Below are 72,089 nucleotides of genomic sequence, written 5' to 3'. Positions count from 1 at the left end.
TCACCCATGTGTACAGTGAAATAGATGTCCTGGTAGATATGTTGTAGTAGAGGGTATGTTAGATGGATCACCCATCATTATCCTTAACACCTATGCACCCAATACTAATGATCACTCCTTTTATGCCCAGATGCCAGAGATCTTGGGGGGGAGCGTGAATGGGTCTATTGTGTGGGCAGGGATTATAAATGTATATTGAATGGGGAAATGGATCGTCTCCCGACGAAGCTGGAGACTAAACCTTTGATGGTGAAATCTCTTATGGAAGTGATGAGTCATTTAGGATTATGGGACAGTTGGACCCAGAGGGCAGGGAGTACACTTGTCATTCAGGAACACATAATACACACACTCGGCTGTATCGGTTTCTTCTGGGCGGTCTGAGCTGCTCGTAGGTTCTGGACGTTATACATCTGGGTAGGTTCTTGTCTGACCACGCACCAGTGCTGATGCAATTGCAGTGGGGGGCTGATACCACTAGTTTGGCACGTAGTTGGCGTCTGCCTGCAGACTTCCTTACTGATGTGGGGTGTCAGGATAGGGTGGGTGAGGCCTTCAAAGGTTACATGGACTTGAATTGGAACACAACAACTTCTACGGGTATTGAGTGGGAGGCTTTGAGGGCCGGAGTGTGGGGGGTCTGCATAGGTACAGCTTGCAGGGTATGCAGACAACTGGAGCAGGAACTTACAAACTTGGAGGAGAAGTTAGGGGCTTTGCAGCAGCAGTTACCAAACACAAGGGCGGCTGAAAGGGAGGAACTCAGGTTGTACAAGGAGGTTAACAGTTGTTGGGATACCCTGAGTTGGGTCACACTCAGAGCATATAGGCAGCGACTGCACCGGGAGGGGGATAAATCTGGCACTTTTGGTGTGGATTCTGAAATGGGAGGTGGAGGCTCCTCCCATTGTGTGCATTAGGAATACTAGCGGCGAGATGCTTATGAAGCACACAGATATTCTGCAGATTTTGGCGGAGCATCTGCACAGGGTATCAAGGGCTGGTACGTCACCCCCAGAGGATGGCATGGGAGGTTCCTGAGGCGGATGAGGCTCCCATGTTTGGAATTAGAGAGAAGGGATGCTTTTGAGGCTGTGATTACTGTGGCAGAGGTGAGTGAGGCAGTTACTGCGATGTCCAAGTCTAGGTTCTCGGTGGTGATGGCTTACCTGTTGAGTTGTATCAGACATTCTCCCTGTCTCTGCGGCAGAGGCTCCTAGAGGTGCACGAGGAAGCCCGTGTCCGAGGCATGTTGCCAAAAACTATGCGTCAGGGCACTGTGTGCTTGATGCTCAAGCCGGGAGGGGATCCTGGTGACCCTTCCTCGTATCGCCCGCTTACCATGTTAAATAGGGATGCAAAGATACTGCGTAAGGTTTTGGCCACTCGGCTTCATGGGGTAATTCGATGCTTGGTGCATGAAGATCAATGTGGGTTTATCCCTGGTCGCAGCACGGTCTACAACTTGCGTCGTTTGGCACATGTTCTGCATGAAACTGAGGGCGAGGAAACTGAATTGGCGCTAGTGTCCTTGGACCTGGAGAAGGCCTTTGACACAGTGGAGTGGGGCTATCTCTTAGAGGTGTTGCAGGGCATGGGGTTCGGCCACGGTTTCTGCGCTTGGGTGCGGTTACTGTATACTGCCCCCTCTGCATGAGTTTGGGTAGAGGGAGAGCTCTTGGACCCCTGGGAGATTGGCAGGGGTACGAGACTGGGATGCCCGCTTTCGCCTCTCCTCTTTTCCCTGGTGGTGGAGCCACTGGCGATCTGGTTTCGAGAGGAGCTGGGACCGTGGGGTATCCGGTGGGGCAGACCACACACGTGGTTTCCCTCTATGCAGATGATGCATTGGTGTATCTTCGAGAACCCCGTGTCTCGATGCCATTGTTGCTGCAGAGGTTGGATACTTTTGGGTTCGTTTCTGGTCTTAAGGTAAATAGGAAAAAATCCCTCTTGTTTCCCTTGGGGTCCCTTTACGGTGTTCCCTAGGATGATTTACAGAGGGCAGGACTCAGGTGGGAAGTTGAGAGTTTCTGGTATCTGGGCATTTGGGTTACTCATACAGAGGCTGCGCATGAAAAGCATAATGTAGAGTGAGTAGTTACCGGCCTGGAGCGTTCGGTCTCGTTCTGGAACAGATTACCTCTTTCCGGAATGGGCAGGGCAGGGCTGCTGTAGCAAAGATGGTGTTCTTGCTGTGGTGTCTATACCTGGTCCAGAACTCTCTATATCCGTTGTCCGCTCGGCTCTTCCGTCGTCTGGATAGTTTGCTGATCTCATTGGTGTGGGCTGATCGACGTAGTAGGGTGGCTCTGCCCGTGTTTCAGAGGGACCTTGAGGGGGAGGGCTGGCGATTCCCAATATTAGACAATATTATTATGCTGCACATACGCAATACGCTGCTAAGTGGATGACAGATTTTGATAATTGGGAGAAGAGATTGTTTGCAGGAATGGTGGATGGGCGGATATAGGTGCATTTATTAATGTCGGGCGATCGATCTGAGCCCGTTGTTCCCTACTTGGTCAAGACCACTGCTGGGATCTGGGAGTAGACAGTTAAGAATGTGCTCCGACGGGCCCCTTTCGATGGAGAGCTGAGGATATGGGACTTAGCACCCTTTGGGGATATGGAAAAATTGATGTCCATGGAGGCTTGGAGGCTGGGAGGATGCGAGGTGGTTGGAGATCTATTTCCTTTACTGAAGGTAAGGATTTGTTTGGCCTGGGCTCTGGGCAATTCTTGCATTCTGCAAAAATTGAAAGTGGGGCACGTGAGCTTTGGAGTGGTTTTCCGGTAGCCCCAAAGGCCTTGGCGGTGCTGAATGGATTAATTAACTGGGGTGAGGGGACTCACATGATTATCCGGTTTTGGAAAGCCCTTCGGGAGGATCAACCAAATGCGATAAGTGTGGGGTGCAGGGCGTAGGAGTACGAACAGGGGGAACCCATAGCAGACGCTGATTAGGAAATGGCATTGTCCCTGGTGCACACGGTGTCATGTAACAATAGGTCTAAGCTGTTACACTTCAACTTCATGCACAGGACATACCTCATGCCCAACTGACTAATCAAGATTGACCCGAGATGCAGAGGAGTGTCCCAGGTGTGGCGCACTTGGTGCTTCCTTCCTGCATTTGGCTTGGACCTGCAGGATGGTATATAACTTCTGGCAGGAAGTGGCAGGGAAAGTTGAGGAGGTTACGGTATTGTGGTTTGGATTCAACGCCAATGACATGTCTTTTGGGAGTGGTGCAGAGACCACGGGGCCGGTGTGTTCCATATGAGTTAGCACAGCTGGTGATGGTATTGGCCAGGCGCAGGGTAGCTATTGGTTGGATGAGTTGGTTTATGTAAATAATACCCTCTGGTACTGTGATATACTGATACTGCCATGTCTTGCAATAACCAGCGCTGTACTGTATGTTTATGTTTTTCAAACTCAATAAAAACAGTTTTAAAAAAAAAGAATAATAACTATATACTTGCCTATATAAAACAACTTTCACAATTTTATTCGGAAAAGCATCACTAAAAACTAGCCAAAATGTTTCGGCATTGCTGCCTTCTACCAGACTAGATTGTAATTGGAAGGTTCCCATTGAGAAGAAACCATTTTTTCTGCTGTGCAACGACTAGACCATCACCAACGTGAAAAAGCAAATGCCCTTTTAGATCACCATTTTATAATCAGAAGTTGTATTCTTCATCTCATGTATACGTGTATCATATTCATCAGATTAACTTCCTTGCTAGAGGATTTTAATATTTATATTGCACAGGCTCCAGAGTCTTCACTATTTCATGTCATACATTTAATTTTAGAGTCTGAATTATCATACTCTCTAACCATGAGCACAAGCTTTACTTTCAGTTGAGCATAATCAATTGTCATGACCATGTTCGTATTATTGATCATTGCTTGTATACTTCATTTGCTTTTGATTTCAAGTTCATTCACCTTAACAAGATTCCTTATCTGTATTATTGAACAAATTGACCGGCACATATGTGAACATCCATCTGCTCCACTTCAGCCACCATATGTTAATCCAGTGTCTTATTGTTCACCTTTTGTGTTGGTGCACCACAACTTTCAAATTTGTTATTTAGCTAAAGGCTATTCATACATTACACAGGCCCCATGATTACCTTGTAGCTCACCTCATGCAGGTAATGTTAAAACTTAAATTTCACAGTTGGTTTTAAACCATGAAGACAAATTATAATTCAATCAATGTGTCCAATTGTCATAACAACATTCATTCTAATAATCATTACTTGTATAATTCATGAATTTCATTTAAAAAACAATTCTTAATGCTTCTCACCAGAATATTCATTTTGGTAATGAGTTCTCCACAATTTGAATCCTGAATTTAAGTCATAATTTTAGTTTGGCATTTTCAATTTGTCATGATCGCGTACGTGAAATAAATCCTTTGTGTTTGTATTTAATTGAAGTCAAGTTGAAAACATATTTGTCATATATGGAAGCTATTTCTTTTTTTATTCCTTCTTTTAGCCATCTTATTGATTTTCCAGACAACAAACAAACAAGAGAACTCAGAGGTAAATGTGCATCTCAGCAGCTGTACTATGACCCTGTGGTGCATCACTGTCCAATAGTAAGATCATCCTAGATTCTTGGATCCTTAGCAGGGTTTCTTGATTGCAGACTCCAGGCCCTCTGGAGTTGTGTTTTATGCTATAATATGCCAAGTCTTTTGAGTTTTCATCATGTACTTCCCAGTAATGTTTGACTACTGGGTATCAGTTGTCTTTCATTTTCATGGCTCTGAAGTGCTACAATATCCTTGTTTTCAATTTCTAGCATATTTTACATACATCCAAAAAAGTTTCTGTTGCACTTGATTCTAGTAAATTAACAACACATTTCATTTGGCTCGTGAGTCTCTCACTTACATCTCTCTTTATTCCTTCAAATGTAACATACTGTTTTTTCTTGTATATTTTCTGTAAGCTGTACAGGACCCACATCTTCAGAATCCTGCACCTTCAAAGTTTAGTCATGTTACATTTCTTTTGGCCTTTTTCAGGCTCAAAGTGACTTCTGGTAAGTAAATGCCCTAGTGATGCAGAACCATTACTATTTTCTTTAAGTGGGCATAATATTGCAACAAGTTCCAATGTCTGTGTAGTGTACCATTGATTTTCAGATTTTGTTGGACTATTCCATGATAAACCTGCTTGTATGCCCCCCACAATTATCTAACTTGGATTTGTTTCCCATAATTTCCATGAACAAATGTTCCCTTTCTTTTCTTCCTATTCGTTTAAGTGTGTCCTCAAGCATTGATTCTGGATATCCTCTTGCACGGTACCTGAGGGTCTTCCCCTTGCTTTAGCTTCAAAATCTGTGTCCTTTCAGCATGCCCTTCATACCCTTGGCAATTCTCCACAGGGAAGGCTCCATTTTAGGGCCTTTGTATGTCCACTGTTTGCGTCATTATACTATTGCTAGCTGTTGCTTCATGAAATATGTTACTCCACAGCTCTTCATTAATTACATATGTTACATCTAAGTAGTAAATGAAGTATCTGCTGATGGTGCTCACCAAGTGGATATTGCAGTGGTTTTTGTTCAGTTTGTTAATTAATTCTTACAGTAAACCTTCAGCTACATCCCATATAATTAAAAAGTCATCAATTAACCTAGATCAGAGTACGACATGTTTCATCATATATTGATTGTTGATTGTCCAGGCCACCTCCATCTGCCACCAACCAATGAAAAGAATAGCATAGGTTGGGGCTTAGGAGGCGCCCATGGCAGTACCTTGTTTCTGGAGGTATACCAACCATTAAATAAAAAATATTGTGATAACGAAAGATTTCAGCAAGTCAAGTAACCTTTTTGTGGGCTTCAATGACTTATGGATCTTCCTCTTAAGAAGTATTAACAGGCAGCAATTCTAAGACCATGTTACATAGATGTATACAATGCTATTGCATACAGTGTGGCCATAATGTAGTAATTATTCAATGGTATATTATTAATATTTAGTCAAAATTAAGTTGACACTCTTATATAGGTATGGATTGCTGGAAATGTTCAAATAGCAAGATGTTAAAAAATCGTAAGGTGCTTTCAAGCAATGATATAATATAACTAACAAAGGGCCTTCCAGGGGGTTATTGAGATCCTTTTGCATCTTTGGAAGAAAATATATTGTTGGGGTGACAGGATGATCCACCTTCAGAGAGAGGTATGGTTCTTCCTCTAGTAACTTGAGATATCTCCAAATCTCCAACTTTTTTCAAAATTCTATTTGTATTTTTCCTGTGGAATTGGTTTCTAGACATTCGTAGTAGTCACACATTTTTAACAGCTTATTGGCCTCTTTGGTCTAACCATAATCACAGTCTTCCCTCCTTTATCAGAGGCCTTTATGATAATTGTGATCATTATCATCCTTTAGTGTTTTGAGCTCCTTCCAATCATTACTGGTTATATTTATTTTTGTGCTTTGCTTATGTTTTTTAAAGGAATTTGTCATCCACTAAAAATTCATGGACTATATCCAAAAAGACAAAGGGGGTCATTCTAAGTCTGGCGGGCGGCAGAGGCCGCCCGCCAGACTTCCCCCTCCAAAATACCGCTCCGCGGTCGAAAGACCGCTGAGGGTATTTTAGGATTTGCCCTGGGCTGGCGGGCGACCGCCAAAAGGCCGCCCGCCAGCCCAGGGCAAATCATCCTTCCCACGAGGACGCCGGCTCAGAATTGAGCCGGCGGAGTGGGAAGGTGCGACGGGTGCAGTGGCACCCGTCGCGTATTTCAGTGTCCGCAAAGCAGACACTGAAATACAAAGTGGGGCCCTCTTATGGGGGCCCCTGCAGTGCCCATGCCATTGGCATGGGCACTGCAGGGGCCCCCAGGGGCCCCGCGGCACCCCATACCACCATCCTGATGGCGGTATGGGGTGTCGGAATCCCCATGGCGGCGGAGCGCGCTCCGCCGCCATGGAGGATTCACATGGGCAGCGGAAAACCGGCGGGAGACCGCCGGTTTTCCGCATCTGACCGCGGCCGAACCGCCGCGGTCAGAATGCCCTGCGGGGCACCGCCGGCCTGTCGGCGGTGCTCCCGCCGACCCTGGCCCCGGCGGTCTCTGACCGCCGGGGTCAGAATGACCCCCAAAATGTACTCTTTGGGTTTAAAGCGCTAGCATGTGGTATGTCAGTTTCAAATCCCAATGTATCACATGTTTCACTGTCAATAAAGGATTCCCCCTCTTGTGAGTCCTTCTCATTCTCTAAGGCAAGATACATATCACTTGGATATTTTCTCCATGTCTCTCTCTCTCTTTACATATATATCTATATATATCTATATATATATATATATATATATATATATATATATATATATGTGTGTGTGTGTGTGTATATGCCATACATTCTCACCCATTGTATTGGCTATTTTCCCCCTGGGGCTGCCTGCTTTCCACCTCACATGGAAATATGCACTATTCCAAATGGCTGCCTGCTCTAACTCCACTACAGCACAGGGCTGCCTGCTTTGCCTCCCACTGAAACCAGATACCTGGAGAGGGCTACCTGCTCTGTCCCCAAGGTTTCTGCATACTTCTGCTGCTCTTCCAACTAAGTGGGCCTGGCAAGACAGCTGTACTGTCAGCATCAAGGAGATGCTTGGCATCAGCTTTTCTCTGCCAAATCCACACTGCTCGCCAGTTCGCACAAACACAGCAACAGCTGGCACTCATCTGGAGACTAGGAATGCCACCTGCTATGTGGGATGTGTGGCTTGGCCTACAGACCGAAATCATTTTACAGATATCTTACTATTTGTAAGGGTAGTTTTCATCTGGAGCATAGTCAAAATGATTGTGCTTGGCCCTTGTGGTGAGCTATGTGGCACCAACCATGTTAGCCCTATCTAATTTATTTCTTGAGGTGCATTTATAATGTGTAGAGTAATTGTGTTCCTAATTTTACCCTAGACCTAAACAAGGCTGGTTCACTGACTCCAAATACCACCCTCTTTTTAAATTCAGGAAACCTACTCTTCAGCTACCCTCATACAGTTTCAGCTGGTCTCTGGGTGATGACAGGAGGACACTAAGGCCCCTCCCGCGGTGGCCATTGTGACATCCCCGCTGGGCCGGCGGGGATGTCGGCTGCATTGGCGCCCGCATGGCGGTTACAACTTGGCGGGTGGCGGTGTTGCACCCGTCACGCTTTTCACTGTCTGCTGTGCAGACAGTGAAAAGCTGTGTGGGGCTGTGCCAGGGGGCCCCGCGACTCCCCTTTCCGCCAGCCTTTCCATGGCGGTTCCTCCTGCCATGGAAAGGCTGGCAGGAAGGGGACTCGTAATCCCCTGGGCAGCGCTTCAAGCAGAGCTGCCTTGGTGGATTAAAACCACCGGGACCAACGTGGCGGAAAACCACCGGTCCCGGCGTTGCGACCGTCGTAATCCACGAGTTTGCACCACCAGAAAGGTGGCGGTGCAACCTCCAAAACAGCCCTGGCGGTCTTTGACCGCCAGGGTTGTAATGAGGGCCTAAATGTTTGTGTTATCAGACAGTGTGGAAATAGGTTGTACATTTGGAGGTTGTAACATCAGCACTGAGAAGGATCACTTAGTGACAAAATTGCTTCCAATACTCTTTTGGAATGTTCATCAATTGACAAGAAGCACATATTTTACTCTCAAGTGTGCCTCATAGTTCCTCAGCAGGCCCCATACAGCTATTAACCAACAGCAGCCCCCCCTTCGTACTTTAGAAATGTGGCTCTCTTCCCAGTGGCCCTCCCTATGTTAACCTGCTCTGACCCCCATAAGCCCGATTCCCCCAGAACCACCAGATATATCTGTCCCAGGCTTCCTTGCTGAGCTCTTCTACCCCAGAATGTCCTACACTCTGTCACCACAGGGTTGCCTGTTCTGTCTTCTCTCCTGTGATCAGATGCCCTGAACCAAAAGGGATGTCTTGTTTCACATATACTCTTTTTCTGCTGAGGAGCCAGTGGAGCCTTTTCTATGTCAACCTTAAATCTGCCAGCTAATATAGAATACTCCTAACTCCAGGGAAGATCTAAATGTCAGGCAAGGTTGCCTACCCTGTTCTCAGGAGAGGGGAAAATGTTCCCCTCCGAGCTACCTGCTAAGGTACCAGAGATTCCAAATAAACCCCTTCCTTCGCTGTCAACTTTGCCTCAAGATCTTCCTGAAACTTCACTGAAGCAGGATCTGTCTCAAACTTCACCTAGCCTCCCTACTGAGCTCCATCACTGAGGATCCATGCACTGTCTCACCAGGGACATATGTCCCTATTTTGATGTATTGAGCAGTACTCCATGCCAAAAAAGTATTTACACATACGATCCTTGACCCCCGGCAGAGGCTTTGTACAGGGAATCTGCCCCAGCTAGATCATCCCCATCTGGGCAACTTAATGATATATTATCACCGATCTGAGCATTGCTTCCGGTCTCTCATGTCCTCTGAGACCGCAGTGCTGAGATTGGGAGTTGCTTTACTGACCATTTCCAGTGACCCCATAATCCTCTTCCTTTCAACTTGGCTCTTAAAGGACCTAAAATAGTCCCATGCATCCACACAGCAGAAGTCAACAAGTTTCTTAGGGGCTTCCTTCACAAGCCACAAAAGGTTGTTCCTTACTGACATAGGGCCTCATTACGACTTCAGTGGTCCTTTTACAGGACCGCCAAAGCCGCTGCAGGCAAAGACCACCAGTACTGGAGGTCTTTTGCCCGCCATATTAGGAGTTTTCCGCTGGCCCAGTGGGCGAAAACAGTGGTTCCGCCTGCTGGCCCAGCGGAAAACTCACCACAACATTGACGCTGGCTCGTAATTGAGCCGCCGTCAATGTTGTGGTGTATCGGGTGCGACAGCACCCGTCGTGCATTTCCCTGACCGTAATGGGGGCAGTGAAATGCGCGATGGGGCTGTCCATGGGGGCCCCTGCACTGCCCATGCCAAGTGCATGGGCAGTGCAGGGGCCCCCAGGGCCCCCGACACCCCTATTCCGCCAGCCTTTCCTTGGTGGTGCTAACTGCCATGGAAAGGCTGGCCGATGGGGACCACCTCGTAATGAGGCCGATAGCTCTTAGGGGCATATTTACAAGCCCCTAGCACCACCTTGTGCCACCCTAGCATCATTTTTTTACACTAAGGCGGCGTTAAGGAGGCCTTTTTCCCATGCCATATTTACAAAGTGGGGCAGTGCTTGCATTGCCCCACTTTGTAAACAGTTGCACCACATTATGCCTTAACCAGCCATAATGTATGCAAATGGGGCATTCCGATGCAGAGAGGCACGAAAAAATTGTGCATTGAATTTTACAACATTTCACGGTGCCATTTTGATGTCATTTTCAATGCTTGCTCTGAGCAGGTGTTAAAATGACGCACCCATTCAATCAATGGGCCTCCCTGGGCTTTGCTGCACCTGCGTCAAATTTTTTACCATAGTGCAGCAAAGTGCCACAATAGCGTCACAAATGTTGACGCTATTGTCCTAACGACTGCCTAGGTGCACCATATTGTAAATGTGGCTCTACTGTGGTGTCATTAGGTGGGGCAGGGGCTATGCAAGAAAAGTGGCATTTCGGGACCGATGCGCCTCTTTCTTGTAAATATGCTCTTAATTTGTTAATGTTGGAAAAATAATGACTTGAGTGGGCACGTCATGGAAAGCCTAATACTGTGTAGGTGATCTGACCACTACCTGGTTTATTAAGCCATTTTCTTTTAGTTCAACAGCACACTGCCAAAGCAAAGTATCTTTTTGGTCAAGAGAAAAAAAAGGAAGGGAGCTAAAAATAGAAGAAACACTCCACCAGCATCTTGGACAGCGGACCTCTGGAGCATGTGATGGTGAAAGGCTAAGGCTGCGATGGAGTGGTAGGTATCTTCTGTACTCATTCACAACATAGTACCAGTAATCGGGATAAATATGCAGAATGTGATAACGTCTTATGAGAAATTGTCAGTAATGGGGACTTATGAGTGGATGAAGGTATGACTAGCCCCATACAATGAGGATATAGTCTGGGAATCAAATACAAAGATTTACCCCAGTAGTAGATACGCTAGGTGCCAGGATGAATCGTAGAGTATGTAGAAGAGCAGCAGAACAGGATGGTGGCAAAGCCTGGGATGCCATGGTGCAGGACACATGCAGATACCATAGACTGAGGGCTTAAACAACAGCTCTGAAGTCACTCTCTGGAAAGTATGGGGTTTGCACAGCATTTATTCAATGAAGATCTAAATCTTCTCTCCTGGTATAGCTTGGAACAGTAAATGGAAACCTGTCCCCAAAGATCTACTCCAAGGGGAAAAGAAGTGGTGGGGTGGGGTGGGGTGGAATTAAATCAACTGGAGACAGAGAATGGATGTCACATCCACGACGGTATGATGGCTAGACTGGGTATAGTTTGGCAAAGCAGAATGGGGTTACCACTGAAGGTCATACACTGCAAAACATACCAGTTGATACGATGAATTCAGAACTGAACCACTTCCCCACATCTTCATATATGAGGCCTGTTGTTTCAGGTCTTACTTGCACCTCCAAAACAGAAGGCACTGATGAGCGCAAGAGTGACCGGGTTATAACCCTAGAAGGAGGACTGCAGTAAAAAAAAAGGGAAAAAGGAAAACAAAGACAAAATTCCAACAAATAACATGATGGAAGCAAAGAGAAAACAAAACAAATGTGAAGGAGCAAGTTTAGAGCAAACTAGTACGACATGCGGGCAGCTTACAACACACGAAAGCTGCTAGCCAAGTTGTTCTTCTCTGCTCAGCCTTTGTAGTCACTGCACCTTTCAGAAACTACCACTTCCTTGAGTTTTGTCTTCATGACCTCCGTCCTTAACATGTTCCCCATACTCCACAGGCTCGTTTCCCAATGCTTCTCTTGTCCTGCTGTTGTTCTAACCTGCCAAGTGACTTGCTTTGCTGGTCAACTGTCTCCCTGGACTTGTAACCAGAAGTCTTGGTTTCTAACATGACTGAATTGAATCCTTACCCTGTCTTGATTTTATTGGCAAAGTGTTCTTTGAGAGTGAGGCCAGTGTCAATGGTAAATCGAATTGACTTGGTACTGGGCAACAGTTGTGGGTCTTGCCATTGAGCCAGATTTGGACTAGTTGGTGCTTGGTGTTCTTGGGAAATAGCAGGAATTCTGTCTTTCCGGGGAGACCTTTGGGTAGGTGCTACATATATATATAGAGGACTGGACAAAGTGAAAGTAATGCTTAAGGTGTTGGAAGCCTGGAGTTGAGGAAACTGTAACATGAAATTGTGTGTCATCAACAGATTGAAACATTTTGATGCTGTTATCAGTGATTAGAAACCCATATGGCTGTATATATAGGCTGAAAATGATGGAGGACAAATTGGAACCCTGGGGGACCCTGCTGGTGATAGGGATTTACTAGGACCTGGAGGTGCTCATATGAACGATCTAGTGTCAGTAGGAATTGTGTTGAAGGCAGCTGAGGGATCCACCAACATCAAGAAGCAGGGCATCGCTTTTATCTGTGATGATATGAGTATACTCTAGGATTGGAATGTAGCTGTCTCTGTGCTGCAGCCTGATCTGAAGCCTGATTGGTAGTCATGCAGGAGATATTGGTGCTTATATGTCCTTGAAGTTGCACTTGGACTACATAGTGGAGAACCTGGTCTGTTTCTGGTAACATGCATTGTGTAAGGGAGGCATTGACACTGGTGAGAAGGAGTGAGAGAGCGTTTCTGTAGAGAGCTTTGATGATGGACGATGGTAAGACATGAGTTTCACAGGCCAAGGTTTTGATGGAGTTGAGGAGGTTGGTGAGAACTGTTCAAGCAAAAGGGGTTTGAAGGACGACCACTGCAGGATCCCATGAGAAGCGGTTGTCTAAGAGGAGAAGCATGTATGCATGGTGTTGCTGATGTTCAGTTAGATCTTCACAGTAGGGTTTAATTCAATGCTTGAGTGTCCTGAAGAGTGATCTGCTGTTGCCAGTTTCGGTGATGGTGTTGGTATAGTACTTGGCTTTGGCTGATGTGATCAGTTGTCTGTGTGTTGCTCTTTTGGGACTTCAGTTGCATGTAGTTGTCAAGGTTCATTTTTCTTCCATTTTCTTCCCAGTCTCTCTATGAATTATTTGTTGTTGGTCAGGTTCTTGGAGCACTACATTGCTGACGGGTTTGTCTTGCACTTGCTTGTTTGAGTAGGAGCATGAATGTTCACATAGTTTTCCAGAAATCTGCTGGTCATCTAGAGAGTGTTGAGGTCATATGTAGAGGTGGCATGGTGTCACATGAGTTTAAGCTTTAAGTTGTCAATGGAGTAGTCTTTGAAGGAACACAAGGTTTATTGTTCTTTTTTGGGTTGACCTCATTGTGTTGTTTGGATGCTGAGCAGGGTGAAGTGAATGGAGAGGTGCCACGAAGATAATTGCCTTGAACCATGTTCATGCTGAAGAGGTGGCTTTTGTGTTATGTTTGAGTTGTCTTTAAGGTTGAAGTCACTTAGGAAGGTGGGGCGAGCATATCACACTTCTGAGGTGGCCTGCTGTCAGATAATTTGTCTATGAAATACTGTTTGGGTGCACAGGAGATGAGTTGGAAGGTGGGGGACTGAGACATTCTAACTTGTGACAATGACACTCAAGATTGGATTGAAAGTTCAACAGATGGTTGTGTGAATATGACAGGGTAATAATGATGTTTAAATGCATAAACACCTGATGGAAACCCTGTCCAGGTACATCTGTGGTGCTATGTACGGTTTCTGAATTATATTATGACATATTTAACAAAGTAACTTGTGGAGTGTGATTTGTTTATTCATTTATTGTGAGTGCTGTACAGTACGGCATGTTACTTCAGACAGCTTGTTGTTTTGCAAACTCATACATGTGCTAAAACTTTTGGAAGTATCATTCAAGGATGGCCTTATGGATGGAGAAATGTGAATGAAGAGATTGATCCCTCTGACTAGTGGCACTCCCTCATGCTCGGCTGTACAATCTTATGCTATACTATGTTCATCAATTCATACAGTACAACTTCTACCGCATAGGGCTTCTTGGTACTTAAAACACACTAAGTGGTGGCCAAAAGGTAGTTCACCAGCCAAAGTGTGTAGAAAATTTGGAGATGTAATTGAATCCCTGTAATCAATCTCTTTTTAGAGAGATATTCCTAAAATAGTACTCCAATTACAAGTTGCACAGTGCTGGGGTAACAGTAAAATCATGTGTGATTTTACTGTTACTGTGCAGTAAATCCACACCAGTATCATGCAATTGCAAGTAAAACCATGTGGAATGGTTAAATTACCACATGGGACTGATTTTTCCAATCAGAAAACCATACCAGAGGTCCCAATTCTAGGGCCTTTAACACGGTAGCAGGCCTTTAATGGCCGGTAGAGCCTGCTATGGTGGGTTCTAAGGCTATAGTAAATGTAAAAGGGACCTGTGGGTTGTGCGTGGGGTGAGGAAGTCAGGAAAACTCCTACCTGTGGGAGAAAAGCAAGAAATGAGGCTCGGCTGCTACTGCCGCTAAAGTCTCATGTGATTTTGCCATACAGAATTACCAGCCGGAACAATCAGGTATTTTTTTCCCAGAAGAATGGATATGGAAAAACCTACCCACTCGAATCAGGTGGAGCAAAATTAATTGTGGTAAGATTGCTCTCCCTGACTCAGAACTGGGGCCATAGTTGTCAGCCCATCTGTGCTTTACATTTTCTCTACACGTTACATTGCCCAAATATGCACCAAAAAGTCACTGGATTTAACTCAGGTACATGGAATGCTGCAGGACACTATCAAGGAAATAGACAACATTTTTAATTTCAAAGGGCCAAAAAAACTGCAGGTGAACTTGTAAAGCGAGCTAACACCAACATTGAAGAAGAAGGAAGCACCGCCGTTCATTCCTGGAAAGAAAGATTAGAAGGGATAAGAAAATGTCTTGAAAATGAGCAACCTTAATTTTGGGTAGAAACAAATGGTCAGGATTCATAAACACACTTGGGCCTGTTCACAAACTGTGCATTGTAGTACATTTAGTAGTGATACTCACATGCTACAAAATGCTTTTCACAAACCTACATGCAGAGGTCCCTGTCTTCACCAGTCATGTCTTTTCTACTAAGAAATCTCTGGCCCGATTTCCGAGATCTCCGCACGTATGTGCATGCGCTTTTGTAGTAAACGTGGGAGGGACAGAGGAGAGGGACTGGAAAATGGGGAATGCTTAATACAAAATGCGGGGTTTAGGTGAGGGGTAATGAGTTTAGGGAGGGAGAAACACCCATCCAGAAAAGAATAAGACCATTGCTATTTACAAACCACACTTCTAAAATTACTACTGCCAAAAAGGACCTAAAACATTAGTAAATGTATTCCAGCTCAGCCTTGTCCCGCTCCACACATGGCCACTCAGAGATACCTCAACATGTTCCCTTAAAATAACAGAACCAGCAAATAACCATAGACATATTTTGGAACATAAAGGAGGCTTCAATTATTTTATTTAAAAAGTGTTTTTAACTTTTTAGAAAATCCCGTGTATTCTATTACAGTGTTTTGTTTCATCCAATGTTTCCATGTTCCTTGAAACTAATCCTATTGGATTTTACAATGAGGCTTAAAAACACTTGCAAAACACCTGGCAATGCAAGGAGTGATTGTTCTAAACTCTAACACCCACCCACAGTTGAAACACATTTCAACACAAACCAATCACATCCAGGCTCACCACATAAGTAATGAGCTCATACATCAAACTACATTTTCCTGTCTTTAGTATGTCAGTGAATGTGTTTATTGCTTTGGCCCTCATTTTGAGAAATAATTATTTGAGGACCAGAGAATTTACAGGCAAAGGGTCAACATCTTTGGGATGTTCAGGGAAGCAGATAATGATCTTATGTAATCCTTGACATGGTTGCACACTGGCAGCAAGAGCTGATTCCCCGTAGACCCCACTTCCAGGCTATCCTGCCCATGTCATAATACTGGCTGCACTCCATTTCATGGCCACTGAACCCTTACAAAGAACTGGGTTTGACAGAGTTGGCATCTCACTGGCAGCCAGGCCTTGATGCTTGCCTCATGTACTGAGATTTATCAACAGAAGAGTGCACCAGTTTCTTGTCATGCCACAATTTACTAGTGAGAAGGAAAAGTGTGGCAAAGGAATTTTAAGTCTTTGCCTACTTCCTTCATGTGATAGGTGGCACTGACTGCGCCCACGTGGTGTCACCACACAGCACACCTTTTCTGCAACAGACACTGCAGGCACTCTATCAGTGTGCCAGCTGTCTGAAATGCCAGGGCTGTTTCACTGATGCTTATGCTGCCTTTCCTAGAAGCACCCAAGTCAGCCACATTTTGCGCCAGTCACCTCTGGCACATCACTTGGTTACTGAAGACATGTGGCTCATTGGTCAGTAACACAACCTCACACTGGGTCTACAAGTGCATATGGAGGTCACTTCTCAAACAAACCAATTAATCACTACAACATAGTAGAACACACATTACCCTTACACCCATTGCATGTATGTAGGCATGATACACTACATTTAGATCAGAGGGGCCTGTTTAAAAATCTCACATATAAGGTGATGCTGGGTATGCCCTCTCTCTCTGTTTACCACTCTATAGTCGTCCAACCACAGTACCTCAACCGAAGTACAATAGGGCACACACACATACATACATGAGCCTTAAAAAATGCAATTTTGGTATCCTTAAGTCACGATGCATGCCTTTATCAAGAACACAAAGTGGGGTATAGAATAGAGATCAGGGTATTCAGATGCGGGATTGCTTAGTCAACTCATTTCTTTCTTGAGATGCAGGATTGGTTGCTGCATTTATATGGCTGGACAGTCTCTCGTCAATTATGAAGGATGAACCACACCATCCATATATACCACCTTGAGACAACTCAGTTTATTTTCCATAATAATGTCATCACCATTCATGCTATGCTCTAGTAAAAAATATGTTGCCACTTCATTTTCTATATTTTCCATAACATTCAAAAACTTTTCATTACTATTGAATAAGTACAACCCCTCATACATCCTTGTACTCTACAGTATACATACTCAAAAACAGACACATAAATAATGCACACAAAAAATGTTAGATGGGTATAATCTTAGTAATCCTCTAAAGTAGTGTCCTTCCCACATGCCGAAGGTTTCCACTGCTTGAAGAGGGTTCCCTTCGGATGTGGAGCCTCTGTAGTTGGGGTAGGAATCTCCACCTAATCCAACAATAAGAAATTACATACAAGACGAGAAAGGCATGCATTTGGTGGTCATTCTGAGCCATATTTTCACCACAACAGCAGAGAATATTCCTGAGGGAGTCCTCCAAAAATAACCTGAGACCCAGCGAAGCAATGCTGCGGATGCCCACATTTGGAGAGACATTACCCCTCACTGCACTGCAGTGGGTGTCCACATCCAGCAGGGGACGCTATGCCACAAGCGCTGAGAGGCTCTTTGTCTCTGGGGCCGCATTATGGCTCAGGACAATCTGGATGTGTCCTCCCAGCCACATTCTCTGCGCCCCCACATGACGACACTCTACATCAGGGTCCTGAGAGCAGCCCGGGCTGTCCTGCGTGCCCAGGTGGAAAAGGTTGAGAAGCTGACAGGTGGTAAATGTATTATTTGTATATTCACTTTATAGCACATGTGTTTTGAGAGTGGTAGCCAGTCGTGTTCAGTGTGAGCTTTGTTCTAGCATTCCATGTTCTAATTAATCTGTGTTATTTGTGTCTAATGAAAGCTTATAATTATGAGCATCCATCTATTGTTGTAGTTTTAGTTTGATTTTATAAGCATCATATCTGGACATGATGGAAATGCTTTTCAAATTCATTATTTGTCAACCCAATAGTTAAACACAACTTCAACATTTTGGAACTGTTTCATTTACATTTTGTCAAAAAATGTATTTGATGCTGACATTTCGTAGATGTACTTTACTTTCAAAACACCATATTTATTTCCATTAAAAATATCGAAATTCGTGGGCGTGGCTTTGGGCGTCAAGATGGCGGTCGCACTCTGAGAGTGCTCTGGACCCCTCCGTCATCCGCCCGTAGTTAGAGTGGCCTGACCGAGCCGGAGACGTCGTTTTAATAGTCCTTGTGACCCCTGGGAGGCTCCGGCGAGGAGCACCTGGCGAAAGCGGCCCCCGTTGTCGAGCCGCGCCCGTCCCGTCCCCGAAAACGAAATGGCGGCCGGGACTGACTTCTACGGCTGAGCTGGGGCCGGACCGGCGATCCCCCCGGCCGCGGCCGCGCTGGAACAGAGGTGTGACGGGGTAAGAAGGGGACCCTGGATAGGGTTGAGGCTGCGACCCTAGCACGGCTCCCGCGGCATGTGGGGGCGGCGCTGCTGCGTCCGGAGGAAGAGAGCGCCGTGTGGATGAGGCTCCGGCCGTGCGCCAACTTGGGGACATCGGCGGAGGGAGCTGAGCGGCTGCGCTGTACCCAGGACCCCGCTGGCCGGAGCTGGAGCGGCAGAGGGGCGGTTGCAGAGAGGGACTCCCTGGTGCCCTGAGTGTCGACGGAGGCATGCCGGGGGTCCACGGAGTGCGGCGGAGACACCGAGGCAGGATGAGGCTGTTCTAAAGTTACCGACACGGCCGAAAAATCAGCACCGCGATCCGAACTAACGGAAGGGCAATGGCCCTGAGTGACCTCGTGGCGTCACTGGAGCAGTGTAATTAACACCGGGGCCGGTCGAGGCTTTACTGAAGGTACCGGCTCGAAGTGAAAACGGGGTGGGGGAGGGGAAAGGAGTCAGGGAAGAAAGATGCCCTACCCCCCCCTTAGCACTTAATACCTAATGGCAATTGGCAACTGGGCCAAGATGAAACTGGACTCATCGTGGAGTCATCAGATCTCAAAGGTGAAGAAGATCACAGTTTGGGCCTGAATGCCTCTCCCCACGCACTCGTAATCGCAGTAACAGCAAACGTGCAAGGGATCTAGACTTGATTTGGAAAACTACCGACTCCTGTCTCCGATGCCGTGATGGGGAGAGACAAGGCGAACAAGCAACCCCCATCTTCCCAGCAAAAGATTGACCAGTTCACGACGCCGGCGGGCCAGCGAGGAGAGGGAGACACAGCTAGCGGAGGCCCCGCACCAGACGGAGTGAGTGCCATCCTTCAAGCCATTCAATCATCACAGTCTGCTGTAGAGACTAAGATCGGGGAAGTACGAGAAGACGTGGGTCTGGTTCGGCAAGACCTCAGAAACGCAGTGAGCCGGATCACGGAGGTTGAAACTAGAGTCTCCCAGACTGAAAACGACCTAGCTGACCTTAGAAGTAAAGTGGCCCAGCTGCAGACTCGAACCGGCGAGCTGCACCGTCGTGCGGAAAATGCAGAAAACCGGTCAAGACGCAACAACCTGCGTTTCATCGGATTTCCGGAGGGCATAGAGGATGGTGGGGCATCTGAGTTCCTAGAAAAGTGGATTAAAGCATGGATGCCGGACCAGTCCCTTTCACCCTGGTTTGCGATTGAAAGAGCCCACAGGGCACTGGCCTCGCGCCCCCCACCGGGCGGCCCAAAACGACCAATGATTGCGCGCTTCTTTAACTTTAAGGATAGAGACACTATCCTTAAGGAGGCTAGGAGGTCGGAAGATCTTCAATGGGAGAACGATAAAATCTTAATTTTCCCAGACTACACCCGTGAGGTCCAGATCCGCCGCCGGTCGTATGAACACGTTAAGCAGAAGCTTAGAGCGATGCAACTTTCATACATGCTCCTCTTCCCCGCGCGGCTCAGGGTCCTCTTGGCCGAGCGAACACACTTTTTTGAAACACCTGAAGAGGCTTGGGACTGGCTGACGGAGGAGGGCATCGGAGCCCGGAGGGGGCCCCTGGAGCACACGGAGGGGGCCCCTCGGGTCGGACCCCCTGCCCCGGGAGGCCCCCAGAGGAGCCGGAGGCGCACCAGATCCCGGAGAGGGAGACCGAAAGACACAAACAATTTGGACAACAATGAGGAAATCCGAGATTCTGGCTCACAAACAGAGAAGAAACCCACGGACCCTTCTGGGCCTCAGATCTCAAGCCAAACGGCGGATGATAACGGCCTGAGCCAGTCCCCGGTCCTTGGTTAATATGACGCATTTGACATCCGCTGATGGGAGTCCAAAATGACTTGAGATGTCCGTTTCACCTATGCAGACCTTACAAGGGTCACTACAGAAGGCGTCATGCCTTTCTACTATAGGATACCCGAGACTTGGCAGGTCACCACTAATTGTAATTGATCCGATTATATGGAGGGGTCCACCACTCCACCCCAAGGACAGTCCTGCTGGCTGTCTGGTTTTGGTTGGGTATTTGGGCGACAGATGCTTCCGGGGTGGGAGTATGGGGAGGAGGGTGGTTGGGGGGAGGGGTTTTTGAAGTTAGCCTAGATAGGAAGAAGTTGGTTAGCTTCCTTATTATCTCACTGTTTTGTTTGAAATGGTCGTCCCTGGGTCCACAGCCTGACACTCAGCCCTATGCAACACCTATACAATTCACGCCTGGCACTCATTAACTCAGGTTCTTTCCTGGAACGTAAATGGTCTGTTGGATAAGATTAAGAGGTCAGCAGTATTTAACACTCTCCGCAGATACTCCCCCTTAGTGGTCCTTCTGCAGGAAACCCACCTCCTTGGGACTAGGTGCCCCATGCTAATACAGGGAGGGTATGACAGAGTATACCACGCAGGCTTCTCCAGGGGCTCTAGAGGGGTAGCCATTTTACTTCACCGCTCTCTGCCTGTGGTGATCACAGCCACACAGGCCGACCCACAGGGCAGATTTGTAGTGGCTACGGGGACTCTTCATGGAACTCCGATAAATTTTATATCTGCGTATGCCCCCCCCGACGAGACTTGATGCCTTCTTGCACTCGCTTTGCCGAGTGGTTGTGGGATTGCCCCAGGGGACTACCCTGCTGGGGGGGGACTTCAACGTGGTTCTCGATCCGGATTTGGATGTATCCGGCGAGATCACGGCCAGTAGATTAACCAGGGCTTCGGCTCTTACTAGCTCGACCGAGAGCCTTGGCCTCTGCGAGGTATGGAGAACTTGGCACCCTAGGGATCGCCGGTACACCCACATGTCGGCCGCCCACCGGACGCAATCCAGAATTGATCTGGTATTCATGTCTGCTCTGGACCTCTCGAGTGTCACAGGGGCAGAGATACTCCCCCGGGGAGTCTCGGACCACGCACCAGTGCGGGTCCGACTGGGTGGAGCGGATCCCTCTAAACGCCCGGTATGGCGCCTAAACGCATGGTATTTACAAGACAAAGACTATACCCAAGAGATCAGAAATCAACTAACTCAATACTTCGATCTGAATCTGGGGTCGGTCCGCTCCCCGGGAACATTATGGGCCGCCTGTAAGGCTACCCTCAGAGGGCATACCAAGTACCTTCTCTGTACCCGCGAGCGGGACAGGAACTCCCAGATCTCTGACCTGGAGGCCAGGGCCCTGAGACTGGAACGCCAACATTCGACTTCTTCGTCTGCCGCTGCCCTGAGACAGCTGACTATGGTTAGAGAAGAAATTAAACACATAATGCTAGATTCGGGCAGGTGCATTTGGAGAGCTTCGGTGGCCCGTATATATGGCTGGGGGGACAAAAATGGGAAGCTCCTACATTGGCTGGCCGCGCGTCCTCTGGCCAGCAGGGTTATACCTGAGATTTTGGAGCCCTCGGGCGCCCTCTCTAGGACACCAGCTGAAATCGCACAAAGTTTTGCGTCCTACTATGCCCACCTCTATGCAATGCACCCCCACCCCGCCATTGAGAAAGAGACTCCCCTCCTGAATGAGATCACTCTCCCCAGGATCTCCCTGGAGGCAAGAGACAGGCTGGATGAAACTATTAGCCTTGCAGAGATCACCAGTGCAATTTCCAGGCTGGCATCGGGCAAGACCCCCGGCCCTGACGGACTCCCGGCAGAGCTATATAGCAAATGCAGTGATATACTGGGTCCCCACTTACTCAACATGTATGGGGAAGCCGAGAAACTAGGCCGATTTCCCACCGAGATTGACCAGGCGACAATAGTAGTGATCCCCAAAACTCAGCCCCCATCGAGACATTGTTCGGCATACCGACCCATCTCCCTTCTAAACATTGAGATCAAAGTGCTTTCCTCGACCCTGGCCTCTAGACTGAAAGAGATAATACCTACACTAGTGCACCCTGACCAATGTGGCTTTATGCCCACTCGTAGCACCAGGCACTGCATTAGGCGGTTGCATCTGGCTCTGGCACATCGCAATACTCTGTCGCACGCACACTTGGCATTACTCCTGCTGGACTTTGAAAAAGCCTTTGACACAGTGGATTGGTCCGACCTTGAACTGGTCTTGCAGAAAAATGGGCTCGGTCCCAGATTCCGAGGCCTGGTGAGACTCCTGTACTCCAAACCGACAGCTCGAGTCCGGGTGAATGGAGTGGTTTCTGACCCGTTTCCTATTGGCCGCGGAACCCGGCAGGGTTGCCCGCTATCCCCGTTGCTCTTCGCATTAATGATAGAGCCTCTTGCGATACTGCTGCGAGGAGATCCCCTGATCGAGGGCTGGTCCTGGCCTGCCTGTGCAGAAGACCGTGTGGCGCTATACGCAGACGATGTCTTCCTATATCTATCCAACCCGGCTAAAAGTGGCCCCCGCGTGCTAGAGATCCTGGGCCTCTTCGCGGAAGCCTCAGGGCTGATCCTGAACCCCGCCAAGTCCCTACTGGTCCCCCTACACCGCTCCGGGGATTGTGTGGACTGGCAGCGAAATATTCCAGTACGAAGAAATAGCTTCAAATACCTGGGAATATATATTTCACTTCTCCCTGAGTTGACATGGGAACTTAACATTACACCGTTAACCAGAAAAATCAGAAGTGATCTCCTACACTGGAGGACACTCCCCCTTAACCTGCTCGGTAGAATCCCGCTCTACAAGATGATGATCCTTCCTAGGCTCCTCTACCTCCTGCAAAATTTTCCCCATCCCATCCCTCGGAAATGGTTTGGGGAAATTGACTCATTGGTGCGCCAATTTATATGGAGCGGAGCCCACCCACGGTTAGCGCTCAAAACCTGCCAGAGGGATGTATATGATGGAGGTTTGGGCATGTCCAATATCCACTCCTACCACCTCGCGACACAAGTACTTGTGATTAATGACTGGATGGGGGGTGGGTGGACAGACCCGGCGTACCGACTGGAGCTCCAAACGATGGGTTACCCACGGATTTTGGACACCCTCTATGGAGGTCCGATCTCTCGAGACGTCCCAGATGTGACCAGGGTGGTTCTACAGGGATGGCGGACGGCTCAAAAGTCGACGGGGTGGTGGGGACGACTTACCCAACAGACCCCACTGTGGCATGGGAGGCAATTGGTGGAGGTGGCGGGCCTGGAGGGGTTTCGGAACTGGGACAACATAGGCATCTCCACACTAGGCGATGTCTGGAACGGGTCACACATACGGTCCTTTGAAGATCTCCAGAAAAACTTTTCATTAAACAAGACACAGTTCCACAGATTCCTCCAGCTCCGACATGCCTTATCAGTACACATCCGAGAGGGAGAAAACATACCTGAATGCAGCCTCATGGAGGCCAAGGCATTTATGGGGAGCCTAGGTAGGGGAGGTGTTTCCCAGATATATCGCACCCTGGTCTCCGGCACCTCGGGCTCCCTGGGGGTTCTTCGCCAGAGATGGGAGGGGTGGGTGGGCCCCATGGAAGAGATGGAATGGGGTGAGGCGCTAATGGCCCCGCGGGCCCTGGCGATCGCCACCCGTTTCAGATTGATACAAACTTACTTTTTGCACACAGCATACCTCACACCCGACAAACTACACAGAGCGGGCCTCCGCCCCAACGCGGAGTGCCCCGCTGCAGAAACCTTACAGCTGACTTCTTCCACATGGTGTGGACCTGCCCGGCCATGGTAGCCTATTGGGAAGCGGTCCTGGGGGAGATTTCTGAGGTGTTGCAGGAGAATATAGAGAGAGAGCCTCTACCCCTCCTCCTTGGGATCATGGGTGACATCGAGCTAAGGAGACCAGATCGAATTTTCCTTGGGGTGGTGTGCTTAGTGGCTAAGAGGGATATAGTGGCAAACTGGAAGGCCAAGAATGCCCTATCATTAGCTAAATGGAGACAGGGAGTGGATTGGTGTGCACAGAGTGAAAAACTTGTATATGAGGCTAGAGAATGTCCGAATAAATATAATAGGATATGGGGGAAATGGGAGGCCGCACTAGGCTCCTGAATACTATGTTATCTCTAATATTAGTGCTATCTGGGATCACAGGTTCGACCAATGTTGGATGCCCGTTGGCATCATGTTATGACGTTTGTATCATGGTTTTTCTATCTTTTGCAAAAATCAATAAAAATTCTTTATAAAAAAAAAAAATATTGAAATTCACATTTTCAAAAATGTGCACAAAGATTACACTAAACAATAGTAAAACATAATACTTTTTAATGCTTTGTTGCTGTGTACAAATACACTCTAATCCAGGGGTCTTCAAAATGGGGGGCAGGGCCCCCTAGGGGGTCTTCAAGTGATCCCAGGGGGGGGCACCAGGCTCTGACCAAAAGAAGGATTATGCAGATAATAGTGCTTTGTTTTACGCAGAAAATGTTTATTGCATTTTTAAAACCGTAACATGTCTTAACTGCAATGTTTAAATATTGCCAACTTAATAGAATAGTTATGAAAAAGTCTGAGGGGAGGGGCTGATGATTTAATTTTTCCCAATGGGGGGGGGGGGGGGAGCACGGCATTAACAAGTTTGAAAACCACTGCTCTAATCTAAAATAGGCAATGTAGTAATGTTGAAAAACATATTTTAAACATTTCATCACAGAAGTGTGCAAAAAAACAACCATCTTTGACCAAACCTTTCTCTTCCTTTGAATGCCTGGTTACAAAAGAGTGTTGGAAATTAGCATTTCTAACTATTTCTTAAAAATGTGTGTCCAAAGGCTGTACAATGTCAATTCTTATATTAAGGGATATTAAATTACTTTCAAATAAAGAACATCTGAAATGCAGTACTGAACATATGAATTCAAACTTTCTGTCTTTTTTTAACCAACATTTTCTGCAGACAGCATTGGCCAAAGATCATCAAAGGAGGTTATGTGGCAAAGAAGACGATGTTCACAAGAGCTTTCCACCAACTTTCCCTGCAGCATCCCCTGCACAGACACCATCTTTTCTTCCAGGTCCTTACATACTAGCAGTCAAGGACATCTCATATCCCTCTTGGGTAGCCCACTCACTTCCTCAAAAAAGCACTAAAGTGCTAAACAAAAGTTGTTTTGGTGTGTTTATTCTACTACCCTGTGAATGCAATAATTATGGTGAGATTGTTTGAGAGTGTGCTTGTATAGTGAGTGGGTGAGTTGGTGGTTATTGAGTTGGTGATGTTGAAGGTTGACGTAGTGGAGGTGGTGCAGATGATGGTGGCAAAGGCATCAGGTAGGCAGGTGGCAAATCCCTCCTAGGGTGAGATGCCTCTGTGGAATCTTGTGCATGCAGTGGTCAAGACAAATTACATTGGTGTGTTCTGCTTATTGCGTCTATCATCTTCATGGACAAGGCACTTCTTCCCCACAACTCTGGTACACCGTTTCCATGCGTTGGTTCTGAAATAGTTGCTTGGAGGAGGACTGGATTCTGTCCTTGGATTGCCCACCATCCTGCGCTCGTAGATGGTTGAGCAACATCACACACCGCAATGTCTCCAGTACCTTCAAGAAGAATATGTAAACAGCTGAAGTACATCAAATACAGTTTAATGTCTGACGTTCAAAACAGTACTTTAATAGACATTGTTTTGAAAAAAATAAAGGTAACACTATGTGAACATAATGAAACATATGAAATTAAGGTTTGATCCATACATGGAATTACCCTGAGAACGTCAAATCAGTAAATGGAGCCACAAATATTTGATTTCCCGATAACCCCTGCAAGGTCAGCTGTTTAACCAGTGTTCTTATTCTTAGAGTTGCCCAGGCATCTCCTGATCGAGTAGCTATAGAGGGAAGAATTATGTTCAATGCATATCGCCTATCTAAAAAAGTAACCATGACCCCAAATCCTGACACATTAGAGAATACATGAAAAGAAAACAAGCAATAGCAATAAAAAAAAGTGTAACATGTTATATAGTAATACAATATTGACAAATACGTTGTTGAAAGGACTAATAATGATCTGCAGAAGTTAAGATCAGAGATTTCCAGACTTCCCTTACCAACGGATGGTAGAGGGCCTATCAGCTGGTGCTAGGATGTCCCCAGATGTCATTGTGTTGGTGTTTGCAAGGTGGACACCAGGCACTGTTGTATGATAGACTATGACAGGAGAGAGATACATACATAGGGAGTAAAAAAACAAAATCATGGAACAGGATGATATTTTGATCATTTAAATTCTAACTCTGAGAGCCACAAAGATTCCTCTCCTGAAGGTTAAGACCGCTAACAGATATCTTTTAGTGCTTCCCTTATAATGCCAAGTATAAGGGCAATTTTTGAGGCAACATATAAATTATTCAATGGTTGCATTACATATTGACCAGAGTGCAAATAGGGATATGTGACTTGAAACATGCAGCTACCCTGTCAGAAAAAAAAAAGAGGTTAGACCCAATGCCAAAAGAGCAGACATTTCACTTACCAGTATCTACCATTTGTGTGCTCTGTGGGTTTTTGTGCAGCCCTAGGAACAGAAGTCGATTTTGTGGCAGGCGCTGGATGGGACAACAACACAGGGCTTTATAAGTTAAAAAAAAAAATATGTGTATATAATAGTTTCACAATATAAATGTCACGGACTACAATTATAACCCATTACAAAACACACTGTAAAATACATTCTTAAGGGTTCAACAAGAGAACTGAAAGAAATCCCGCTTAGTTTGTTAGTTACTGTTAGACTTGGCATCCTTGGCATTGTTTCCCCTAACTTTGTACCCTCTGACCTCCTGTTTTTCTGACTCATTTTTCTGGCTGTTGTGAGTCTGTGTACTTTACCTCTGCTGACCAGTGCTAAGGTGCAGGTGCTCTGTACTCTAAACATGGTAGAATTGTCTGAAGCAAAATTGCCATATTTGATTTACTTGTAAGTCCCTAGTAAAGTGCACTATATGTACCCAGGGCCTGTAAATGAAATGCTACTAGTGGGCTGCATCACCGATTGGGTCACCCACTACGGTAACCCTGTAATAATGTCTCAGGTCTGTCGCTGCAGAGCCTGTGTTTGCAATTTAAAACTGCCATTACAACCTGACCAGTGTACACACTTGCCAATCCCAAACCTTCCTTTTTATTACATACAAATCAACCCTAAGGGAGGCCCTAGTAATACCTAAGGGCAGTGTAATTAAAAATGCACCTTTTCGTTTAACATGTTAAGTGTCAGGGAGACCAGATCCTCTGGGCCTATGCATGTTCCCAACATGTCCACTACTAGACAGCTCCAAAACTCCAATAGATATATCACAGAGCCTGGGAGAGTCCAAGTGGGGGAAAAGGGATTAGGTAGGGAACAGCTGGGAAGGAGACCTGTAGGAAGCAAGAGGTTAAACAACACAATATCAAAATTATTCACATTGACTTTCATAAACTTCGTTTGGAACTATCTATATTCTTAATAATCCTATACTCTGAATATTGAATAACACTCTGTTGGATCTAGGGTTCAATAATACTCTGAACATGGAATAACTTTTATACTGAAGAAACATGAATGGCCTAAGGCTTCAGTATAACCAGGCCTCAAGAAATCTAGGTACCTGGAAAAAATGAGAATTGGTTAATACAATGTTTCATATGAGCTTTTCAGGAAATATCACATACTGTCTAGAATACAAGAACTTTCTTCAATAATGTCTCAGAATAAACATTGCATTTTTACAGGAGGACAAAGGCTATCTGAACATTCCCTGAAAACAACAGGATCTGTACTAGGAACTTAATATGCACCAAGAACGCCGCATTTTGAATTCAGCGTTTCGAGAAAACCAAAAGCTCAGGATAAATGTGTGCACCTAAAAAAACACTGCAACCCGAGTATTCAAAACCATGAAAAGATCGCACGCACAGCCGATCTGAAAATCAATAGTTTTTATGTCAGGAAATGAATCGCGTGTCTTGCCGATTCGAAATACACCATGCAAATATCATGAAAGGATCGCGCACACTGTTGCCGATCCGAATGTCAAAGTGAAATGCCAGGAAATGAATCGCACGCCTTGCCGATTCGAAGTACACCATGCAAATATCACGAAATGATCGCGCACACTGTTGCCGATCCGAATGTCAAAGTGAAATGCCAGGAAATTAATCACGCGTCTTGCCGATTCGAAATACACAATGTAAATATCATGAAATGATCGCGCACACTGTTGCCGATCCGAATGTCAAAGTTAAATGCCAGGAAATGAATCGCACGTCTTGCCAATTCGAAATACACCATGCAAATATCATGAAATGATCGCGGGCAAGGAGTTTCACAACTAGGCCCAAAAACTCAAATGTCTCTGAAAACGGGGGTCGGGGCCCAGCCCGACCTCTGCCTTACCGCCCTGCTCAAGGATCACCAATATAATGAGGGCAGGCCTGGAATTTCAGAGTAGGCCTCCGGAACAGGAGCTCAGGAAGTTGCTGCTGTTCTGCACCATGACCTCTGAACAGCGAGCACGTAGAGCTGGGCTGGCTCCCTTATATAGAGTCAAGCCAGGCCCACAAACCACACCCAGTCATGCTGCAGGGAAAGCTTCTAGAAGGTCCTAGAAAGGGACCACCCCTGACACACTCAGTAAGCCTTCAGCAATACCTTGCATATGAATAGTTATTGCAAACATCATTAATAGTGCTTTTCGAGGTTAAACTCTGCAATGCAAAAGGTTAACCTACTGCATATAAACACAATGCATGAATTATGCTCTTGCATAAAGACTGGGTTTTTGCATTTTTGTCGCCTGTAGAGCGCGCACTGTCCTGATGTTGACATTAAGGTAGTGAAAAACTCTTAAATTTGTTTTCCCCTACTGCAAGGCTTATCTCGCTCATTACTTAACATAGGGATTCCTTAAAACATACTTTAAGTGTAATTTCCAATTGGAAAGAGATAAAAATGTGGAGTTTGTTGTCACTATCAACACCAGAGCATTACGCGCTCTATTGGCGACTAGAATGCAAAAACCCAGCACTCTCAAAACACCATAATTTATGCATTTTGCTGATATGTTGTGGTTTAACCTTTTGCATTGCAGAGTTCAATCCTGAAGACTGATTTTGAATATGCTTACAAATACTGTTCCTTTGCAATGTATTGTTACAGGTTTTCAAAGTGTGTTAGGGTGTGGCCGCTTTCCAGGGTCTTCCAGAGACTTTCCCTGCAGCATGCCTGGGCGTGGTTGTGGGCTGGGCCAAGACTCTATAAAAGAAGAGCCAGCCCAACTCCCAGTGCTCACTATTCAGAGGTCCTGGTGCAGAACAGCAGCTATTTACAGAGTTCCTGTCCCGGTGGCCTATTTGATCTTCCAGACCTCTGCTTTTCATGCTTCATTGGTGATCCTTGTTTTGGGCGGTAAGACGGTTGTTGGGTTTATTTCCGACACCGTTTATTTTGAGAACTCTCATATTCTTGAATCTAATTGTTTATTTGATTAGCGGATTGCTTTGAGCTCAGGAGAAGTGCACTTGAGTGTTTTGTAGTGTTTACATGGGAGTTTGTGAATCGGCAAGACGCGTGATTCGTTTTGTGGAAGTTTGGAACTTGTGTTTCATTGCGCGCTGCCATTTTTTAGCATGTACATGGACGCTTACGAATCGGCAAGAGGCGCGATTCGTTTTATGAAAATTTAGAACTTGTGTTTCATTATGCGCTACCATTTTTAACATGTACATGGACGTTTATGAATCGTCAAGACGCGCAATTCGTTTTATGAAGATTTAAAATTTGTGTTTCATTACGCGCTATCATTTATTTACATGGAGGCTTGTGAATCGGCAAGACGTGCGATTCGATTCAAGATGATTTAAAGCTTGTTGTTTATTGTGCGCAACCATTTCTTGACATTTACATGAAGGTTTATGAATCGGAAAAACACACGATTCGTTCCATGATGATTTAAACCTTGTTATTTATTACGCGCTACCATTTCTTGACATTTTGCATGGTGGCATTCGAATCAGTAAGACGTGCGATTTTCTCCTCGAGGTTAGTTCATGTTGTTCATTGTATACTACCATTCTAGGACATTTGTTTGGTAGTATTCGAGTTGGCAAGTGTGTGATTTATTTCTTGAACTCATATAGTGTTAGTCATTGAAACACAATTCTTCCATGGTGTTTACTATATATATTGTAAATATATATATCTGCAAAGAGTGTAATCTGTGTTGAAAACATTTCAAGAAAACATTTCAAGAAAACACAAAAGACCAGAGTTTCTAAATGTAATATTGTATGCTTCTGTAATGCATTCTTAAAAAAAGGATTCATACCACTTATTTAAAATTTTGTCAGAATGCTCTTTTTTCTGATTCTCATGTAAATGAAAATGCTTGAATAAGAGCGTTTTCATTTAATTCATTTTGATTCCATTACAGGTATCCGACCCTCTTGAAACCTAGTCATTTTAAACTTCATTCTTAGATTGTTCATGTTTTCAGAATGACTATGCTTAAAACCATAGTCTAGTATTGATTTCAGGTCATATTTTGTGTTCTAACCTTTTTTCTTACTATAGGTCTCCTTCCCAGCTGTTCCCTTCCTAATCCCCTCTTCCCCTCTTGAACTCTCTTAGCCTTTGTGATTTATCTATCAGAGTCTTGGAGCTGTTCAGTGGTGGACATGTTGGGAACGTGCGCAGACCCCGAGGATCTGTTGACTCTGACAGTCCCTGTATTCACAATTCAAAATCACAACTTATGGCGAAGTTGGATTTTAGATTGTATGTCCGAAAAAGCCACTTTTTAGAAAGTTAGCATTTTCTTACTTCAACCATTGTGTGCCTCTGCCCATCTCTGAATACATGTCTGGGTTCAGTGACAGCTAAACCTTGTGCATTCCCTCTAGACAGTCACACACAAAGGGAGCTTGGAAGTATCATCTGAATCCTGATGGCCCATCACCTGGCTGATGGGTCTTCCTGGGTTGGGTTGGAGGAGAGGACACTTACATCTGAATAGGACTGTGCCTTCTCGCACATAAAGGGCCGCATACTCCCCTGTAGAGTGTCTGGAGCCAGGAAGGGAAGGGAAGGGACCTTGTGATCTTCAAAGGCCTCTTATTAAGTCTCCCCCAAATAAAAGACACATTTTGGTATAAGTGCTGCACCCCACACCCCACCAAATCAGTTCACTTTTGGGGTCTTGAGGAGACTCTGACAAGAAAAAGAGCTGTGCTGCTCAGAGGGTCTGCCACTTTCCTAACTGCTCTGTGTGTTGTCCTACTGCCTGCTTATTGCCGTGCTGCTAGAAGGCACTGCCACTTTACAACTTACTCTGCTGTGTTGGCCTGCTGCCTCTTGCAGTGAGAAGGACTACTGCTGCTCTGCAACCACAAAGGACATCTCAAGTAACTCCAAGGGCTTGTTGACTTGCCCCAGTTGTAAATCTCACGGCCATCAAAGATTTCAACTACGCACCGCTGCCATGGGATTCTGCCACTCGTGAGTCCAGAAGCAGTGGGTCTTAACGAGGAACCATGTGTCTGACTGTTCCATTAGCGTAATACACTCCATCTGACCAGCGCATGTTGAGCGTTTCTTTGTATCAAGTCAGCGCATGTCTAGTGCTTCTTCACCTACCAAGTCAGGATGGGCTGAGCGCTTCCTCGTGCAGTCAGTGTCTGTTAAGCGCTTCTTCGCCTACAAAGTCAGCATGGACTGAGCGCTTCCTTGCACCAAGTCAGTGTGTGTTAAGCGCTTCTTCACCTACAAAGTCAGCGTGGGCTCAGAGCTTCTTCGTTGCCAAGTCAGAGCATGCCATGAGCTTCTTAGTTGGCCAAGGCAGCTTGTGTAGCGCTTCTTCTTTCACCCAGTTAGCATGGGTAGCGCTTCTTCGTTCACCTAGTCAACTTGGATATCACTTCTTTGCCTACACTGGGCCGTCCAGACACCAACAAGGCGACTGCAGCCTCTGTGTGTGCGTACCCAGCGAGCGCCCGCCCCGCAGCTCTGGGCTGCTTGTTGTGCACTTCTGCCCTGCATTAACTTCAATCTCAAGGGGCCAGGGAGCGGAGATCCACTGCAAACCATTCTGGTCAGGAGACCACATTGGAACTACAATTGTGAGTGCTTTCCGAGCTCTCCTTTAAAGAGAACTTACCATAACTCCCTGTAAAAGGACGCCTGCATCTTTTCAAGCATTGTGATTTTCAATACTACGCTTGAACTGTGATAACCTTTGCAAGTGTAATTTGATTTTTGTCGTTTGGATATAAGTTTAATCAGATAAATACTTCCTATTTTTCTAAACTGATGTGGTGTTTTCACTGTTACTATAGTTCAAGTGTTGCACAAATACTTTACACAATGCCTCTTAAGTTAAGCCCGCCTGCTCTGTGCCAAGCTACCGGATAGTGAGCACAGGTTTATTTAGGAAGTGTAGCTGACTTACCCTGACTATGATTGTGGTCCCTACTTGGACATAGTCTAATGCCCCTGCCAACTAGAGACCCTATTTCTCACAGCGATATTGTTAGCATAAGATCATGCCTGTGTGTGTAATTGGGTTGCATTGTGAGACCTATTCTGTCTGTTGCCCTTGCAATGACTCCTGCTACAGCTAAAGCAATCAATTTACTCAAAAGAATGGCTGTATGACAAATAAAAGAAACATAATCCAAACATTTAGGTATTTATAGGGTATATGCTGGAGGGTGTTTTTTGGGGGTATGTATGTATGTGATGTATGCCTAACAAAATTAACTTCGATGAAGGATAGATGTGGGTGAGTGACTGTTGGTTTGCTTTTAGTGAAAGATAGAGGGGTTTAGATTGTTACGTGGCAACACAGAGCTCCTATAGCAGATGAGGGTGCATTGTGGAGAAGATAGCCTTCTCTAGGGAGAAGTGATCCTCCAGGATCACTCCTGAATCCCAGAGACGTTCCGCTTTGCTCTCACTCTCTCATCTTGCCATTTTTAAATACCCACACAGAGTACCTACTCCTCCAGTGCATTGGCAGAATCTGTCACCTCCTGCCATAAGGCTGCCTTCTGTGTTCCACTGAGGGTGAATGGAGGCAACACATGTTTGTATTTTTTTTCACAAATTCCACCACCTAAGCTGAGGTGGTGGAAACGTGTGAGCCTACGCGTTGTAGTAAGTTACACTCAGAAATGGTAAATACCCAAAAGTAGTAATGGTACTACAAAGTGGAAGAGCAAATTTACATGTGTAAATTTCTTTTGTGAAAAGGTCCCACTGGATTGAACATTATAAAATCTCCCACAGATAGATAAACCAAGCTGTAAATAAACTATCCAAACTTGACCAATTCAGTTCAAAAGAACTTCCCTGATTTTGTGCCTGATTTATATATTGACAATGGTGAGTCGTTCTGCCATGGGGACGGTGTAAGTTACTCCCCATGGCAGGGGGAATGCCTGCCAGATTTATAAAACCATGCAGGCAGTCATAATGCATTGGCAGGAACCACCGTCACTGCCATTCCTGTCACTGCATATCGCTGTTTGGTATAAGGCAAGCATGATGGAGCTTGGCATCAAACAGTTTTCTTTTTTTATTTTCAGAAAGAAACTCTCAAAACGAGATTTTCTTTTTGAAAATGAAAAGAAATTACTGCTTCCCTTGTCATGGGAGTCATCTCCCATGACAAGGGGGACCATTATTTGCATTTTACTGTCCCTCACTGCCAGAGTTTGCCTGGCGGTGCCGGACAGTAAAAATGGCTAGTTGTTCACTCATCCTGATTGGCCCTTACTCCGTCAGAGAGGTTTGGCCAGTGCTTAATTTGTGCTTGTTGTTTCCGGTGCTGAGCACCAGCACTTATTTTTGAGGGCCGGGGCTTGCTCTTCTGCCTCAAGCATTTGCTGCGAGCAAGAGACACATATGGGGAAGACGGAGGAAGGGAAAAACGAAAAAGTGTCACAAAGGGAGAAAGTAGAAAGCTGCAAGAGTGAGCTGAAGGGGCAGATAGCGGCTTTATATGGATTGAAGAGGCCCGAGACGGCTTCAGGATTACGCTGCCTCAGTATTCCATGTTCACACATTGAATTGCAGCAGCCGCGTGTTTAAGAGGAGGGCTTTGGGCACCGGCACCTTTTTATTTACAAATTAAGCACTGGGTTTGGCTATGGCGGCGATGGAGTACTCACCCCGTAGCCAAACCTAAGGTCTACCCGCATATAAATTTGGCGGGCAGACAATTATGTTGGGGGCGGAATATACATACTACCAACATATAAATCAGGGCCTTAGATTTCAACAACCTCCCCCTATGAGTTCAATACAGAGAATGAGCTAAAAAAAAATCCTTTTTGAGCCTTGCCTAAAAATCTCTGTAAAACATTTCTCTAATTTGTTGCTAAACGGGATCCTTATATATCTCATCACAAGTAAAGAAAACCGGTCCTCACTCTGGAAAATGACTGGGGCGATAGCGGAGGTGAAGATTTAGAGCCGTTTAGGCCTCTGGAGGGTATGGAAAGGGCCATATAAATACCAATACAATGCAACACTGTCAGACGTATATTCTCTGAGCCAATAAACAAGACAGGAGAGGTACTTTTTATAGCTTCGCTTGATTACTCAGATGTAAACTACACATCTGCGCCTACTCCCTTTGTACTTCCTGAACGATATTTCATTTTTACCACTCTTTTTATTGCATTTACTAAAGAAACAATAGAGGACTTACATTCAGGCATACACATTTCTGCAAGACTGTGACAATGCTGTGCAGTGATCAACAGAGACAGGGGCTGCTTGCTGACTTGTGTTGGTCCTGGCTGAGGTGGGACTGCGTCCCCCAGGCATGATTCTTCCTTCATTGCTCAAGGAGGGTCTATCTGTAGGCTGCTTGCAGTTATAGAGCTTAAAAGCGCACTTAAAAGCGCTTCACTATTACTGCAGCTCGTTCTGCTGGCTGACTTGTGTTGGTTCCTGGCTGGGGTGGGACTACGTCCCCCAGTATTACTCTTGCTTCATTGCCCAAGGAGGGGCTGTCCGCAGGCTGCAGGCTGTCACAGCGCGGGAAGTGCTCGGGCCAAGATCTGGCCTGTCTGCGCCGTCTGAGACCGGAGGAGGCTGGGCCTTGGCCACTCTCTTGGCTCCTTCTTTACTTGCAACGTCTGCTTTTATACATCATGATCAAAAGAAAACTGGCCTCCTCTAAGACCCAAGGTAAGCCCCCCGCATCTATATTGACCCTTTTGACGAGTGCCATGGGCTCGATCGACAAAGAGACTTCCTCTGTTGAGGAGCGACTGGTGACCTGTCATCGTTCTACAGCAGACGTTGTAAGAACATTACCCCTGCATCCGCTAACACAAAAAAATGCAGGTTCTAAGGGTTCAACTAAGGCAGTAGCTACCAATAGGTGTGTTCAGGCCAATATTAAGGACCCCATTACTGTCTCTCTTCCTGACTAATTTTGCCACCTACACGTAAAGAGCAAGCAATTACTTGCCCCCCCTCCCAGAAGAGCTGGATATCAAGCCACAGATGGAATCAGGGTCTGTTGTGAAGTCCAGTAGACCTGCTAACAAAAGGGGTAAAGTCAATCCAGCTAATCCAGTGGACATTAATTGTTTACTTTTGTCTGTATTTTCAATGGAAGCTCTTATCAAACCTACATGTGACTCATTGTCTACCAGACTTACAACTGTTGAAAATACTTTGGCCAGCTTCTTAGATATGTTGCTGTCTCAAGCTAAGTCTATTTCGCCACCTGACCCGAGTATTAACACGGCTCCCCTTCCTGTTGTGCCTTCCCATATCTGTACTCACACTTTGTATAGCAGCAACCAGCTTAATTCCTCAGCACGTGACCCTGGTACTGTTACCTCCATGCCAGCTAGCAATCTATCTTTGGAAACCTCCTTCTCAAATGTGCAACACAGTATCTCCAATATCCTTACCAACCAACCTAATAGAAGAGGCCAGTCGCCAACTATTGACCTTCCCCTGAGGTCACACCATATGTTGTCATTTTTGACAATGTACCTACCCTCTCCCAACCAGGTTCTGAGTCTTGGGACAGCTTAAAGAACAAACCAATTCACTGGCTGGGGAGTACAACTGGTTTGACAAAGGCCCTTTTTGAGAACTTAAAAATGGTAAGAAGGGTCAGTTAGATTGGCAGGGGGCCTAAATTATTCGCAGGTGACTGTGTAATCATGTCCTTCAAATCTCCCCCGTTTAGTAGAGTTTTGCATAGGCCCACCACTAGGCACCCCCTCTCTCAACATGTAATAACTCTCCCATTAGGTTATTTTCATCATCCTCTGAATCCTAGACAGGGACCATGGCCAGTTATTACCGCCATCCCCGCCTGGTCTACTGAATTCCATGCCTTGCTTATCACTCACAACTGTTTTCACCCTTTGATGGAGTTGAACGATGCTGACTGACAGCGAACCTATAAGAAACAGATCCTCTGCTTCCGACCCTTAGCCTACTCTCCCACCTGTTGACCTACCCTTTGGCCATATCTTCTTCCCCTCCCTCCCCTCCTCCTCGCCTCTGAAGAACTCTGCACAAAAATGCATGTATTTGATGCCAGTAATTATGGATCCTAAGGGAATCAAAATAGTATGGTAAAATGTTACAAGGGCTAATGACAACTTAAGCAGTTCTGGCCTGGGAATTTTCCCAACTTCATCAGCCACTCCAGGTTATAATGTACCCTATGGAAATAGTTAAACTAAATGAGTCTGAGTGTGGACAATGTGGTCAGCGAACGCTCCACAATCTCGCCTCCTGCCATTCTCCATCATCCTTTTTATCTAGGTCTTGTTCACATTTATACCTCATTTTACATAATGGCTTAGCGGTGTTGAGGACTAGAGACATACTTACCTAGACATTCCTTCACTGAGGGTTGGTTCTGTTGTTATTTTGGGTCCTAATCAGCAGCGGCCCCTCTGCTAAGACAGAAGAGCATCGCCCCACTGCTTTATGCAGTGAAGGAAAGGGAAAAATAAAATGATAATAACAGAAGGGAATTGTTATAAAGTCCAATACTCGTCACGCTCCAATTGAAGTACAGACTTTATTTCTTCTCCTTCACTCTGCGCCTTCCTTCATCTCCTCGCCTTCACCTCACAACATTCTAACATGCCTTCTCGTTCCTTGCCACCTCCCGACCATTCCATCTTTATCCTTCCACAGGGGAGTGGAATATACCATCATGAACTAAGACCTAACTGTAACGTTAATACATTATGTTACCTATAACATTAATTAACTAACGATATTTATTATTAAATAACATAAATAAGAGGAACAATGAACTAATGTAATTCTCTATCTTAATGACAATAAACTAGGATATAACACATCTTCCCATTATAATAAAACAGCTAACAAGACCTTATATAGTGTTATATTCCACTATACTAAAGATTATGAAAATTCTAAAAACATATATGCATGTTATTGCTCACATTATTTTGAATAGTCCTTGCTCCAAACAGGAGGTTCGGTCACACGAGTACTTGGAGTTCTCTGCACACTGTTCCGGGGTCTTCTCTGTGCCGGTCCATTTCGTGTGGGATCTTCACCTGGGTTTACAGTTGTGACTGGATTCACATATTTTGTAATTCTGTCCATGCTCCAGCATTGTCCATTTCCCAGAACCACAACATTGTCTTTTACCTTAGATATGCAAAAGGGGCCCATGAATTTAGACTCTTTTACTCCTATTTTTGAATAACCTATCGGTTTCCTGATCATTACCTGGTCCCCTACCTTCCAGTATTGTTTTTTTACACCAAATTTGGTATTGTACCTCTCTTTATATTTTTCCTGGTGTTTTGATATGTTCGCAAGATCATATGATGAAGCCTTATCACTCCGCCTTCCCCCACCCAACCACGATGGATAGAATTTAGTACACGGTTCTCTTCCTCGTAACGCTGAAAAGGGTGATATTTTGGTAACTGAGTTGGGGGTGGTATGATAGGCCCATAACATTTCTCTAATGGCATTTTCCACATTCAATCTGTTAATACTTGCTAATTGGATACATTCCTTTACCATTCGATTGGCTCGTTCTGCTAATCCATTGGCTCTGGGGCAATATAGAGCTGTAGTGTGATGTTTTATCCCTAGAGAATTCAAGAATTGTTTCATCGAGCTTGACGTCAATTGGACCCCATTATCCGTTATAAGAACTTCCGGAATCCCCTCTGCACTAAATACATTTTTAAGGAAATTAATGACTGATTCAGTGGTAATTTGGTTAACCAGTTTAGTAGTGATCCAATGTGATTGGTAATCAATGAGAATTATAGCAAATCTTGTTGGAAGCCCAGTATAATTAAGAGGACCAATGATGTCTAAAGCTAATTTAATCCATGGCTTGATGGGAATCTGTACTGGAGATATGGGAGTTTTGCGTATTATTTTGGACTTGTCGCTTAAAGCACAAATGGAACATTCTTTGACTTCGTTCTCAATCATCGAATCCATATTCGGGAACCAGAATCTTTCTCTCACTCGGGCCTTAGTAAGACTTCTTCCTAGGTGGCCTTCATGAGCAAGTTTTATAATCTTTTGTTTGAGTTCCTGAGGGGGTATAATTTTATCATTCCTAAGAATGCAATTGTCTTTTTCGTTAATTTCTAATCTAACCTCCCAAAAGTCTTTGATGGTGTCTTCTAGGTCTTTTTTTCCTAAGGGCCAACCTTCTTTTGCTTTCGCTCTCAATAGCGTTAAATTATTATCTTGTTGGCAGGCTAGTTTCCATTCCTCATCACTAATGGAGGGTAAGTCTATTGACAAAATGGGATATTCCGTAGTATCGAACGTTTCCATGCAGTTCAACGGAGTTCTTGAAAGGAAATCTGCAGCATAATTTTTATCTCCTGGTAAATATTCAACCGTAAAATAGAAGTTCTCCAGAGCTAGAATCCATCTAGCTATCCGGGGCGTGCTATTATTGAACCCCTTGGTGGAGAATACATATACTAATGGTTTATGGTCTGTGCGTAGGGTGAACTGAGTGCCCCATAGGAAGAATTTAAAATGTTTTACGGCCCAGAAACATGCAAGGGTCTCTCTCTCTATGACCGAATAATTGGCTTCAGCTTTGTTCAAAGTCCTAGACGCAAATGCTACAATTCTCTCCTTGCCATCTATGATTTGTGATAAAGTGGCCCCCAGACCCAACTTGCTGGCATCAGTTGTGAGAAAGGTCTTTCTATTATGGTCAAAATTACATAAGTATGGAGCATTTACAATGGCAGTTTTGATGTCCTTAAATGCATTCTCATGGCATTCGTTCCATTTGTAAGGAACATGGTTTTTCAATAGTTCCCTAAGATCTGACGAGACAGAAGATACATTTTTTACATATTTCGCCATAAATTCAGCAAGACCCAAAAAGGACCTTAATTCATCCTTATTTTTTGGTGCTTTGGCGTTCCTTACTGCGTCAACGAGGGAAACTTTAGGCTTGAAGCCATCTTTTGATATGACGTGCCCTAAGTACTCGACAGAGTTCACCTTCAACCGGCACTTTTCTTGCTTTAGAGTAAGGCCCGCTGTTTTGAGTTTACCGAGAACGATTCTAAGGTATTTGTCATGTTCGTCCTCTGTTGATCCATATATAAGTACATCGTCTTGGAAACAGAGAGTATTGGGTACCTTACCTAGAATGTTCTGCATAATTTTTTGGAAAACTGCTGCAGCAGATGCCAGGCCAAAAGGCATTCTATTAAACATGTAGGATCCAAACTGAGTAGTGAACGCTGTGAGCCATTTTGAATCAGAGTGCAATTCGACTTGATGGTAAGCACTAGAAAGGTCTAACACTGAAAAGCATGATGCCTCCCCTATAGTGCTTAGTACTTCATGTATTCTTGGGAGTGGATGCCTTTCTATCCAGATATTTTTGTTTAAATCTCTTAAATCCACACATATTCTAATATCGTTACTATTACTCTTCTTGGCCACCACAATGGGGGCCAACCATTCCGAGCACTCAATGGATTGAATAATTCCTTGCAACTCTAACTTCTCTAATTCTTTTTTTACAGATTGTTTCAGTAGGTGTGGAATTGGTCTGGTTTTATGTACAATGGGTTTATTTTTGGGTTTGAGTTTGATTTTGAGTTGAAAATTTTTTAATAGACCTAATTTATTGCAAAAAATTTCGGGGAACTCTTGAACGAAAGCTTCCCCAGAATTAACATTCTCGATGCACATAACTTGTTCAGGATTATTAGGATCCAGTTTTATTCCCAGTTCCTTTTGATGTTGCCAACCAAGTAAGTTGGAGCCTTCCTCTACGACATAAATTTTACCAACCGTGGACCTGTTTTTGAATGAAATAATACTTTTAAACATGCCCTTCAAGATGATCGGGTCTTTATTGTAACCTTTCGGGCTGATATCTGGATTTTGGAGCTCTATTGTGTTGGTATTTTGAATTTTGTTAAAGTCTGCAGTACTTATTATGGTGAATGGTGAACAAGAGTCAGCGTACGCCTTTATTTTTTCCTCATTAATGGTAATCGTACACACCGGGTATTGAGTGTTGATTTTCTTATCTGTATTTACTTGCAGTATAATTTTTTTAATTAACTGTGGTAGTTCTTCAGATTTTTTGCTATGCCCATATTTTGAATTGTCCTTACACACCCTCGCGAAATGGCCTTTTTTATTGCACTTTCTGCAGATTGCAGATCTCGCCTGGCAAGAGATTGAATTAGCAAGGTGATTGTTACTCCCACAACGGAAGCATGTTAAATTCATTCTGTTACTACAATTCCTTTGAGGTTGTCTCTCACTGCCTTTAATTTTAAAAATATTATCCTCTCTTACACCTTCCATTACCTCATTTATATGTGCCTCTGGGGAAGGGGCATTAATCTCCTGCAAACAAATTGCAGTGTGTTCGATTGATTTTGCTAATTCAATAGCTTCCATTAAACCTGGTTGTTTCTGCAGAAGCTTTTCTTGTATTTTAGTGTTATTAGTGCAACAAACTAATTGGTCTCTAATCAAAGAATCATTTAAATCTCCGAACTCGCATAAGGTGCTTAATCCTCTTAACGCCGCAATATAGTTCGTCACACTTTCCTGTTTGCCTTGGCACCGTGAAAACAATTTATGTCGCTCTAACACTACATTGATTCTGTCTCCAAATTGCTTTTCTAGTTTAGAATATGTGGTAACATATTCATCCTGGGCTTGACCCTCAATGAATATTGGATCAGGAAGAGATTCATATATTTTCCTTCCATGAGTTCCCAAATTGTGAAGTAAAATATGCTGCTTCCTAATGGGGTTGAACTTATCCCCTCCGATTGCAATTAGGTAAGATTCAAAAATCTTAAACCAATCTTTCCATGGTATGTTTGGTTCACCCATCTCATTCAGGAAAGGGATTGGTTGGGACATCCCGGCTGCTGCCATTGTACTGGGTTAATAAAGTTAATTTACAATAAGTTATATTCTCAATAAGTACTTCAATGAGAGCCCAAAAATATCACAATTATGTTAAACGTTATTTAAATTAAAGCTATGCATAGAAATCAATGATGTGCAGCCATCCATTCAAAATTTAAGTAAATTGCAATAGTTTAAAACTTAAAACATTATACTTGATAATAATTAAACATTCAATTACGTGCTTGCCAGAGAGTCTATGCAAGTCTATGAGTTTATAAGAATGTCCAGTCCAATGCTGACGATATCATACGACAAACCAAATCGAATGTTTTCACCGAGTCATCTGTGAAAACGTACTGGTAAACAAATGCGCCGGTTTCGTTCGCTCTCTTGTAATTGACACCGAGCTGGTTAAGCCGTCAATATGGGTTTGAGGCTCCAACGAAGGAAATTCCGTGTTGACAAACAATCACTGACTACGCGCGCTCGCCATCAAAATGAGTTTGAGAGGAAACTCCTGATGACAGATAATTACTGACCACGCGCGTTCGCCAGAAGAGTCTGCAGATTAGACACAGCGAGCAAGGATCAACTGTACAAACGCAAAGAAAATTCTAGTGCTTCCTGCCTGTGCGCGGCTTGTAGCAGCTGCCGAAATTCGGTAATATCACCTTGCCGTGTCAACAGCAACCCTCTGATCAGCTGTGTATTGTAAATACCTTGACTGGATTCTTTAGATTCCTGCCTGTGCGCAGCTCGTCGTAGCCGCCGAACTCCGGAGATATGATTACACTGTGTTTACCGTCGCTCGAACACCGATCAGCTGCTGAAATTATGTTGAGGAAATTCCCGAGATTCCAGTCAGTGCGCGCCTCGCACCAGCCGCTGAACTACGGTTCAGCGTCTGTGTCAATTTTCATGCGCATTTCCTACCGCGCTTTATACTCGCCTTTAATTTGTCAATAGTGGGATTCCAGAACGCGCTTGAACACTTTGCCTGTGCGCGAAGTTAGTTTCAGGGCGGTCCCCTGATTAGTTGTGAAAAACACACGAACACTTGAAGAAAAGAAAAAAAATATTCAACTTGCGTGCTGCCTTATGTCCTGTTAAAATCCGTCAGCACGTATTCTCCAGCTGTTTCAAAATCTTGTATGAGATCGACCGAAGGTCACAGGATAGGTGGTAAAACTACCAACCTGAAAAGGGGTGAAGAAAAATGTGCCCCCTTACGCACTCCTCGTCGCCAGTGTTATAAAGTCCAATACTCGTCACGCTCCAATTGAAGTACAGACTTTATTTCTTCTCCTTCACTCTGCGCCTTCCTTCATCTCCTCGCCTTCACCTCACAACATTCTAACATGCCCTCTCGTTCCTTGCCTCCTCCCGACCATTCCATCTTTATCCTTCCACAGGGGAGTGGAATATACCATCATGAACTAAGACCTAACTGTAACGTTAATACATTATGTTACCTATAACATTAATTAACTAACGATATTTATTATTAAATAACATAAATAAGAGGAACAATGAACTAATGTAATTCTCTATCTTAATGACAATAAACTAGGATATAACAGGAATTATCATTTTATTTTTCCTCGGAAGCTAGGTTAGAGAGGGCCTGTGCTGGAGGAGGAGGTCTGGAGGAGTGGTCTGTGCACATAAGTGCGCATGATGCTCAGGGGCTGCCGTGTTGGGCCAACCAAACAGTCATGCACACTTTGCATTTCTCCTCCTGGCTGTATTAAACAGCCGGGAGGAGAAAGTGCACATGGCCCTACTCCCTGTCTGAGCAACAAAGCAGGCCGCTCAGACCAATCACGATGCTGCTGTCATGCTGGTGACAGCAGCGCCGTGATTGGAGGGGAGTCTGGAAACCTGTGTGCTTCCAGGAGTCGGCAAAGAGATGAGGGGGAAGAGGGATGTAACTGTATCTCCCAACATAAAAGGTAAGTTGTTTTTTTAATTTATTTTTTATTTTTTTAATATCCCCCGCCGCGCCACCCCAGTTGACAAGTAGCCGCCACTGGTCCTAATAGGATAAATCCTGGAACTTCCGCCATGGCCACCTCACCCGTGTGCCTCCAAGTTATGGCATGACTGTAAGTATCTAAAGAACTTGTACACACTTTATGAAAACATTCAATAGATAAATAAATAAACAAATACATAGATATGAATCTTTGCTTTGTGGCTTCAACCTTTGTATCAGATGGTACCCACTCAAGCAGCATGGGAAAGATGTCTATTCAATTTATAACACACACACATTTATAATAAAATAGAATTCACAACCTACTCCAAGAGACTCATTTATAAGCATCCATTATGATGACTACAGAGAGAGAAGCACACCCGCCAGTATTACTAATGAAATCATCAGAGCGAACCTGGCCTAATAAAGTCAAATGTTGGCCTGCCTGTGATTAGATTGAGTGTCTGCAGTAGAAAGCTTGAATGCCCTCACTGTTCACAGCCTCCTGTTAAGCCTGAGAGGACATGCTGATTATAGGCTGTACACAGAAGCACAGATGAAGCATCCCTCCTGTTTTAAATGGTGCGATTCCTGGTTCTAGCCTTTCTGCTTTTGAGGCATTGGCAGGGGCGTAGCTTCCGGGGGTTGGTTGGGGTGTTACACACCCCTAATAAATGTATTTTCTGATAAATAGTTGGGTACAGGTGCTTTCAGTCGGGTATTGTGAGATGGCGAATTTCACCTGCAATTTTGACATACACAGACAAAAAACACACACACACTCCCTCTTTATTTTGAAAGTCTTCAACAATGTTGGTTATTTTACAAAATATAGTGTTTTGTCTCACTTAGTACATCTACCAATCTCCATTCCTCTTCCTTTCATCTGCCCCTTTAGCCTCTTTCACGCACCCTGCCTGTCGTATGTTAACATTATATGCCAGTGTGACTATTGGAAAATCCAAAGTTCATCCCCCCCACAACAATCTTACAGACCAAGCTACTCCCCTGGCCGTTAGAGACACTTGTACAGAGAGGGAAAGAGTGTGCAGGATAACAGTGTGCTCATTTTTGTCTGTGTGTATAAAACTTCCTGGTGTAGTATGACAGACACCATGCCTTACCCGACTGAAAGCACCTGTACCCACTTATTTATCACAAAACACATTTATTAGAGGGATGGCGCACCGGAAACACCCCACCTGAAGATACACCCCTGCTCGTCTAGCTTTAACGGATACAGGGAAGGATAAATTTTTAATGCAATCAAAGCATCATGTGGTAGTGTTTTGTCATTTACAAACACCACATTTTCCATTGAAGTGGTCACTAAATTTGCTCAGACATACAGTTTTACTGCTAAAACTATGCTCAACACAAATCATTAGGTTCCAATGAATACTTATTATTTGTGCATCTCCAGGTAAAGTGTCTTGATTTGCTCTTATCCTATTAAAATGTTTGGGCCTGATTTAGATCTTGGCGGTATTACCGCCAATCTGCTGTGGCGGTGGACCCAAGAACACCGTCAAGTTGACGGTTTTCCACCCGCCATTTTAAGATGTATTGCAGCTGACCTCAGACCGCCACAACGGAGTGCTCTTCCTAGCCGTCAGGCTGGCAGGTTGCCGCCGACCATATTGAGATGTTACAGTCCTGCAGGCGATGTACTGCAGGCGGATTTCTGACAAAGGGAGGCCGTTGCAGGACCAGATGGATCTTGTACAATAGCAGTGGCTCTGGAATAGAGGTAAGTCACACACACACACACACACACACACACACACACACACTGTACCTTGGCCATATGTGTTCAAGGGCATAACACAAGACACAACACACCACATACACACTATTATCCATTGTCATTCCACTTGAACCCAATACGCACATGCCGAAAACACACATTGCCATACATCCATGACACAACGTACACACAACAATGATACTACACCCACACATGACACAACCACAACAACCAACACAGCTACACACTCATCTACGCATACAAATGCACAACAACACACATCACGTCAACGACTACCACACCCCCAACACTCACCGGAATGTTGCACACAGCAACACAACACACAACATACACAACAATATAAGACCCACATGAAAGTGGCACACATACAAAACAAAAATACAAATAAATAAATGAAAAAGTCCCCTAAGGTGTTGACGCAGCAATCATTCATTCCTTTCACCAACCCACACTGACAGTCAGCAACCCAATAATATTCGGATCAGTACCACAACAATATCAGGATCACAGATTAATAAATGGTAAACTTGTATTGTGGAGTAGTGATATACATGAACATATAACGGCAGATTTTTTAGACTATTGAGTTATTCATCATTTTTTGTGGCTCCCTAGCAAGACTGAGATCCACCCGGGAGACCCAGTGGCAATTTAATTGCATAAATGTAATGTGGATTGATGGTTTTAAAAGTCTTTATAAGAATATGTTTTTGTCCTGAAGAAGGTGGTGATAAGTCGTGAAGCCCACTGAAATGTGTCAACGCAGATGTGATACTGAATCCACTGAGTAGCATGTTACAACAGACTGGGACCTTGATGCAACTGTCATGTATCATGCATAACAATTGAAGGGATAAGTGATTTTCAGCTTGACAACCGTGTTTTGTCTTATGTGCCTCTCCAATTTTTTGTCTTTTGAAGATTTTTATTTAAAGTTGCGCTGCCTTTTGGGGTTGAATGTGGGGATTGTTTTTTATAGAATTGTGATAGACTGGTTTATAAATACTCCCTTGTGGTATGATTAAAACAACATCCTTTGTATTTACTGATTATTAGTCTGTGATCATGATATTGTTGTGGTAGTGATCCGAATATTATTGGGTTGCTGAATGTCAGTGTGAGCTGGTGCACTCGCCATTACTGCTCTTACACATACTGACAACCACACCACCCACTCCAGCTCCATACACCTCACCCTGCCAATCCAATCTCAAACACACATACACGTACTGACTCACATACACAACTGGCAGCACAACATTACAGGTACAGGTCCCCTTGCAATGTGCACACATGGACATAACTGACAAGTGCTATTGTAAAGTTACTGTGGTACCAGCGTTCATTTGACAATGAATACTGGCACCATAATGACAGTTGTGCATTTGTGCGATATGTGTTTTGTGCCATTGTGTCCCCATCCATGTCGGAAACAATTGTTTCCAGGCCATTTACATGCTATTGTAATTTTTATAAATTACTGTGACGTATATGACTGCAATGGTCCCCAGCTCATGTGCAGTGGCCACACAACGGATTTAGGCAATGCAGGTTCCCAACCTTTGACTCCGGCGACTTGGAGGGGGATCATGTTTTCCCCGTGGTCCAGTGGCAACAGCAACAGATGGTGTTGTTCAGTCATGTCAAGTCAAAAACAGAAGGGGAATCGGGAAAAAGGGTACGCTTTTACCTCATTTTCCATCAAAAACAACACAAGGGCCCTGGAGAGATAAGGAGTGTACATCCAGGGAAACACAAACCATATGTAAATAATTAGTCTCTCCAAAATTATTTAATAAGGGTACATATACCTCATATTATAGTTTATATGTTCTGGAAACCATAAATAGAAATACTTATTAGATGTACATCTAGATATGTAAGTTTATTATATCGCCAATATCTCCTATTTACAAAGAGTTAAATGAAAATTAAGAATTAAATAAATAATATCATTCTAACAAAAAACTCCTAAAGGTCCAAAGTAGAAAACACTTCACTCACTCCAAGACCCAAGCGGGGCAGCAACCAAACTGCAGAACGACAAAAAAAAACCTTCAAACGTCCTGTTACCGCCAAGATCTAAATCAGGCCCTTTGTTTACATCACACTGCAAAAGTGCACAGATCATTCATAGGTAGTTACATTGTATGTGTGTTAGGAAACGAAACATCCTGCAGCCTTTCATTTCCTTTTACACTTTATGGACCCCAGCCGCAAGGGCACATAATGTCACATAATTCACTTTTCTTTCTTTCTCTGACTGCAGAGAGAACATATAAACACCAATCCTCGTGTAAAAGCAGAACACAGACTGACATTTTACCTCTATCTTTGAAGCATAGCAAATGAGAGACGATACAGAATTTATAGGTATCTTTAACTATTGAGTGGACTTTGACAACCCACCAAAACTTGACTCGCGACCACCCACAGTTTGGGAAACCCTACTATAGGTCTCTGCAACACCTGTCACAGAATGAGGGATACATGACTCCTATTATGTAGGGTTCTGAAACCAAAGAAGCAAGACCCCATTTTTAAGGATCTTCCCTAAAAAGGATCAACTGCCGAGGTGACAAATTCATCATCGGACCCATCCACACTGTGGTGACACCAATTATACACAGTGGGCTGCCCTCGGGGCTCTTTGTAGAAGAACAGAAGGTGAAACTGTTGCCAATAGGGGGTCAAATTAAAAAAAATATAGGGAACTGAAAAAACTGTAATGGACTTTATTGACCACTGCCTATGATATAGTTAAAAGACATGTAATCAAGGGACAGTAACACAGCATTCTAGTTTGTGTCGACATGTTTCTGCTTACTGTGGAAGACTGTTTCGGGGCCTAGGTATTCGTCAGGAAGGAAGAACGTTCCCCCTAAGATCCATAACACTGTCCCTGTTTTGCAATGAGTGTGATTTTGGTCAGTCAGTTGTTTAAGAGGAATAAAGGGATACATCTTGACTATTGGTGTATCTCAAACCAGTCTTTTTAACAAGGCTGGGTCTTATATCAAGCCCAAATTGTGTTTTACAAAGGAGTAAGTCTGCCTCAGAATAGGCTCTGTGCCACCGCCGATCTCTCTTTGTTTACTTATCGAATTTAGCAGTTTTTACTTGCTCATTAAACCAAGGGTTGGTTTTGCGTCTCTGGAGGCTTTCTTGTATTTCAAATGACAAAGCCCTGTGTCATTAACATTAATGTGATGTTTTATCCGTCCATGTGGGAGCAGTTGCTAACAATTATAAGATGAAATCTGGGGGGACAAAATGAGTGTACTTACTTGAAATAAAAAGTTGCCATTTCATTGTGGATGTGTTTTGTTTCCAGAAAATAACATACTCAGGTTTATTGGGAAAAAAACTGAAAACTATTTTCAGAAACTGTCTGGACTTTTGTATGAGGTAAATGGTATTACCAAATATTAATACATGAGGTCAAATACAATGTATGTCCTAACGTGGCAAGATAGCGTTATTTGTTTATTTAATAGTTGTATAAAGTGCTCTTTCCACCAGGCTGGCATTACAGGGTGTTACAGAGAACAGTGAGATACATATGTAAGTAAATTGTGCAACAGGTCACATGTTGCTTTACCTGGCACAATGAAGAGAACAAAATACACAACAGCATAGTGATGCGACTGGGAAAGAGGAGGGAAGAGAGTAAATCGCGGGGGAGACGGCCTGTGGAAGAAGTAAAGGAAAACTTGAAACATACCGGTCAGGACCATGGACGTAAAAAAGGAGTTTATTCACAGACCTTGATCTATCAAATAATAACCTTTAGAATACTTCCTGGGCCAGATTAAGCAGCATGGACAGGTCCTATAATGGGTGAGAGGGGAGCCATGCCAGAGGTATTTAAGGGGACTTTGGGGCTTGGACCTTGGAGGTAGAATCTGCACAGATACGTCTTTAGTCCTTTGATGAAAGTCCAGATGTTTATAGACAAAATAAGTGTCCTTATCAAGTAACTTTAAAGCACTCATTGCATGGATAATTCTTTCACATTGGGACGGTTTACTATGTTATAGCACCCGTTCCTTGGTGCCAGAGAACACCTGCTGCTAATTTTAGGACTTGTGAAGGCATTGGATAATTTATACTGATGGCTTTCCTGTGACCCTTCTAGTACTAGATACAACTACTATAAGGTCAGTTTAACCTAAAGGATATGTCTGCTTTCTGAAGCAGGAATGGATGGCCACCCAAACCTCATGGTATTATTAAAGCTAATGTAACCTCAAGGGTATGTCTTTTTAGGGTTGAGCCTGCGTCACGTACACTTGCGCATGCTTTTCACTTGCGAGACGCTTTAGTAGTTAGAAAAGGGCTCGGAGCCCTGTCCATGTCACATCAGTGTCTTTTATTGGTTCCTGGGTTTGCCACTTAAAATCTGCTTGCTTTCATTAGTGGAAGGCATGCATACGTGATGCTTTTTCTAGTGGTTAGCCCTCCTCGAGCGCAGCGACCAAGTACTGAAAACATGCAAGGATCTCTGTTTTCCGTATGGTTTGTGGACTACCTTTTAATCTTTTTTCGCAGCACGATCTCGCTTGGCGGAAGTCGAGCGCTTTCCATGACATCGACCCTTTTACATAGTTAATTGCACGTTTGCCGGTGACGTAGATAATTGCACTTTTTCCAATAGGTTTCACTATGAGTGAACTGTAGCAGCGCAATCGCGCTTTTTTTTCCATTTAATGTGGCATGAAAAGTCCGGTGGGAGTTTACAACTGCTAATAGCTCTAACTCGGAGAAATGCGAGACCCGTTGCATTGGAAATGCTTGTTTCCTGGAGCTGTGAGGTGTCTGTAACCCTTGGAACAGCACTGCTGCCTGGGCCTATAAAACCTGCCTAATCTGAAGGTCCCTCTTGTATACAAGACTGAAAGTCATGTGTAATTTTTCATTTTCCTACCCTGCCTCTTGCATGGGGATTTAAAACCCCTTCTGTGTGCTGCTAGAGCTGCAAACACAGAACAATGCAGAAAGGCTTGGGTTTTGATTCAGGGCCAAATATGTTTGCAAAGTCGCACAGTCTGGCACAGAAGAGCAGTGGAAACTAATTAACTTTTTAATCCGTGCCAACTCAGCATGCTATCAGTTTTAGCCTGATGTTTTATTACCTGACGAAGGAGATGTCAGACATTTTGGACCACACGCTGAGGATGGATTAAAAACTCTGCCGAATATTTATACTTTTTTAGAGCCGCATTTGCGCCGCTTTTTGAAACAAAAGCGACGCAAACTTACAAAATACAATTGTATTTTGTAACTTTGAGCCGCTTTTGCGTCAAAAAATGGCACAAATGCGGCGCTAAAAAAGTATAAATATGGGCCTCTGTGTTTTGGGGCTCCTGTGGAGTGACTTTAGGAAAATGGCTCCTTGTTGCAGTTACCCCCTCCCCCACACACTTTTTGCCTGATATTGATGCTGACTTGACTGAGTGTATGCTGGGACACCAGTGCTCTTTCACTAAAAATGTACCATTGTTTCCACAATTGGCACAGCCCTGGCACACAGTTAAGTCCCTTGTAAAAGGTACCCCTGGTACCAAGGGCCCTGTGGCAAGGGAAGGTCCCTAAGGGCTGCAGCATGTATTATGCCACACTCAGAGACCCCTCACTCAGTGCATGCACACTGCTTTGCAGCTTGTGTGTGCTGGTGGGGAGAAAAGACAAAGTCGACATGGCACTCCTCTCAGAGTGCCATCCCCACAAGCCACTGCCTGTGGCATACGTAAGTCACCCCTCTAGGAGACCTTACAGACCTAAGGCAGGGTGCACTATACTACAGATGAGGGCATAGCTGCATGACCACTATGCCCCTACAGCGTCTAAGTAAATTCTTAGATATTGTAAGTGCAGGGTAGCCATACTGAGTACATGGTCTAGGAGTTTGTCATTAAGAACTCCACAGCACCATAATGGTTACACTGAATTCTAAGAAGTTTGATATCAAACTTCTAAGCACAATAAACCCACACTGATGACAGTGTGGTATTTATTGAGAAATGCACACAGAAGGAATCTTAGAGATGCCCCCTGTAAGTTAGCCCTACTGTTAGTGTGTGACTGACCAGTCTGTGCCAGCCTGCCACTTTAGACGAGTTTCTGACCACATAGGGTGAGTGCTTTTGTGCACTCTGTGGTCAGAAGCAAAGCTTGTCCTGGGTGGAGGTGCTTGACACCTCCCCCTGCAGGAACTGTAACATCCGGTTGTGAGCCTCAAAGGCTCAAGCCTGGTGTTACAATGCCCCAAGGCACTCCAGCTAGTAGAGATGCCCACCCTCCAGACGCATCCCCCACCTTTGGCGGCAAGTCTGGGGAAATAATGAGAAAAACAAGGAGGAGTCGCCCCCTCAGCCAGGTCCACCCCTTAAGGTGACCAGAGCTGAAGTGACCCCCTCCTTGGAAAATCCTCGATCTTGTTTGGGAGGATTTAGCCTAATAGGGATAGGGATGTGCTCCCCTCCACAAAGGGAGGGAGCACAAGGAGGGTGTAGCCACCCTCAAGGACAGTAGCCATTGGCTACTACCCTGTGACCCTAACACATCTCTAAATGCAGTATTTAGGGGTGACACTGAACCCAGGACTTCAGATTCCTGACGACCTACAAAGAAGAAGGACTGCTTAGCTGAAAAACCCCACAGAGAGGAAGGAAGACGACAACTGCTTTGGTCCCAGCCCTACCGGCCTGTCTCCTACTTCAGAGAACCTGCACCAGCAACGCATCCTGCGGGCCCAGCGCCCTCTGCCGACTCAGAGGACTGCCCTGCACCTAAGAAGGATCAAGAACTCCCATGGACAGCGGAGCTGTCCAACCAAGAAAGAAGAAACCATATTTAAAGGGACTCCCACCTCACTCCAGAAGTGTAAGTCCCCACCAATATGCACCCGATGACCCTGGCCCGTGTCCAGAAAAACCAACGACCCAGAGAGGATCCACAGGCGACTCCAATGATGTGTCCACCCTGGGCTGACCTCCCTGCACCCCCACGACGACACCTGAAGAGGGAATCCCGAGGACCCCGCTGACCGCAACTGCCCGGGACAAAGATATCCGACACCTGGAGAAGTAGTGCACCCACAGCCCTCAGGCCCGTGAGAAACCGACCACTAGTGCAGCAGTGACAAGAGGCAGCCCTCACCCTTGCCCTGTAGGTGGCTGGCCTGAGAAGCCCCCCTGTGCCCTGCCTGCAACGTCTGAGTGACCCCCAGGTCCCTTCATTGAATCCTATCGAAAACCCGTTGCCCTGTTTGCCCACTGCACCCGGCCGCCCCTGTGCTGCTGAGGGTAAGTTTTGTGTGCCTACCTGGGGCCCCCCCCAGTGCTCTACTAAACCCCCCTGGTCTGCCCTCCGAGGACATGGGTACTTGCCTGCTAGCAGACTGGAACTGGAGCACCCCCTGTCTCCATAGGCGCCTCTGTTATTTTGGCTCCTCTTTAACCTCTGCACCTGACCGGCCGTGTGTTGCTGCTGCTGGGAGTTTGGGGTTGACTTGGACCCCAGTGGTAGGCTACCTATGCCCCGGAGACTGAACTTGTAAGTGCTTTACTTACCGTAATAACTAAACTGTACTTACCTCCCCCAGGAACTGTTGAAAATTGCAGTGTCCACTTTAAAAAAATGTTTTAAGTATTACTATGCAAAGTACCTTAAATTGAATGTACTTAACTGCAATTGTGGTTCTAAAAATAAATTAACAACAGAATATCTTTCTATATAAAAACCTATTGGTCTGGAGTTAAGTCACTGAGTGTGTGTTCTCACTTATTGCCTGTGTGTGTACTACAAATGCTTAACACTACCTTCTGATAAGCCTAACTGCTCGACCACACTACCACAAATAGGGCATTAGTATTATCTATTATTGCCTCTGTCAAGCCTCTTGGGGAACCCCTGGACTCTGTGCACACTATGGCCCTCATTACAACCCTGCCGGTCGGTGATAAAGCGGCGGTAATACTGCCAACAGGCCGGCGGTAACCAAAATGGAATTATGATCACGGCGGAAACCACTCAGACAGACAGCCACTTTAACACACCGACAGCCACGGCGGAATCAACAAGCACCACGGCGGTAACTGCCAACAGTCAGGCGGAAGACAATGTACTGCCCACTGTATTGAGACAGTCCAATCCGCCACCTTTTTCGGGGCGGTACCAACGACTGTAGGAGGCTGGCCTGGCTTATAGTGGGTACCTGATGGTACTTACACCTTGTGCCAGGTCCAGGTATCTCGTATTAGTAGATTAGTAGTGTTATAGCAGCTTAGGCTGATAGAGGTAGCTATAGCAGAGCAGCTTAGGCTGAACTAGGAGACACGCAAAGCTCCTACTATACCACATATATCATATAGCACTATATCATAAGAAACGCAATACTCAGAGTTACTAAAAATAAACATACTTTATTTTAGTGACAATATGTCAAAAGTATTTCAGAGGATATACTCCCTTAAGAGGTAAGTAATATACACAAAATATACACACAAACCAAAATCAGGTAAGTAAAACACTTAGGAAAGTAGTGCAAATACTGTAGAGCACAATAGAATGCAATAGGAGACAATAGGCCTGGGGGCAACACAAACCATATACTCCAAAAGTGGAATGCGAACCAGGAATGGACCCCAGGCCTACTGTAGTATGTAGAGGGTTGCTGGGAGTGTAAGAAAACACTAAGGGTGTCCAAGATACCCCAACCCAAGACCCTGAAAAGTAGGAGTAAAATTACCCTACTACCCCAGAAAGACAGTAAAGTCGAGATAGGGGATTCTGCAAAGACAACAACTGACTGCAAAGCACTGAAGATGGATTCCTGGACCTGAGGACCTGCAAAAGAAGGGGACCAAGTCCAAGAGTCACGCAAGTGTCCAGGGGGGGCAGGAGCCCACTAAACCCCAGATGAAGGTGCAAAAGGGCTGCATCTGGGTGGAAGAAACCAAAGATTCTGCAACAACGGAAGGTGCCAGGAACTTCTCCTTTGGTCAGAAGATGTACCATGGCGTTCTGGAGGACGCAGAGTTGTTTCCACGCAGGAAGACTGCAAACAAGCCTTGCTAGCTGCAAGAGTCGCGGTTTAAAGTTTTGGGTGCTGCCAGGGCCCAGGAAGGACCAAGAGGTCGCCCCTTGAAGGAGACAGAGGGGGCACTCAGCAATACAGAGAGCCCACGCAGAAGCAGGCAGCACCCGCAGAAGCACCTGAACAGGCATTCAGAAGATCTGAGCATGGCAGTCGTCTCAGCACAACAAAAGAGGGTCCCACGAAGTCGGAGTCCAACTCAGCGAGTTGGGCAATGCAGGACGGAGTGCTGGGGACGTGGGCTATGCTGTGCACGAAGGAAGTCTTGCAAAAGTGCACAGAAGCCCTAGCAGCTGCAGTTCACGCAGTACACAGGATTACTGTCTGGCGTGGGGAGGCAAGGACTTACCTCCACCAAATTTGGACAGAAGGGCCACTGGACTGTAGGGGTCACTTGGATCCAGCTCTTGTGTTCCAGGGACCACGCTCGTCAAGATGAGAGGGGACCCAGAGGACCGGTGATGCAGAGGTTTGGTGTCTGCGTTGGCAGGGGGAAGATTCTGTCGACCCACAGGCGATTTCTTCTTGGCTTCCATTGCAGGGTGAACGCAGACAGCCCTCAGAGCTTGTGCCACCAGGAAACAGTTGAGAATGCCGGCAGGATGAGGCGCTACAATGTTGCTGGTAGTCTTCTTGCTACTTTGTTGCGGTTTTGCAGGCATCCTGGAGCAGTCAGCAGACGATCCTTGGCATACGTCAAAGAGAGAAGTGCAGAGGAACTCTGGTGAGCTCTTGCATTCGTTATCTGATGAGAAACCCACAGGAGAGACCCTAAATAGCCCTCAGAGGAGGATTGGCTACAGTGAAAGGTAAGCATCTATAAGGAGGGGTCTCTGACGTCACCTGCTGGCACTGGCCACTCAGAGGTGTCCATTGTGCCCTCACACCTCTGCATCCAAGATGGCAGAGGTCTGGGACACACTGGAGGAGCTCTGAGCCCCTCCCCTTGGAAGGTGCTGGTCAGGGGAGTGGTCACTCCCCTTTCCTTTGTCCAGTTTCGCACCAGAGCAGGGCTGGGAGGATCACTGAATCAGTGTAGACTGGCTTATGCAAGGAGGGCACCATCTGTGCCCTTCAAAGCATTTCCAGAGGCTAGGAGAGGCTACTCCTCTCAGGCCCTTAACACCTATTTCCAAAGGGAGAGGGTGTACAACACCCTCTCTCAGAGGAAATCCTTTGTTCTGCCTTCCTGGGACTGGGCTGCCCAGGCCCCAGGGGAGCAGCAACCTGTCTGAGGGTGGGCAGCAGCGGTAGCTGCAGATAAAACCCGAGAGAGTTAGTTTGGCAGTACCCGGGCTCTATGCTGGAGCCCCGGGGATGCATGGAATCGTCCCGGGGTGACAATTCCATGATCCTAGACATGTTACATGGCCATGTTCGGAGTTACCATGGTGACGCTACATAGAGGTGTTGACCTATATGTAGTGCACGCGTGTAATGGTGTCCCCGCACTCACAAATTCCGGGGAAATTGCCCTGAACAATGTGGGGGCACCTTGGCTAGGGCCAGGGTGCCCTCACTCTAAGTAACTTTGGACCTAACCTTCACTAAGTGAGGGTTAGACATATAGGTGACTCATAAGTTACTTAAGTGCAGTGTAAAATGGCTGTGAAATAACGTGGATGTTATTTCACGCAGGCTGCGGTGGCAGGCCTGTGTAAGAATTGTCTGAGCTCCCTATGGGTGGCAAAAGAAATGCTGCAGCCCATAGGGATCTCCTGGAACCCCAATACCCTGGGTACCTAGGTACCATATATTAGGGAATTATAAGGGTGTTCCAGTGTACCAATCAGAATTGGTAAAATTAGTCACTAGCCTGCAGTGACAATTTTAAAAGCAGAGAGAGCATAAACACTGAGGTTCTGGTTAGCAGAGCCTCAGTGATACAGTTAGGCACCACACAGGGAACACATACAGGGCACACTTTATGAGCATTGGGGTCCTGGCTAGCAGGATCCCAGTGACACAGGCAAGAACAAACATACATACAGTAAAAATGGGGGTAACATGCCAGGCAAGATGGTACTTTCCTACACAGACATCAAAAGCATGGCGGAAACAGAGCTCAGAAGTCAAAGGACTCACTCACCTGTGGAGACTCAGGGAAAAACCACAACGCCATGGAGCCCGAGCTGCACATATTTCCGATGCTCGTCTACCTTCTGCTGCATTATGAACAGCAACGCCGGTGAAGACGACCACAGTGAGTACTACCTCCTAGCACACAAGGGAGGGGGGAGGAAAAAGAGAGTGACACACACACGCAACACCCCCACCCCAACACCATACACACAACCAGAAGCAGCCAAATAACATACCTACCCTGTACCCCTCAGGAATAATGCAAGGACAAAATGATTTGAAAAAAGTGAGTGTAATACGATAAAATACTAGGAATAAGTGGATCAAAATACAAATCGTATATACATATTTACAAATGGAGGGACACTGCCCAGTCCTCAATGTCCGTGGGCCACAGGGCCACAACACATAGGCCAAGGCCCCACCTTACTCCTGCAACAACACTGAGAGAACACTGCAGGGGCATCAGGTCGAAAATACACAGGCACCTCAGGGGGATGGGGAAAAATGGGGCACCTCAGCCGGAAGATGGTACAACACCACTGGTCCTGGAGGGAGCTGCATGCCCTGGGGAGTGCAAGGCCACAGTCTCTCATGTGGGTGGATTGACCACTGCCTCTGGAGGGGGCAACATGTCCTGTGCTTGGTCTCAGGAGTGCTAGGCCACAGTCTCTCAAGTGGGTCGTTTGCCCACTGCTTGGTCCTGGGGAGTGCAAGGTCACAGTCTCTCAAGTGGGTGGTTTGCCAACTGCTTGCTCCTGGGGAGTGCAAGGCCACAGTCCCTCTAGTGGATGGCTTCTTCCACTGTTTCTGGAGGGGGCATTGTGCCCAGTGTGCTTCATCCTGGGAAGGATGGGGTGAGTGGATGGCTTCTTCCACTGGTTCTGGAGGGGGCATTGTGCCCAGTGTGCTTCCTCCTAGGAAGGATGGGGCGAGTGGATGGCTTCTTCCACTGGTTCTGGAGGGGGCATTGTGCCCTGTGATGCAGATCTTGGGGAGTGCAAGGTCACATTCTCTCACCTGGGTGTCAGACCCACAGGATTTGCAGGGTCAAGGACGCACAACAGCCCATGGATGAAGGACTACACACTGTCCTCCGCCGGCGGTGACGGATTCTCAGTGGTAGCAGTGCTGGTGTCGGGGCTGGCAGTGGTTGGGGGAGGTTCCAGCCCATTCCCTGCAGACTCAGACGGCTGCCCACTAGGGCTGCTACTGCTGGCAGTGGTGCTGGTGGCGAAGCTGGTGTCGAGGCTGGCACTGGTGAGGGGAGGCTCCAGCCCATCCCCTGCAGCCTCGGTCGGCTGCCCACTGGGGCTGCTGCTGCTGGCAGTGGTGCTAGTTGCGGAGCTGGTGGCGGTGCTGGTGTTGAGGCTGGCAGTGGTGGGGGGAGGCTCCAGCCCATCCCCTGCAGCCTCGGACATCTGCCCACTGGGGCTGCTGCTGCTGGCAGTGGTGTTGGTGGTGCTGCTGGTGTCAGGGCTGGCAGTGGTGGGGGAAGGCTCCAGCCCATCCCCTGAAGCCTCAGACGCCTGCCCACTGGGGCTGCTGCTGCTGGCAGTGGTTCTAGTTGCGGAGCTGGTGGCGGTGCTGGTGTTGGGGCTGGCAGTGGTGGGGGGAGGCTCCAGCCCATCCCCTGCAGCCTCGGACATCTGCCCACTGGGGCTGCTGCTGCTGGCAGTGGTGCTGGTGGTGCTGCTGGTGTCGGGGCTGGAAGTGGTGGGGGGAGGCTCCAGCCCATCCACTGCAGCCTCGGACGGCTGCCCACTGGGGCTGCTGCTGCTGACAGAGGTGCTGGTGGCAGTGCTGGCAGAGGTGCTGGTGGCAGTGCTGGCGGCGGTGGGGGGAGGCTTCAGCCCAACCCCTACAGCCTCGGACGGCTGCCCAATGGGGCTGCTGCTGCTGGCAGTGGTGCTGGTGGCGGTGCAGGCAGGGGTGGGGGGAGGCTCCAGCCTTTCGCTTGCAGCCTCGGACAGCTGAACCACCATGGTTGGTGGTGGGGGATCCAAATGAGTCCCAGCGCCAGACCTCCTGTCCTTCCTGCCTGCTGGTGCAGGCCCCTTGCCCTTCCTGTCAGCAGTGGGGGATTTCTCCTTGCCCTTCCCTGTCGCAGCTGGTGGTGCCTCCTTGCCCTTCCTATACGCTGCTGGTGGTGCCTCCTTGCCCTTCCCTGTCACAGCTGGTGGTGCCTCTTTGCCCTTCCTAGATGTTGTTGGTGCAGGCACCCTTTCAATTTTGCTGACTGATGCCCGGGATCCTCTCTCACCTGCATTAGTTGTCGACACTACTGTGGCCGTGGACTGGGTGGCTGAGGTGCTTGCCTGGGGTCTGACCATCCTGGCCTGATGCGAAGGACGGGGGGGGAGTGGTGGGAAAGAGGTAAAGGGTGGAAAGATGTGTCTGTCTGCTGATTTTGGGTGCAGGTGCAAGGGCTGGATGCTGTTGTGAGGTGGATGGCTGTTGGGTGTCTGAGTGCTTGCGTTTGTGTACTTTGAGAGGAGGGGGCACAGACACAGTGGGAGAGGACACAGAGGATGTGAGCATGGAAGTGGTGGTGGTGACTGGCAGTGAGGGACGTGTAGTGATAGGCGTGATGGTGATGATGGGAGTAGATACGGATGTAGTGCATGCAGGTGTGAGTGTAGACGCAACTGGGAGGGAGGTGGAGGAGGAGGGGGACACAGTGGAGGCAGGGGATGCTGGTATGCCTGCATCTGGATGGTGTTTGTGTGAGTCCCTGTGGGGTAATGTGTGGTGCTTGTGTTTGCCTGAACCACTCCTGTGTGTTGTCTTGTGTGCATGCTGGTCTGCCTGTGTGCTTGGGATAGGTTGGGGTTGAGGGGAATGGGATTGGGTAGAGGAAGTTAGAGGGGGGAGACTAGAAACAGGGACAATGGCTGCCATCAGGGAGGAGGCCAGAGCCTGGATTGATCTCTGTTGGCCACCATGCCAGAGTAAATGTCCTCCAGGAATGCATTTGTTTGTTGCAAATGGGCTGCCAGCCCCTGGGTGGCATTCACTATGGTTGACTGCCCAAAATAGATGGATCGCAGGAGGTCAATAGCCTCCTCACTCAGGGCAGCAGGGCTAACTGCTGCAGGGCTTGAGGTGCCTGGGGCGAAGGAGATGCCCACCCTCCTGGGTGAGCGGGCACGGGAAACATACTGAGGGGCTGCTGGGAGGGAGGGCGGGCAGTGTTGGTACGGGGGTGGCTGCTGTACCTGTAGTTGGGGTGGGCACAGAGGTGTCCGCCACCACCAGGGAGCTTCCATCGGAGGAGGTATCACTGTCAGAATTGTCCCCTGCGGTCTCCGCCGTGGTGCTCCCCTCGCCCTCCGTCCCACTGGTGCCCTCACCGTCGGTGGATTCAGCCTCCTGGCCCCTGTGGAATGCAGCGCCCTCCGTCGTCAGTGCCTCTGCTCCTCCGCCAGATGATGCTAATGCACATAAGGACAGGGTGACAAAACAAAAAGTGGGGGGAGAGACAAAGGATACCCTTGGTCAATGCGGCAACATCACCGTTGGTGTACACGACACACACACAGGGAACAGCCCTACGCACTAGGCAATGCACTACCAGTCAAAATGCTAGTCACCAGCCCATGGACAGGGATACCTAACTCCAATTGCAGCATACCTGAGACCCACAGACCCCTGCCCAGTAGTGGATACCTACTACCTTGGTTGGAGGAGGTTTACATCAGACCCTGCCCAACATGGGACCTACCCTGCAATGTCCGGCCTGGCCTAGGGGCACCCACAGGCCCACATCCCCCACCCAGATGCCACCCCACCATGCGCAAGTAGTATACTGGGGCATGTACTCACCCCCTTGTGGCTGCTGTGATGCCCCCAAGCACCTATCCAGCTCCGGATAGGCCACCACCAGTATGCAGGCCACCAGGGAGGTCAGGGTTCGATTGGCACCCCTCCTCATTGGGAGGCCATCCACAGCTGGGCCTCCGCTGTCTTCCATCACCATTGGACACTGTAACCCATAGGGCCCAATGGTATCCAATGAGGAGTTGCACAGCGGTTCTCAACTGCCTCCCGCAACGGCGCACAACGTCAGCGGAATTACCTCATTTCCACATGTCCCTCCATACAGGACAGGCGGACACCATTTCAGTGGAGCAGGCCATGGCACCTAACTGCGTCACAGTACACATAGGCACCATTTGGGCCTATCCAACAAAATACTGTTACAGTCACAACATGCAATGCAGTGTACTTTTGTGGGCATCGTTTTGCCCCCTAGATTGCAACTGCTGCGTATGAATAGGAGATGGAGACATCCCCCCGTGTACAGGCCCCTGGTGGACTTGACAACAATGGAGGACAGGCACATTATCCTCATCTCTAGACTGGACAGGGCCCAATTGGAGCCTGACCTACTCTCTGCTATCCGTCAGCCCACCGCGATCCCCCTCTTGTGCAAGTCCTATCTGTACTCCATTTCCTGGCAACTGGCTCCTTCCACGTGACAGTGGGATTGGCATCAGGAATGTCTCAGCCAATGTTCTCAATAGTGCTGACCAGAGTGTTGTCTGCCCTGATTAAACACATGCCCAGCTACATCGTTGTCCCCCAGGTGGAGGATTTGGCCACAGTGAAAGCTGATTTCTATGCAATGGGACATATCCCCAACATTATTGGGGCTATTGATGGTACACATATTGCTTTTGTCCCCCCTGGGGAAATGAACAGGTGTTCAGAAATCGAAAGAGCTTTCACTCCATGAATGTGCAGATAGTGTGCCTGGCGGACCAGTACATCTCCCATGTCAATGCAAAGTATCCTGGATCTGTGCATGATGCCTTTATTCTGAGGAATAGCAGCATCCCATATGTGATGGCTCATCTCCAGAGGCACAGGGTGTGTCTAATAAGTGAGCCCTGGTTCCCACCCAGTTGGTGTTGGTGTATGGGTATGGTGTGGGCCCTAAGGGTTAGTGTGTGGCTAACAGTTGTCCCTCAATATTTTCAGGTGACTCTAGTTATCCCAACCTCTCATGGCTACTGACCCCTGTGAGGAATCCCAGGACAAGGGCAGAGGAACGTTACAATGAGGCACATGGGCAAACAAGAAGAATCATAGAGAGGACATTCGGCCTCCTGAAGGCCAGGTTTTGTTGTCTCCATCTAACAGGTGGATCCCTGTACTACTCCCCCAAGAAGGTCTGCCAGATCATCGTGGCATGCTGTACAGTATGTTGCACAACCTTGCCTTACATCGCCAGGTGCCTTTTCTGCAGGAGGATGAGGCTGGAGATGGCCGTGTGGTAGCAGTGGGCCCTGTGGACAGTGAAGATGAACAGGCAGAGGATGAGGATGAGGACAACAGAAGTGCAATAATACGAAAATACTTCCAATGACACACAGGTAAGACACTGTAACTTCACTTTTCATTGACAGTTTTGTGTTTGACATTGTCACTGGCAGGCTGATTTTCCCACTCCTATGGCCACTTACTGTACCCTTTGGCATCTCTATTTTCAGATATTTGTGCCCCACTATTGCTCCTGGTGTGTTGACTGCAGCCAACTACAGGTCATTCCTATGTATACATTACTGTACAGTTGTATTGCAGTGTTTAAAGCCTGTTAAACAAATACATAGTTCAATCATTTGACAGACTCCATACTTGTATTTATTCAAATGGTGTTTATTTAAGTGCCAAAAAGTAGAGGGGGATGTGCAATGGGCTGTGGTGATGGTGGAGGAATGTCCCGGATAGAATCCAGTCTATGTGGATCACAGGTGCATTGTCCAAGGGGGCATAGGAAGTGCAATGGCAGTTCAGGATGGACAGGGTGGCTGAGTGGGACACAAGGGTGACAATCAGGAGAGTCTTATTTCCTGGTGGGGGTTTTGGCAATAGTCTCTGGCTTCTTCCTGGATCGCAGGGACTGTTTGCGGGGTGGTTCTCCTTCAGCAGGGGCAGGGGTGCTGGTGGCTTGTTGGTCCTGTGGCGGGGCCTCCTGTCCACTAGCGGCAGTGGAGGTGGAACGCCCGCTGGCGTGCCACTGCCTCCCTCATGGTGTTGGCCATATCTGCCAGCACCCCTGCAATGGTGACCAGGGTGGTGTTGATGTCCTTCAAGTCCTCCCTGATCCCCAGGTACTGTCCCTCCTGCAGCCGCTGGGTCTCCCGCAACTTGTTCCGTATCTGGCCCATCATCTCTTGGGAATGGTGGTATGCTCCCAGGATCTTGGTGAGTGCCTCCTGGAGAGTCGGTTCCCTGGGCCTGTCCTCCCCCTGTCGCACAGCAGTTCTCCCAGCTTCCCTGTTGTCCTGTGCCTCTCTCCCCTGAACCGTGTGCCCACTGCCACTGACCCCAGGTCCCTGATCGTCTGTGTTTGTGGGGTTGCCTGTGTTCCCTGTAGGGGTGGACACACTGCTGATTGACGTGTCCTGGGGACAGAGGTATGAGCCCACTGGGTGGGTGCTGTGCTGGTGTTTCCAGAGGGGGGAGGATCTGTGGTGGTATGGGACTGTGCCTGGGTAGCCGACTGTCCGGAGGTCCCTGATGAGCCAGGTTGGTCATCCAGATCCAGGTGTCCAGAGCTGCTGTCATCACTGTGGGCCTCTTCTGGGGGAAGGAATGGATGTTGCTGGCGCCTCCTCTCCGGTGACGTTGGGTGGGGGACCTGTGGGGATGTAACGCAGTGTTATTGTTTCTGCATGTGACATCTTGGGCATTGGTGTGTTGCCCTCTACGGTTGTTATTGCCCTGGCAGCTTTGCCTTGTGGGAGTTGTTATTTGGTGGGCTAGGTGATTCTCTCTAGTGTGCATGCTTCAGTGATGGCTGTCTATGCAGGTCTGTGATGGGGGTCCGTTCATTGGTGTTACATGCAGGGCTTGGTATTGGGAGGGGTGGGTTGTGATGGTGGGGTGTGTGTGAGTTGGTGGAGTGATGTGAGTGAGGGTGGGGGTAGGGGATGGCGTGCAGGTAAGGGGGATAGTAATAGAGAATTGACTTACCAGAATCCCATCCTCCTCCTACTCCTGCCAGGCCCTCAGGATGCATGATTGTCAAGACTTGCTCCTCCCATGTTGTTAGTTGTGGGGGAGGAGGTGGGTGTCCACCGGCAGTCCTCTGTACAGCTAGTTGGTGTCTTGCTGCTGTGGAATGCACCTTCCCCCATAGATCATTCCACCTCTTCCTGATGTCATCCCTTGTTCTGGGGTGCTGTCCCACGGCGTTGACCCTGTCCACGATTCTCCACCATAGCTCCATCTTCCTTGCAATGGATGTGGGCTGCACCTGTGATCTGAATAGATGTGGCTCTACCCGGATGATTTCCTCCACCATGACCCTTAGCTCCTCCTCTGAGAACCTGGGGTGTTGTTGTGGTGCCATGGGTGTGGTGTGAGTGGCGTGGGTGAGAGTGTGTGGGGTGATGTGCTGGGGTGTGTGATGTAAGGTGCGTGGATGGTGTATAGGTGATGGTGGTGTATGGCTGTGGTCTTGTCTGTGGTCTTGCTATCTCTCTTGTGGTAATTGTTTTTAGTCGTAAAGGGTTGTGGGTAATGTAGGTGTGTGTGTTTTATAGTAGTATGGGTGTGGTGTGTGTGTGTGGGTGTCAGGTGTGTGTTATTCAAATTGTCCAATGTAGTGTTGTTTTGTTAGTGTGTGTGTATTTTGAGCGTGGCTGTGATTCGTGGGCCATAATGCTGCGGGCGTAGTTCTGTTGGTGTAACGGTGTGGGTTTTGCTACCATCAGTTTATCACTGACCTTTGGGCTCGCGGAGTTGTGCGTGTGGCTGTATAGTGACGGATTGCTATGTGTGTGTCATAACATGGGTAGCGGTAATCCGCTGCGGCGGCGGTATGTTGGTGGCAGTCAGCATGGCGGTAAGCGCTACTAACGCCAATGCCATAATGAGGGCCTATATCTCATTTTGATATACTATATACCAGTGGTTCCCAAACTGTGCGCTGCGGCACCCTGGTGCGCCATTAAAAGTTGCCAGGGGCGCCACGCACATTTTGGAAACATGATATGAACATTTTAAAAAAGATTTATGCGTGCAGTTTATAATTGACCTGTTTATGACGATTTAAAAGTATTTTGTGGCCGAGTAACTCTTTAGCATTTTATGTGGGGGAGTTACATAAGCCCCACCTGTCAAGGTCTTGCCCTCTGCAGCATGGTTTCACCAAACGTGATTAGTTCTTAAATAAAAGCCTTCGTCATTGCCAGCCGGTCGGAAATTCAGAAGAGAGCACTGGAATGTTACTGCTCCTGTGGGATCCTCTTGAAGTGCGCACATCGGACATGTTCCTTGTTGAATTTACAATAATCAGGTAATTATAATTATTCTTATTAGGATTTCTAATCTAGGGTGAGAGAGAGGGCACGGCAGGACCGGAGATCACAGGAATGTGCAGGAAATTCTCCTAAGCAACCATATAGTAATTATAGTATTATTAATAACTAATGTTCTGTTTTTAAAACAGATGGATATTTCTCAGGGGTGAGCACGAGGCCCCTGTGTAGTTTCCGGACAGGAGAAAACTGCTAACAGCTTGATTCAGCACACACACAGAAGTTGAGTTTGTTTATTTAGGTTAGAAGACATTATTAGAATTATTAGTTCCTTGTTGATGACAAATCCAGGGGAAAATTGCAGCTTTTCTGCTTTGTGAAAGATTAACCTTCCACCCTTTTCTTATTATTAAGCACACCTTTCCTTTTTTCCCCATTTGTGTTTACTAAATGCTAGTAAATTGTTAAAAATAAATTATAGGACCACAGTCCTCCCTCAGTTGCATGCCCAAATCAGATTACTTACTGAGTCTTACTGCCAGGGGAAGGCAATTTTCGTTGGGATGCCAGAAAAACGGCTATGGGAGGTACAGACCAAGTGGAACTTGGAAAGCACAGTTATCAAAAGCTGAAGCCTTTGAAATAATTTAAGGCAGCGGTGCCTCCTAAATTCTCAAGGAACTGCAGAGTGGGAGTTTGAATGGCAGTGCTTAATTTGTAAATAAAAACGTGCCGGTGCCCAAAGTCCTCCTTTTAAACATGTGGCTGCTGCAATTAAATGTGCGAAAATGGAATACTGAGGCAGTGTAATACTGAAGCCATCTCAGGCCTCTTCAATGATTTTAAAGCCACTCCCTGCCCCTTCAGCTCTCTCTTGCAGCTTTCTGTTTTCTCCCATTGTGACACTATTTTGTTTTTCTCTTCCTTGCTTAGCACCGGAAACAACAAGCACAAATTAAGCACTGGTGAATGATCAAGTACTGTTAAGTAGTTTTAGAGGAGAAAGTGTCCAGATTGAAGGCAGAATGTGTGCACCAAAGGTGAGGTGTGAGATGTGTGTGTGGTCAAGGCAATGTAATGACGTTGTAAACAGAGAAGAAAATACGTGCATGGAGGACAGCAAGTGTGACACAGGGGGGAGATGTGGCTACATTTTTTAGACGTTTAAGAATGACAGGTTGAATTGGAGGAGATGTGGTCTAGCAGGGAGGAGGAAACATACAAAACATCCATGTTATACTCGTTGATATAATTAAAGTACTCCCGAGGCTGGGCTTACATCGCCCACCGGAAAAAAAAAAAAAGTAACATAATGGGGAGCCGTGGGCAATGGCAAATATAGGTGAAGGGAGCCGCGAGTCGAAAAAGTTTGGGAACTACTGCTATATACCGAGCCTGCTTCCTACAGTGACAAACTGATTTACGGAAAACGTCTCTGGACATTTTCTTTTGTATTCCTATGAATACATTTTTTTTAATTTAAAAAATGTATAGCGCCTTGTTTAACGTGCTTTAAAACTGGAACTGGAATTGTAAAATTTGACAGAACCTTCCCCTCCTGACCCCCTTTCCCCATTTTAAACCTGTAAGTGGCACCCCAAAATAAGGGAATAAATACGAAGCATTGAGCTCGCTGACCCTTTGCACAAGTAAGCTGTGTGTGAGAAGTGTGTTGCAGGGCTGTTGCAGTGTTGTTTTCACCAGGTCCCATTTTCTCACATGCGTTTGGTTGGTTGAAAACCTAATTCCATGAAAAACTCTAAGTAACTGCCACCCCCTTATCTCACTCTTGCAGGTTCCTTCTAGCTCCTTTTGTCACGGTTTTCCCACCTTTCTCTCCCCCGTATTTATGCGTTTTTACCTCTCTTGCTCTTGGTCAAGGAAAAGTAAGCCCTGGTCCACACAAGATAAGTGCAGGTGGGCTTCACCTGCAACCACCGGCTCAAATTAAGCACTGCTGGCCCCCATATGGCAGTGATTCAAATGCCACCCGCCAGGCGTGCAGTCAAGGCCATCAGAGCTCGAGCAGCCATGTATGCCCTCTGTGGCTAGGTAGGGTCCCTTAGCTAACCCTCTCTAGAATGGCTTCATACAGAATCATTGAAGCAGGCATAAATCAGAGTGCATTGTGCAGCAAGATATTTACCAACGAGGACCATGTGCAGGCAGGGGCGTTGCTACAGGTGGGGGAGGTGTTTCGGGTGTTACACCCCCTAATAAATGTATTTTCAGGTAAGTAGTTGGGTACAGGTGCTATCAGTTGGGTGCGGTGAGGTGGTTGTCGGATTTCACCAGGAATTTTTACATACACACAGACAAAAACGCGAACACACTTTCTCCCGCCCACTGTTTTAAAAATCTTCAAAAATGTGGCTTATTTTTCAAAATATTGTGTTTTCTCCCCATTAGCACGTCTACCAATCCGCATTCCTCTCTCTTTCCCCTGCCCCTTAAGCCCCGTCCATGCTCCCGCTTGTCGTATAATGTATTTTAACATTTTATGGCAGCGTCAATGTTGGGCAATCAGAAATTCACCCCCTACCCTCAATTTTACTGACCAAGATACGCCGCTGTGCGTAGCCGCACCAAGCTTCCTACCGACGCGAACATCTGATTGTTAATCGCTAAAGTGACCCTCTTGCTCACTGAGGAACCTTCAATCAACACACACGGGCAGGGTATGGTACATTATACACGAGAGGAAGAGCAGGGGCGGGCCTTCCGCTTGCACGTCACCAGATTATGGGAAGCTTGGCCTATCACCCTGAGGGATACTGAGCATCATCTGTCCTTCAGGTGAGGTCTCAGCCACTACATGTAATACTGGACTAGCGTTATCTGTGGCGTGGCTGGCCGTACACTCTACAGCAACATTAGAGTGCGTGGGAAGAGAGCCAACTATCAGGTTCTCCAAGATGCTTAGGTATGTTGAATGTTAAACATGCCCTTATAGTGCAAACATAGCTGAAAGGCAGTAGAATGCTGTAAGGCAGTCAAAACACATTGGAAGGGAAGTTGGTTTCTAGGTGTGACCATAAACCATGGGCGTGGCTTCAGGGGGGCTCTTACACCCCGCCAATAAGCGTGTTTTCTGGTAAATAGTTACGTGCAGGAGCTTTCATTCGGGCGTTGTGAGGTTTCTGTCAAATTTCACCAGGATTTTTTACACACACAGACAAAAACGCACATACACGTCCCCCCTCTGTTTTGAAAGTCTTAAAAAAATATTGACTATTTTACAAAATACAGTTTTTTTCTCTCTTACTTGGTACCCCTACCAATCCACACTCGTCTCCCTTTCCACTGCCCCCCTAGCCCCTCACACGCGCCCAGATTTTTGTATAATATATTTTAACATTATATACCAGCATGATTGTTGAAAATCTGAATGCCACCCCCCACCCCCAAACTTACTGACCAAGCGACGCTTCTGCCATAAGCACAATGGTGTTTGTCAAAGCATGGGAGCTGTGTGGTTTGAAAATCTCATGTGTGGCTCGCTATGGGTCTGGCATCCCAAGAAGTGCAAGTGGATGGGCCCTGCTTTAAACATCCTGGCGAACCAGACACACTTTAAGAATCCCTCCTTTCCCTGCTGACTGCTCAGTCAGTTCCACTGGTGAGGTCCGGTTGCTTCAAAGAAAGTGTGACCAGCCCTAACTTCTGGGACCATCATGCTACAAAACACGGTCACAACAAGGTAGAGGCCATGGATCACATATTTCCAAACTAGGATATCCCCTATGCCCGGTGGGTGGCAGTCAATGAACTATGTGACAGCCGTGGGTGCTAGCCGGAAGTTCCCATGCCATATCTCAGGACAACCTTGTCATCTTGATCTGGAACATCTACAGACCCACAAGCCATAGCTAGTATCCAAAACTGTGCTAGGTAACATCCAATTATAGCTAGGAGGCCCAGATACCCAAGTGAACCAGACTCTGCAATCACTAGACAGACAGTGCAGGTTCTCTTTGGCCCCTTATGAAACCTAGCCGAATCCTTTTCTGGTTTGAATTGGGCATCCTGTTCGTTCTTGGGTAATGGTTTTAGGATGGTGGACGCGGCACTGGTCTCAACACACTCAGGTATATTGGTTGAACCCGCGACTCAGAGAGGCCAAGACAAAGGGCAGATCATGGTCCTAACAGATCCTTTCCTATATCCCATTAACAGAGACCACTGGACCCCAAGTATTGTAACCTATCCAGATTCAAAGAGATCTGAGATTCACTGGGTCATCCTGACTCCTTCTTATAGACTAATATTGCCCATTAACCCCCTAATAAAGGCCCTGTGGTGCTTAGACAAGTGCCTGCTAGAATATCATCTGGGGTTGTACCTTACTGAAACGTATAACTGTGGATTACCTTGATGTTGTAAGCAAAGACCTTACTTTGTTTCTTACAATATCTGAGTTCCAAGAACACCTTGCCCCTCTCCCCATTTTGTCCCAGTTTGACTCTTTGGAGAGGCAAGACCTAAATATTTGGTATGTGTTTGCTTGGTAATGCTTGACATTCAATTGGTACCACAATAGTACTCCAGGCCCTGTGGTATCAGTGGTAAACATTAGTTACTCACTAAATAAAGTCTGATGCCAGAGGACCCAGAAAAATGCCTCGAAGTACCCAAAAACGTGGTATTCCTAAGAAATTAAGGCTCTGCAGAAAACGTAACCACATCTCCATCTTCGTCTCCCTACCCCCCCCCCACTAACCCTGCACCAGCTCCCGGAGCCAATCAGCGGTCCAGCCGGGACCACGTCCACCCCTCACTTCGACTTCACCAGTGATGGTAGTGTCTGGAATAAAGACAGGGTGGCACTTGTTCCCAGTGCTTAATTTGTAAATAAAAACCTGCTGAAGCTCAAAGTTCTCCTCTGAAACATGGGGCTGCTGCAATTAAATGTGTGAGCACAGAATATCGAGGCAGTGTAATCCTAAAGCCATCTCGGTCCTCCTTAATGCGCTTACAGCCACTCCCTGCCCCTTCTACTCACTCTTGCAGCTTTCTGCTTTCTCCCTTTGTGATGCTTTTCTGTCTTTCTTCTCCTCTGTCTTTTCCATATGTGTCTTTTGCTCGCAGTAATTTCCTGATGAAGAAAAGTAAGTGGTGGCCTCCAAAAATATGTGCCGGTACTCCCTGCCGACAACCACGGGCTCACATTAAGCACTGCTTGTTCCAGATGATAAGGTGGAATTAGTGCATGATCGCATGGGGGTGGCTGGTAAGAGTGGTCATTTATAAACTTCATGTCATGCACGATTGCCTCAATCTTCACTCCATTCCATTCGTTTGCCTGACTGATTTAGAATTTATATAGTTGGATAAGAATGGTACTTATATTTTGTTACTGAGTTACTTCCTTATTAGTTACTTGTTTTATCTGTTCTCTCAGTCTTGCTAATGATCATGCTTAGGTTTATTTTTCTGTTTTCATTATTGAAAGAGGAGGGATGTGTTGGGTTTAGCACATCATGGTTCCAAAAACCATGAGGGCGGTTGGTTCTGAGTGAATTCAAAAGACAAAAAGAACGCTTTGTTAAAGGGTCCTGCTCTGTTAATACCAGAAACAAAGTAAGTTAATAAATACAAATATAAGCAACAAGTTTGCCATTGTTTCTCAGATTTCATGATAAGTGAGACAAGCATTTGCAATGCAATGGGTCTCGCGTTTACTCGAGTTAGAGCTATTGGTGTTCCAAAATCCTAACTCCACTTTTCTTGTCATATAAATTGAAAATGAAAAGTAAAACAGTTGACATAAGCAAGCCGATTCAAAGCCCCGTGGCAGCCATGAGCATGAGCGTGAAGAAGAGACACAAAAGGAAAGGCAAGCCCATGAATGAGTGAGAGTGATGGGCATGCGGTGGGCATGGTTAAAAGCCCACAGATAGATTACAACAGGCTTGCCCGCTCGACCTAAAACTAGCCTTTTTATGGCAGCAGCAGCCTAGCAGTGCTGTAGCAGAGGTAAAAGGGCCTGGTGCCACTGCACCTGCTGCAGTTTAGATAGATGCTCCCCTGCACTTTAGAAACGTAGTTCGGAGTTTCTGGCAGACAAATTCAGTGATGGACGTACCAGGGTTTGTAAAAAATGAGAATTTACGTCGTTCACTCCACTGCTGAGCACAAGTTGTGTAAGTTTGTGCTCACCCAGGATTAAGCTAGCGTGTGACGTCATCATCTTTAGATATGAGGCTTTGTCTTATGTAGAAAACTTTGTAAGGACTTGGAATGTTCCAGAGAGGGAAACGTGTCAGACAAGCTGACTCCTGTGTGTATAGCTCTTGCTCTGTACCTGTGAACTGTCAACTATCTGCGGTCAAACTCGCTGCAGGGGGTGGTTGCTTTGCTTCACCTTTGCTGTGCTGCAGCTAGGAGGGTGGCTGTGTTGCTTCATGTTCGCTGTACTGCAGCTTGGAGGGTGGTTGCATTGCTTCACCTTTGCTGTGCTGCAGCTAGGAAGGTGGTTGCATTCCTTCACCTTTGCTGTGCTGCAGCTAGGAGTGTGGTTGTGTTGCTTATCTTCGCTGTACTCCAGCTGGAGGGTGATTGTTTTGCTTCACCTTAGCTGTGCTGCTGCTAGGAGGGTGGTTGTTTTGCTTCACCTTCGCTGTGCTGCAGCTAGGAGGATGTTTGCTTTGCTTCACCTTTGGTCTGCTGCATCTACGAGGATGGTTGTATTGCTTCACCATTGCTGTGCTGCAGCTAGGAGGGTGGTTGTTTTCCTTCACATTTGCTGTGCTGTAGCTAAGAGTGTTTTGCTTCACCTTGGCAGTGCTGCAGCTAGAACAGTGGTTGCTTTGCTTCACCTTCACTGTGCTGCAGCTAGGAGGGTGGATGCTTTACTTCACCTTTGCTGTGCTGCAGCTAGGACGGTGGTTGCTTTGCTTCACCTTTGCTGTGCTGCAGCTAGGACGGTGGTTGCTTTGCTTTACCTTTGCTGTGCTGCAGCTAGGAGGGTAGTTGCTTTGCTTCTTCCTTGTTGTGCTGCAACCAGGAGGGTGGTTGTTTTGCTTCATCTTTGCTGCAGCCTGGAGGGTGGTTACTTTGATTCATTTTAGCTGTGCTGCAGGTGGGAGGGTAACTGCTGTGATTCACATGTGCTGTACTGCAGCTAGAAGGGTGTATGGTTTGCTTCATCTTCACTCTGCTGCAGCCTGGATGGTGGCTGTTTTGCTTCACATTCGC

General features: G+C 46.4%; 1 long non-coding RNA gene across 1 annotated transcript; it reads right to left on the bottom strand.

The window, feature by feature from the left end:
* Nucleotides 1-24,812: 24,812 nt before the first annotated feature.
* Nucleotides 24,813-67,573, bottom strand: LOC138249272 (uncharacterized). The gene is made up of 3 exons (XR_011194820.1): nucleotides 67,451-67,573; nucleotides 26,776-26,848; nucleotides 24,813-25,841 (listed from the first exon to the last, which is right to left on the bottom strand). It is a non-coding gene; the product is annotated as an uncharacterized lncRNA (long non-coding RNA).
* Nucleotides 67,574-72,089: the final 4,516 nt, after the last annotated feature.

This window comes from Pleurodeles waltl, chromosome 8 (genome assembly GCF_031143425.1).
Source record: "Pleurodeles waltl isolate 20211129_DDA chromosome 8, aPleWal1.hap1.20221129, whole genome shotgun sequence".
In the NCBI taxonomy this organism is placed as follows: domain Eukaryota; kingdom Metazoa; phylum Chordata; class Amphibia; order Caudata; family Salamandridae; genus Pleurodeles; species Pleurodeles waltl.
This window is presented reverse-complemented; position numbering and strand designations above follow the sequence as displayed.